Raw genomic sequence first — 72,089 nt, forward strand, 5'->3', positions numbered from 1 at the left:
CATGGTGGTATAGTTATAGCATTTGCTTTGCTGAGTTGTATCATGTCAATACTTGCTAGGAAAAGGTCCATTTCTGCAAAGTTCTCAAACTTCTTAGCATAAAGTTTTGAGAAGTATTCTCTTGTAATGTTCTGAATCTTGGTTGTTTCTGTGGTGATGTTTCCATTCTCATCTCTGAGTTTATTTATTTGGGTGTGTTCTCTTCTTTTTCTGATAAGATTTGCTAAGGGTCTGTCAATTTTGTTAATTTTTTTGAAGAACCAACTCTTTGTTTTGTTGATTCTTTCTATAGTTTTTTTTATTCTAATTCATTTAATTCTGATTTAATTTTAATTATTTCTTTCCATCTACTGGATTGGGACTTATCTTGCTGCTCTTTTTCAAGGAGGTTTAGCTGTGTCATTAAATTGTTGGTTTCAGATCTCTCCAATTTGTTGATGTAGGAGCTCAGAGCTATAAACTTGCCTCTGAGTACTGCTTTTGCTGTGTCCCAGAAGAGCTGGTAATTTGTGTGCTCATTTTTGTTGAATAGCATGAACATTTGAATTTCCTTTCTAATCTCTTCCATGACTCACTCGTGATTCAGCAGAGTGTTGTTCAGACTCCATGTGTTACCAGACTTTCTTTGGTGGCTTTTGGTGTTGCGTTCTAATTTTATTCCCTTGTGGTCAGAGAGAATGCAAGGTATAACTTCAATGTTTCTGAATTTGGACAAGTTTGCTTTGCGGCCTAAAATGTGGTCTATTTTAGAAAATGTTCCATGTGCTGCTGAGAAAATGTGTATGCTGATGCTGCTGGGTGAAATATTCGGTAGATGTCTGTTAAATCTAGTTGATCTATGCAGCTGTTTACATCTGTGGTTTCTCTGTTGAGTTTTTGCCGAGTTGATCTATCTAGTGGGGAGAGTGGTGTGTTAAAGTCCCCAACAATTAATGACTTTGGATCTATGTGGGATCTGAGGGAAAGTAGTGTTTCTTGGATAAATTTGGGTGTTCCATTGTTTGGTGAATAGATATTTAGAATTGTAATATCCTCCTGAAAGAGAGATCCCTTAATTAGTATGTAGTGACCTTCTTTATCTCTTCTCATGAATTTTAATTTGAAGTCTATTTTATCTGATATTAGGTTTGCAACTCCCGCCTGTTTATGGGGGCCGTTTGCTTGGTAGATTTTGTTCCAGCCTTTAACATTGAAAATGTGTTTGTTTTTACGGGCAAGATGTGACTCCTGAAGGCAGCAGATAGAAGGGTCTTGTTTTTTAATCCAATTAGACAGTCTATGTCGATTAATTGGAGAGTTAAGTCCGTTAATGTTAAGAGATAGGACTAAGAGGTATTTGGGAGTTCCTGCCATGTTATCCACCTTCGTGGGGGCTGCGAAAACTGGGTTCTTCCTATGGTTCTTGGATTCTCAGTTTGGGTGCAATTTCTTGGCCTTTATTGTGGTCTTGTTGGTTTTCTATGTGTAGGACATCTTTAAGAATCTTTTGTAGGGCTGGTTTGGTGGAGATGTATTATTTCCATTTTTCTTTGCTATGGAAGGTTTTTATTTGGCCTTCAGTTATGAAGGAGAGTTTAGCTGGGTATAGTATTCTTGGTTGATAGTTGTTTGTTTTTAGGGCTTGGCATACATCATTCCAGGCTCTTCTTGCTTTGATTGTCTCTGCTGAGAAATCTGAGGTGATTCTAATTGGTTTCCCTTTATAGGTTATTAATCTTTTCTCCTTGACAGCTTTAAGGATCTTTTCCTTGGTCTGAGTTGATCCTGTGTGGATTATAATGTGACGGTGGTATGTCCTATTCTGGTCTGGTCTATTTGGAGTTCTAAAAGCTTCTTGTATCTGAATAGGCCTATCTTTTTGCATGTTTGGGAAGTTCTCTGCTAGGATCCTGTTCAACAAATTTCCTAGGCCATTAACTTCTGTTTCTAGGTGCTCCTCTACACCCATTATCCTTAGATTAGGCCTTCTGATGGTGTCTTCCAAGTGTTGGATAGATCTATCATATTTCTTGGACTTGTCTTGGATGGTTGTATGTTCTTTCTCTATAATATCTAGGCTGTCTTCAATCCCTGAGATTCGATCTTCTGCATGGTCTAACCTGCTGTCAAGACTTTCTACTTTGTTTTTTATTTCTTTTCCTTCTAATTTGTCAGCTTTGATGGCTTCAAATTCTTTGTTGAAGTTTTGTTTTAGATCTTGTATGAACTTCTTTACTTCCTTAATTTTGGTGTTCAGTGTTTATTCTCAAATCACTTAGTTGATTGGTTATGGTTTCCTTGGACTCCCATTCCTTCTGTTGGGTTCCATTCAGCATTCCTTTTGTGGTCTCCCTGACTTCCTTCAGCTCTTTGTTAATGGATCCCATGAATGCTGTTAGTGATCTTTGTGTATTCTCATCCTGCTCTCAATTCCTGTATTGCTTAGCTTCCTCCCGTTCATGCCATTCCTGTAGTTCTCTTTGTGTGTTCTCAGCCTGTTCACGCCATTCCTGCCTTTCTCTTTGAGTATTCTCAAGCTGCTCACACAAATCTTGTATCAGATTTTGAGTAGCTTCCTCACGCTCATGATATTCCTGTATAAACCTTTGGATTGCCTCCTCTCTCTCCTTATCATGTTCATACAGAGTCCTTTGTAGGCTTTCAATCTTTTCCTGCATTGACCTTTTGTTTGCCTCCTCTCTCTCCCTATCACGCTCATACAGAATTCTTTGTATGTTTTCAATCTTTTCATTTATCATGTTTGCCAGCAGTGTTTGTAGAGCTATTTGGGAACTCTCCTCTGGGTTATTCATTATCTGTTCTGTCCTCTGATTATCATGAGTGGGAGTTGAGATACCCGGACTTGCCATTTTTCTTGTGTTTTTCCAGCTTACTCTGCCCATTTGGGATGAAAATAACACCAGTTTTGTGCTAGAACACTAACTTAAGGCACGCATCAACCAAAGTCTGAATTTGCACAGTCAATAGTCTGCAGATACAATCTAGTTCAAGAGATACATCTATTCAACATCAAACAACTATATATTAATGGGCTATGAACCGCAAAGAAGAATTTGGAAAACCAGAAATTACTAGGGTTAGGGAGAGATGTGGGTAAAATATAGGAATAGAGTGATGTGGGAAGGCACAGGGAGAGTTAACTAAGTCCTAATCTCAAAGCAGGAAATAGGTTGGATCAGATGAAAGTAGAGAGAGAGAAAAAAAGAAGAAAGAGAAATGGAAAAAAGACCAGAAAAAATAGAAAAGTAAAAATTAAAAAATATTATGCAGAATTGAAAACAAACTATTCAGAGCAGAATGTGAATATAGTGAGAGAAGGGGAGAGATATAAAAGAGATGTGAAAAACTTAAAAATAAAAATACTTAAAATATTATATAGGTATAAAGAGGTAGTACTGCTATTAAGGAATTTAAGTCTCAGAGGTTTTGAATTGAGTTATAAATTTCTGGATTAAGTGTGTACACAATGGGGGATAGGGTCTAATAGTCAACTATGTGTTTATCTGAGGATGTGCAGACCAACAATTAAGTCACATAAAGAAGAATGAAAGAGAAGAAAAGGTGAAAAGGATAAGAAAGAAAGAAAAAAAGATCAGAAGTTCAGTAGAGCTAAACAAAAAACAAAAAGAATTTTTTTTAAAAAGAAAGCAAAATGCACACACACCTGTACCCCTAAAATAAAAAATTATACGAAGAAAAAAAGTTACTAGAAAATATTTTTTTTCAAAGAAGGTAAAAATTAAAAATTTTAGAAAAGAAAAAAATATTTTTATAAAGGGTACAAAAAAACGGTACTCTACACGATCAATGAGATTTCTCTAGTAACGAACTATAGAACTGATCCCTGAAAGTATAGTCTTAAGGGTCTCATATCTAAAATATATGTGGAACTCAAAAAATTAAATCCCCCAATAACAAATCTTCAAAGAAACAACTGCCCAATCAATAAGTGGGCTAAAGACTTAAAGAGAAACTTCTCTGAAGAGGGAAGAAGGATGGCCAATAGACACATGAGGAAATGCTCAGCCTCTCTAACCATAAAAGAAATGCAAATCAGAACAAACTGAGGTACCACCTCACCCTAGTCAGAAGGACTATAATCAAGAACTCTAATAACAACAGATGCTGGATGGGATGTGGACTAAAGGGAATCATAGTGAATTGTTGGTGGGAGTGTAAACTTGTTCAACCACTTTGGAAAATAATATGGAGATTCCTCAGAAGACTCCACATAGAGCTCCCCTATGACCCAGCAACCCCACTTTTGGGCATTTACCCAAATGATCACAAACAAGACCATACTAAAGCTACCAGCACAACTATATTTATTGCAGCATTATTTAACATAGCTAAGATATGGAAGCAATCCAAATGCCCCTCAGTAGATGAATGGATCAAGAAAATGTGGTATAAATATATACAATGGATTTCTATGCCTCCATCAGAAAGAATGCCATTGCCCCATTTGTTAGGAAATGGAAAGACTTGGAAAAAATTATATACTAATGAAATAAGCCAGGTCCAAAGAAACATAGGTCCCATGGGGCTGGGAAGGTGGCTCAGTGGTAGAGTGCTTGCCTTGTATGCATGAAACCCTGGGTTGGATTCCTCAGCACCACATAAGCAAAAAGAAAAAAGCCAAAAGTGGTGCTTTGGCTCAAGTGATAGAGTGCTAGCCTTGAGCTGAAGAGCTGAGGGACAGCGCCCAAGCCCAGAGTTCAGGCCCCATGACCAGACCCCTCCCAAAAAAAAAGAAAAATAGGTCCCACAGTTTCCCTTATTTGCAATAACTAGTACATGTGTGGGACAAGCAGAAAAGATCAAAAGTGATGTACACATGACCATATAAGATGATGTTAAGTGAAATGAATCCCAAGATAGGGACACAAATTTTTTTCTTGCTTGCTATTGTTTCTAATATATTTATAATATACCCTGTTTATATGTTCCTCCCCCATGGTATAACCCCTGTTTTCACTATATTTGATGTGAGTGCCCTGCATTTTGTATATAAAATTCTCTAATTCAAGGAGGGTAAGGGAAAAACCAAAATGCTTCAATAGGGTAAAGGTGGACCTATTGTAACAATGAGATGTACAAGACAACTATGTTGAAAATGAACTTTACAACTTTGGTGGTAGGAGGGGGGCTAGTTGAGGTGGGAGGGAAGGAATGGTAGGGGAAAAACAAAGGAAGCAACAATGCTCAATAGGAAATGTACTCATTACCTTGCTCATGTAACTGTAACCCCTCTGTACAGTATTTTTACAATACACACTGTACAAAAAATAAAATCAAGCTTGTCTTTCTGAGTACGAGCTAACATAGGGATGACACCTTGTTAGGTATTATAATACCATAGTAAGTATGGTATTCATTACTAGGTTTCTTGTCTTTGAAGAAAGATGTAGCAGATTACTACTTAGTACTGTGTCTTAAGTGTGAAACTCTACAGCAGAATCTCCTAAGAAACATCAGCTCTCAAACTTTGGCAAAGTAGCAGGGAATAAAATTAACCCTCAAAAAGCAATGGCTTGGGGCTGGGAAGGTGGCTCAGTTGTAGAGCGCTTGCCTTGCATGCATGAGGCCCTGGGTTTGATTCCTCAGTACCACATAAGCAAAAAGAAAAAAACCGGAAGTGGCACTGTGGCTCAAGTGGTAGAGTTTTTTGCTAACCTTGAGCTGAATAGGTGAGGAATAGCACCCAGGCCCAGAGTTCAAGCCCCATGACCGGAACCCAAAAAAAATCAATGGCTTTTCTGTATGCCAACAATGCATGGCTGAAATCAGGAAAGCAACTCCACAAAAAATAAAACACCTAGGAATTAACTTAACCAAAGAAGTGAAGGACCTCTATGATGAAAACTTTAAAAATCTGAAAAAGGAAATCAAAATAGAACTTAGAAAGTGGAAAAAACTCCCATGCTTCTGGATTGGAAGGATCAACATCATGAAATGGGCAATGCTTCCAAAGGCTATCTATAAATTCAATGTGATATCTATCAATATTCCAACCTTATTCTTCAATGAAATAGAAGAAACAATCCAAAAATTCATATGAAACAATAATAGACCCTGAATAGAAAAAATGATTCTTTACAGAAAGAACAGTGCTGGAGGAACATCAATGCCAAATTTCAAACTCTATTACAAAGCCATAGTAATCAAAAGAGCTTGGTATTGGCATAAGAACAGACCCAGGGACCAATGGAATAGAATTGAAACCTGAGAAATGAACCCACAGATCTATCGCCACTTAATCTTCAATAAGGGAACTATTAAAATAGAATGGAAGATAGACAGCCTCTTTATTAAATGGTGCTGGCAAAATTGCTTAATCACTTTCAGAAAACTAAAGCTAGATCCTTATATATCACTCTGCACCAGAATCAACTCCAAATGGATCAAAGACCTCAGAGTCAAAGCAGACACCCTGAAAACATTACAAGACAGAATAGGAGAAATCCTAGGTCTCCTTGGCACAGGCCAAAATTTTCTTAATAGAGACCCAGAAACACAACAAATCAAAGAAAGCTTGGAAAAATGGGATTGCATGAAGTTGCAGAGCTTCTGCATGGCAAAGGACATAGCTAGCAAGATCAATAGAAAGCCCACGGATTGGAAGAAGATCTTCACTATCCATACAATGGACAAGGGTCTCATATCTAAGATATACCTGGAACTCAAAAAATTAAATCCCCCAACAACAAATCCTCAAAGAAACAACTGTCCAGTAAATAAGTGGGCTTCTTATAGAGAAACTTCTCTGAAGAGGATATTAGAATGGCCAATAGATACATGAGGAAATGCTCAACCTCCCTAGCCATAAAAGAAATGCAGATCAAAACAACATTGAGATACCACCTCACCCCAGTTAGAATGGCTATAATCAAGAACTCTAATGACAACAGATGCTGGAAGGGAAGTGGACAGAAGGGAACCTTACTGCATTGTGGTGGGAGTGTAAACTTGGTCAACCACTTTGGAAAGCAGTATGGAGGTTCCTAAGAAGACTCCACATAGAGCTCCCCTATAACCCAGCAATCCCACTTTTGGGCATTTACCCAAATCTTCCCAAAGAAGACCATACTAAAGGTACCCACGCAACTATGTTTATTGCAGCATTATTTACCATAACTAAGATATGGAACCAACCCAGATGACCTTCAGTAGATTAATGGATCAAGAAAATGTGTTATAAATATATACAATGGAATTCTATGCCTCCATCAGAAAGAATGCCATTGCCCCATTTGTTAGGAAATTGAAAGACTTGGAAAAAATTATAAGAAGTGAAGTAAGCCAGGGTCAAAGAAACATAGGTCCCATTGTTTCCCTTATTTTCAATAACTAGTCTATGTCTGAGATAGGCAGAAACAGTCAGATAAGTTATATTAGGCAAAATGAACCCCAAGATAAGGAAGGACACAAATGGTTTTTCTTTCTTGCATACTTATAAGATGATTCCTTTGTTGTTTTATATGTCCCTCCCCTTCGGTATAACCCCTGTTTTCACTGTATTTGATGTTGGTATAATTTGTGGAGGGGAAGGGAAAAAACAAATTGTTTAAATAGGGATGCAGGTGGACCCATTGCAAGAATGAAATGTACAAGTTGGTATGTCGAAAAATGAACTTTATAAGTTGCGGGGGGGGGGGGGGGGGAAGCAGAGGGGAGGGGGTGGAGTCAGATATGGTAAAGAGAAACAAAGGAGGAGGCAACAACGGTTGATAAGAATTGTACTCATTACCTTGTTCATATAATTGTAAATCCTCTGCACAGTATTTTCACAATGAAAAGAAACTCATTAATAATAAATCAAAAAAAGAAAAAGCTCCAAAACCACAAATTAGCCAATTATTAAACAAATGAATTTAACTGATAGCTCTCAGAAGAAATGGTAGTGGTAATACACCAAGAAATACCACATAGCTGTAAGGAAATACACGTCAAAACAACATTGAGATTTTCACCACAGTCATGGCAATTATCAAGGAAATACCCATGGGGAGGCAGGGCAAAAGTACTCTCATACACCATGTAAGCCAGTGAGTCGACTACAGAAATTCACATGCAAGTTTCTCAAACAAGTAAAATAAGATCTCATTTTTACCCTGGCACATGTCTAAATGTAAATCAATTTTCAAGACAGACACTTTCACATCTATGCTTGTCTTTGCACTTTTCATAATACAAATTAGGCTAAGTGCCCAGCAACTGATGAGTGGAGCTAGACAATGTGGTATATACTTCATGCGGTGTTATTCAGCCATAAAGAAGAACAAAAGTTTGTTATTTGAAGGAAAATGCATAGAATTGGAAAATCATCACAGTGAATGTGATAAACCAAGCTCCAAAATAAAATATCACATTTTCAATCATGAACATGACAATGATGATGGTTATTGAGTTGCTGCTGCTCATGATATGTGTGTAAAAAGGAAACTGGTAATGATAAGCAGGTTTGGAGAGGGGGAAGGAGAGTATACTGAAAGATGAAGAAGAGTCAAATACATCACACATATCCACATGAAGATAGCCTAATGAAACTCACAAAACAATTATAAAGTGGTATGTGAAGAAAAAAGGCTAAGGAAATATACCAGAGGGATGAACTTCTTCAAAGGACAATTCATGAAATGTACCTAAAGATTTATGTTATTTGTAGAATTATCTGAGTGAAACCCCCTAGCACTATTGATATATGATAAAAAAAAAAAACCCAAAAAGTAAAAATTAGAATTTTGTTTAATTTTAATAATTCTTATTTACTTCTGGCTTGCAGAAGGGTAAAAAAGCCCTGAAATACTTCTTAATTTTTAAAAGAGAATTTTGGACTAAACAACACTTTTTGTGTCCTATTCATCTCATAAGCAACATATGTCCAAATATTTTTTCATATACTAAGAATAGAGTCTTTCTTTAAATACATTTTGTTTATAGTAAAAATACTGTACAGAGGGGGTACAGTTACATGAGTAAGGTGAGTACATTTCCTGTTGAGTATTGTTGCCTCCTCCTTTGTTTTTCCCCTACCATCCCTTCCTTCCAACCTTCCCACTTATTCCCCCCCACAACCACCAAAGTTGTAAGGCTCGTTTCCAACATAGTGTCTTGTACATCTCATTGTTACAATGGGTCAACCTGTATCCCTATTTAAGCATTTTGTTTTTTCCCTTCCCTTCCCTGAATTAGAGAATTGTATATACAAGATACAGGGCACTGGAATCAAATACATTGAAAATAAGGATTATACCATGGGGGAGGAACATACCAAAGAAACAAAAAAAAAAAAAAATCACACTACATTATAAGTACATTAAAAACAGTACCAAGAAAGAAAAAACCACTTCTGTCCCTGTCTTGGAGTTCATTTCCCTTAACACCATCCTATATGGCCATATGTACATAGCTTTGGACTTTTCTGCTTGAACTAGACATATACTAGTTATTGCAAATAAGGGAAACCATGGGACCTAGGTTTATTTGCCCCTGGATTACTTCACTTAATATTTTTCAGGTCTTTACATTTCCTAACAAATGGGGCAATGTCATTCTTTCTGATGGAGGCATAGAATTCCATTGCATATATTTATACCACATTTTCTTGATCCATTCATCTACTGAGGGGCATCTGGGTTGCTTCCATATCTTAGCTATGGTAAATAATGCTGCAATAAACTTAGTTGTGCTAGTGGTTTTAGAGTAACCTTGTTTGTGATCATTTGGGTAAATACCCAAGAGTGGGATTGCTGGGTCACAGGGGAGCTCTATGTGGAGTCTTCTGAGGAACCTCCATACTGCTTTCCAAAATGGTTGAATACATTTACATTTTCATCAACAATGCAGTAGGGTTCCTTTCTGGCCACTTCCCCTCCAGCATCTGTTGTTATTATAGTTCTTGTTTATAGCCATTCTAACTGGGGTGAGGTGGTATCTCCACGTTGTTTTGATTTGCATTTCTTTTATGGCTATAGAAGTTGAGCAGTTCTTCATGTGTCTATTGGCCATTCTTACTCTTCAGAGAAGTTTCTCTTTAAATCTTTAGCCCACTTATTTATCAGGCAGTTGTTTCTTTGAGGATTTGTTTTTGGTGGATTTGAGAAATATAAAACTTACTTTTAATATATGAAATATTTAAAATGTTATCTAAAAATGATTTTGTAAATTGAAACAATAAGTTGTACTTAGCAATGCACACCTGATGTCCTAGTCCTTGGAAGCCTAAGGCTGAAGGATTGTGCATTCTAGGACTAGTGAGGCCCTGTCTCAAAAAGGAAACAAAAAATACAAACACATGTTCATATATATGTATGTATGTATGTATGCTATTTCAAATAATCTATACAAATATACACATTCATGTGGATGTACATAAACACATATATGCATATATATATGTAAATACGTCTATAGCTTTCTGTCATTCTTTGTGAGAGAAAACTCAGTTGAGATGAATGAAGCCAAAGCAACAAGATCCAATCTAGAGAATGCCATGTGTGTGTTTTTGAACGTTTCATATCCTGCTGATATTTACAGTTTGTACCACAATCATATATATTTCCCATACACTCCAAGAAAAAGATTCTTCTCTTTTTTTTTGGGGGGGGGGGGGGGGCGGGGTCCGGTTGTGGGGCCTGAACTCTGGGCCTGGGTGCTGTCCCTCAGCTCTTCAGCTCAAGGCTAGCGCTCTACCACTTGAGCCACACCGCCACTTCCGGCTTTTTTCTTTTTGCTTATGTGATGCTGGGGAATCAAACCCAGGGCCTCATGCATGCAAGGCAAGCGCTCTACCACCGAGCCACCTTCCCAGCCCAAAGATTCTTCTCTTGAGCACAGAAGTTTTATAGTTACATTAAAGGGACAGTAATGTTCAGTGAAGAGTCAACACAATGGGTTGTGATGTCTAAAGTATGTGGATTCTACGTTAGTCCAACACAGTATTCCACTCTGTGTTAGCAAATCAATAATGCATTTTATTTTTAGACACAATCCATGAAGACCAGAAACCTGGCTCCATATTCATATGGAATATGATGATACTGAATTTTTTCAGCACAAACCCAAATAGATCATATATAACTTTTGTGTAGCTGAATTCTTCTGACCAAACAAAATATATTCTGCAAGGTTCAATCCAAGAGTGACGGGAAATGAAGCTGCACTGACCATTGGTAACCCATCCCTCCTCAAGACCCTGGAATATGAGCCATTGACTTTTCCTGACTCCTCCAGACACTGCTTGAGCTCACTATAGATAAGAAATGGGGATGAGAGTCATGGACAGACTAGAGAAATGGGGATGGTAATCCAGGATGCTTTCATTGCAAGGAGAAAGATGGGTGTGGTAATCCAGGATGCTTTCATTGCAAGGAGAAAGATGGGTGCAGAGCATGACCCACTTATCCTGGGTCCAGAGTCTGGCTGGGCCACAAGCACCTGTGGGACCAGAAGAAGGATGTGGGACTTACATGTTACTTAACCTGTCTGCTACAAAAAGATGGGCATTGCAGCAGCCACTTGGCCTATGTCACACCGTCCTCTTCTCAGAACCAGAAACCCCAGAGGAGCAGATGCTTTCGTCCTGGGAGCAGTGCACCCAGTTCAAGGCCATTCTGTGCTTCTGGAAAGGTCTAAATATTGGTCAAACACAGGACCAGAGAATCACCTTTTGGTGTCAACACCTACAAGGGATATTGGGGAAGAACCCAGGAGTTATAGTCCCATGGATGGCCTTTGGCCTGCTGGCTTGAATGGCTTTCAGAGCATTTTTAATTGAACTGGCCTTGCTCCACAGAGAGCACGCACACCTATTCTATGGCATGTACCAGATGATGTCACAAAGGGCCATGCTGGGCAGTGCATCTATAGCTACCAAAGAATGGAAGAGGGATAGCTCTAATCACTTCTAGATTTTGCTGATCATTCTCACACAGTTTCCTGTAATGGAAAATGTTGGCAGTAAATACATTCATAGGGCCTTGCTGCCAAACCTTATCTAGGAGGCTTTACAGCACAGGCTGGCCTAGTTGCAGGATGGCCAACCCAGTTCTCAAGTAGTTGCCTACTTCAGCCAGTCACCACGGGGCCCATAAGAGGAGGTGCCCTCTTCCAGAGGCCACAGATGCCCCTCTATGGAATGTCTGTTTGGCATCTAGAGAGGACTCCCTATAACAACAATAACAACAACTCCAGCATATAATAACTGTACTGCCAGCTGGCTACTCAGATTTTGAAACCCCAGAATCATGAGGACCCCTTCTACTCCTTCTCAATGTAGTTCCACACTTCTGGTTTCAATATCTAAGCCCATTGCTCAAGTTTTAGAAATGAAGAAGTCATGTCATCCTGTTCTCACACAAAGGACACAGAGACCAAATGTTAAAAAGATCTCTAGGGGGAGTTGAAAATTTAGGAAGAGGTCATGGATAGGCCATTGAGAAGAGGGGTCAATTTAGCAATGGTGAAAAATCACCATGTAGTCTGGGAACATCAGGAAAGACTTTCTTTTCAAGGGATGCTGTCCTAGTCCCCAGTGGAATTTTTCTCCAAGGATGTCCATATGTCTCCTATAGGTGCCCTGTTGCATGTCCATGTCATCCCTCAAACACCACCATGGAAAGGAAATCTTAGACGCCTTGGAGGGTAGAACAGAGGTGATGACAGATGGCACTGGCACCAATACTGCCTTTGCCTTCACCTCATGCAGGGACCTGTCCCTGTCTATTTCAGGATTCCAGCAGGAAGAGCTGGCTGCTGGGGGACTGAGACCTTGTCAACACTCTCATCAAGCACTACACTTGCAATACCTAGTTCCCCTTTGCCTCCTCTTGCAGACTCTCTTCTTCCCTGTACCCCCTGCTTCTAACTTGAGGGGTTCTAAATTATACATTCATATATCCAGAGCTTATTCTCTCCTATTTCTCTCTTCCCCAAACAACCACTCTCTAAACATTTGCCTCCTTTACAAATGGATCCCCTACCTCTATGTGTGCAGATTTATCTTCACTTCTTTCCTTCCCTACAATCCTGTAGTCCAACAAATCAGGAATATTGTGAACACTGGCACCACCAGCATTGGATTCTTATATACCTTCCAGGGTATCCTCTCATGTGAGCAGGCAACCAGCTACAGATGATGAATTGTTGATGTGGATACCACACCATCTTCTGAGTTGACCATTTTCAGATCTTCCCCAGTCTCCAGCACTGACTCCTATCAGTTTCCCAGATCCCCTATAGCATGCAACAAGGACAAATTCTAAACAGACCAAGACCCACCAGCCCCCCTACCCCCTACCCTATTCACTTCTCCAGGTCCCCTATAACCTTCAGCAGGAGCAGCTTGTAATGGCACCAGTCCCTACCTATTCACCTCTAGCTTACCCTGCCCTTCCCTAGTTTTTAACCATTTGTCCCTCAAAACAGGTTTTGACCCCCAAACATCATCCTTGATATACAGCAGCACAGTGATTTTATCCCCATGTGTGCTGTTTGTTTGGTCCTTCCTAACATAGGGCCAGCCATTATCCCCATCCTGGAGTCCTACTTAACTAATTAAATCATGCATGAACAATTATAATGATATAGGTACACCACCACCATGAAAGGCTTCCTTCTTTCACTCTCCTCTGATCTTTCTGAGTTGAACCAGACACCACCTCCTGCTTCTGACCATCTGACACACAGTGCATTATTTCCACCTTGAAAGGCCCCAACAATCTCTGCCCATGCAGGGATCAGGCTCTAATACTGGCCATCCCTCAAGTTCAAGAGGAATTCCTCATCCCTCCTTAGGGGTCTTAAGTGAACAATAATCTGACAATTGCTTTCTGTGCCATAAAAAGACCAGCTGTTGGCCAGATTGGTCCTCCACTGCAACCACCTGGTGTGGTGTCATCATCATGCAACCAAGATACATGGCCATGACATCACCTTTGGCTGCAGTGAACCTAGCCATAAGTACCCAAAAGGGTTCTTATAGGGACTCAAAGACTGTTTTGTGTACTTCCACACCTATACATTTGCAGGTTTACAGGCTCTGTTGACACTAAATCATCAATTAACCAGGCCACTCCTACAACACTACATCAGACATAGTGGGAAATGGAGTTCCAACAAATGCAGGAGATTTTGGCTTTGAAATATCCATCAAATGCACATGTTCGAAATCAATAGCTTCCAATGTCCAATTTTCAAACGTAGAGAATTCATCTTCCTAACAGAGGTCTGTCAACATGATTCTCATCCCTAACTCAGACAAACAGCATGATTACTATAGTAGGAGGTTCCAGTGGACAGTGTGAGAGGGCTCTGTGCGACTCAGCAGTCACCCTCCCTGGCTTGAGGAACACCTTGGCTCAGCCAAGGGCTTGGCCACTTTTCTGTACCCCTAGAACTGCTAAGATGCCAAAATGATTCCTTATAGGTGCGACTTCTTGTTGTTGTTGATTTCAACATCCCTATTTTACCCTAGTTAAATACATAAAAACCTAGTCCTCATTAAAAGTAAAATCGATCTAATTTTGATGAGGAGAGTCAGCTTCTGGAAATCCTATATGTTTCTGATAATTTAATTGGCTTAATTCTTTGGAATATATTTTTATAACCACTAATGCTAAACACATGTGTACTGTAAGTCCTCATACATCCGTTTGGGTTAATGGATGCTTGGTGGTGCTTCTCTTGTGATGGCACCAAACTAAATAATCCAACACCAAGTGTCTGTTTCAAGGGGAGTGTATAAGTAAATTAATGTATATTTGTTTTGAGGATCTCTTCTCAATAATTCTAGAGACAAGGGAGAGAACTAGATAAAGTGTGTCAAGCCTCAATTCCATCTGTGCAGGAGGTAGAGATTATGTGACTGAAGTTCAAAGCCAGCAAGGGCATGAAAGTTCATAAGCCTCCATCCCAATTAAAATGTCTGGTCATAGTAGCAAACCTGAAGCTCCAGGTAAAAAGGAAGCATGATAACATGATGTGGTGGTACAGGTCTCTCATTTTCAGCAATACAAGTAAACACAAGAGGAACACAGCCCAGGAATAGATACATCTCTTGGAAGTACAAGGCCCTGAGTTCCGTCTCTAGCACTACCATTTAAAAAGAAGAAAAGAGAACTGATGCCCACAACATCATCAATGAATTGCAGAGATTTTACTAAGTGGCAGAAGGTGGACATGGGAGTATATACAGGATGACTCTGTGATTGCTGAGCTATAGTTTGAGCTGATGATGGAGTTCAAGTGAATGGGGTAGAAGGGAGGACTGTGGGGTTGGAAGGAGCAATGAAAATCTCAGTAACAGAAATTTTCAACATAGATACAAAGGTACTATATAGGTAAAAACTAGCATAAAATTTCATTCAGCAATAAGTTTATGTTTTGTGTACTTTATTATATGTATTGGGAAATTGCTTTCCAAAGTATTGGGGTAGATGTCGGGCCCCTCACCTGAGGATTATCATTGGACAGACCAGCCTGCGGTACCAAATGCATATTGCTATTTAATATTGTAAATATGTATGCATTTTAAAATAAAAATAGAATTATTTTTAAAGGAAAGGAGAAAAGACTGACATTGCAGACAAGATTAGCCACAAATATCTCTGGCCTGATTTCTTTACTAATTTTTTTTGGTTGGTTGTGGGGCTTGAACTCTGGGCTTGGGCACTGTCCCTCAGCACGTCAGCTCAAGGAAAACGCTCTACCGCTTGAGGCACTGCGCCACTTCCGGTTTTCTGGTGGCTTATTGGAAATAAGAGTCTCACTGATTTTCCTGCCCAGGCTGGCTTTGAACCCTGATCCTCAGATCTCAGACTCCTGAGTAGCTAGGATTACAGACTTGAGCCACTGGTGCCTGGCTTTACTAATTTTTTGCATGACTACAATGCATGGTGATCCAAACTCATGATCATACATTTGATAGATGTTGGTAGGGAAGAGCAAAAGAGATCTGCCATTCTGAATCTTAAGCAGACCTGAAAGTTACTGTATGGTGTGGGGGGGCGGGGGCGGGTCATGTGTGTAACAGGGGTTATGCTGCATGCACACCATATGTTATACTATATAAATACACAGAGAAGACAAGTCTCCCTCTTCATTTACCCTCTGCAAATCAGTTTTCACCCTAGCAGCACCTATTCCTACTCTCTTTCTTTCTCTCACAGAAATTTATGTGTGTGTGTGTGTGTGTGAGAGAGAGAGAGAGAGAGAGAGAGAGTGTATTGTGTGTGTGTAGATATATAGATATAGATAGATATAGATATATAGATATTATTCTGTGTCTTACTGTTTTCCCATACAGAATGGCCACAGAGTTTCATAGTGAATGCATGTCCTTTTGTAATTTATTATTTATATTTTTTGATTTGTGGTTATTTCACATCCTCCACTGCCACAAATTATACCAACATAAAGTTCCTCAGGCAAAAAAAATTGTGAACAAGTCATCAGTAAGAAAGGTCTGATGTATAAAACTGAGATAGAAAACGTGTACATTTTCCATGGAACAAATGTGTTAATGTCCACTTCTCCACTCCCCAGTAAATACATTATGTTACCAATTTTTTATGAATTTATTAGATAATATACTAATTCAATGGACTATACCTGTAATTTCTTTATTGAAACCAGGAAAGAAAACATTTAGAATAGATTATCACATCTCTCTTTGAGACATACTCCCTTGTCTTCTTTTTGTTGTTGGTGGTGGTGGTGGTCATGGGGCTTGAGCTCTGGGCCTCGATGCTGTCCTTCAGCTTTTCAGCTCAAGGATAGCACACCACCACTTGAGCCATAGTGTCACTTCCAGGTTTTTGGTGGTTTATTGGAGATAAGAGACTCATGGCCTTTCCTGCCCAGACTGATTTCACTTGGTATTTTTGCTGAGATAGAAGGTTCCACTAATTTTTTTCTTTTTGGATCTGGTCGTGGGGCCTGAACTCTGGGCCTGGGCACTGTCCCTCAGTTCTTCAGCTCAAGGCTAGTGCTCTACCACTTGAGCCACAGCACCACTTCTGGTTTTTTTCTCTTTTTGCTTATGTGGTGCTGAGGAATCGAACTCAGGGCCTCAGGCATGCAAGGCAAGCGCTCTACCACTGAGCCACCTTCCCAGCCCTCCACTAATATTTTGCCTAGGTTGGCTTCAAACCACAGTCCCCCTGATCTCACCTCCATATAGTTGGAATTACAGGTGTAAGCCACTGCACCAGACTCTCAGGGACCTTTGGCTCCTACATCTGCCTCCTATACTCTAGACACAACCAAACTGAAAGGTTATTCAGAATTTTGCTCAAAAAGAAAATAAGAACATTATTTTCAATCCTTGTTCTTGCCAGTTATGGGCTTCAAGAAAATGGTATATGACAAAAGTATGATTTGAATGATTTCACATCATCTTCTTGATCTCAAAATCTGTCATATTTGTGCCATGTTTAATAACAGCAGGGGAGAAATCACCTGTGTATATGTTTGATATTACATATCTGGACTAAGTTTTAGACACTCCAATGTAGTTCTCAGGTCATGGGATCTCACTTATGACTTAATGGATATTTTCTTTTTTTTTTTCTTAATACATATTTTCTTGAAAACCCTCCTGTTCCTTCAAACTATATGCACAAGCTATGGAGAACATTAAGAGAGACAAAAGGTTGAAAAAGAGAACTGGAAACCAGAGCATTATCAATAAGAACATAAGCCCTGTTAAAATACCAGTAGCCTCCAATCATGGTGGCACTCATCTGTTTTTCCTGCACTCAAAAGACGTAGGCAAGTTGTGTAAGATTTCTAGGTCAGCCCAGAGAATTTTTTCTTCTCTCATGTCTAAGAAATAAAGACTAGTAGTATTCAAGCTCTGTTAGCTTTTGACTCTCAAACTACATCATTAAATGTTTGTAGTCTCAAGTTAAAAGTATCTTCTTTTAAGGCAATCCAAAAATTCATATGGAACAATAAAAGACCCCGAATAGCAAAAACGCTCCTCAACGGAAAGAATACTGCTGGAGGAATATCAATACCAAATTTCAAACTCTACTATAAAGCCATAGTAATCAAAACAGCTTGGTATTGGCATAAGAACAGACCTCAGGACCAATGGAATAGAATTGAAAACCCAGAAATGAACCTACAGACCTATAGCCATCTAATCTTCGATAAGGGAGCTAAAACAATAGAATGGAAGACAGACAGCCTCTTCAGTAAATGGTGCTGGCAAAACTGGTTAGCTACATGTAGAAAACTAAAGCTAGATCCTTATATATCACCCTGCACCAGAATCAACTCCAAATGGATCAAAGACCTTGAACTCAAAGCAGACACTCTGAAAACATTACAGGATGGAATAGGAGAAACCCTGGGTCTCCTTGGCTCAGGCCGAAATTTTCTGAATAGAGACCCAGAAACACAACAAATCAAAGAAAGGCTGGACAAATGGGATTGTATAAGGTTGCAGAGCTTCTGCAGGGCAAATGACATAGCTAGCAAGATCAATAGAAAGCCCACGGACTGGGAGAAGATCTTTACTAGCCATACAACGGACAAGGGTCTCATATCTAAAATATACTTGGAACTCAAAAAATTAAACCACCCAACAACAAATCCTCAAAGAAACAACTGCCCAATAAGTAAGTGGGCGAAAGACTTAAAGAGAAGCTTCTCTGAAGAAGAAAGAAGGATGGCCAATAGACACATGAAGAAATGTTCAACATCCCTAGCCATAAAAGAAATGCAAATCAAAACAACATTGAGATATCACCTCACTCCAGTTAGAACAGCAAAAATCAAGAACTCTAACAACAACAGATGCTGGAGGGGATGTGGACAGAAAGGAACCTTACTTCATTGTTGGTGGGAATGTAAACTTGTTCAACCACTTTGGAAAGCAGTATGGAGGTTCCTCAAAAGACTCCACATAGAGCTCCCCAACGACCCAGCAATCCCACTTTTGGGCATTTACCCAAATGATCACAAACAAGGCCACACTAAAGCTACCAGCACAACTATGTTTATTGCAGCATTATTTACCATAGCTAAGACATGGAACCAACCCAGATGCCCCTCAGTAGATGAATGGATCAAGAAGATGTGGTATATATACACAATGGAATTCTATGCCTCCATCAGAAAGAATGACATTTCCCCATTTGTTAGGAAATGGAAAGGCTTGGAAAAAATTATATTAAGTGAAGTAAGCCAGGCCCAAAGAAACATAGGTCCCATGGTTTCCCTTATTTGCAATATCTAGTATAGGTATGAGTCAAGCGGAAAAAGTCAGATAATGTGATGTTAGGAAAACAAAACCTCAAATATGTATTTTAATGTTTTTGTTTCTTTCATGCATGTGTTTCTAATGCATTTATAAGATTATTTCTTTGTTGCTTTGTATGTCCCTCCCCCACAGTGTAACCCCTGCTTTCACTATATTTGATGTCAGTATAACATGTGGAGGAGACGGGGACAAACAAGTCGTTTAAGGATTCAGGTGGACCTGTTGCAACAATGAGAAGTACAAAATGTCATGTCAAAACCAGCTTTACAATGTCGGTGGGGGGGGGGGAGGGGGGGTATGATTGGGTGGGAGGGAGGGGGGAGGCTGGGAAGGGAGGTGAAGGGTAAACAAAGGAGGAGGATGCAATGCTTGGTAAGAAATGTATGCATTATCCTGCCCATGTAATTGTAACCCCTCTGTACAGTATGTTCTCAAATAAAATAAAATAAAATTAAAAAAAAAAAAAAAAAAAAAAGTATCTTCTTTTAGCAGTTTCATTGTATCAATGGCAGTTTATTTTCTGCATATGGTAGAACTACAGCTCTCATCAGTGGCCATTTGAATTCACTTCTGAGCAACCCACTACTACCAGACTAGAAGGTCTACTCAAAGGTCAGAGCAAAGCAGAAGGCATGCCTTCAGCTCAGATCTTGTTCATCACAGGTGGATGACAAGTCACCTTTGTAGCTAGCACCAGTGCCACCTCCATTGCACCTTCCTTAGTCTTGATTGCCCTTCCCACATATTTTGGTGTATTAAAATGACAGAATATGAACGTTAAGGACTCCATGAACCTGGGCTAATGGGAAAGTGTAGAGAAAATGAAAAAAAAAATCCACCGGAGGACATCTTGGGGATGGGGGGGGGAAGGGAACTTGGGGGGAGAAATGACTAATAGCCTAATTAGAATAAGTATTAAAATCTGATTTCTCTACGTATTAACAATTAGCAGGGTACTGGATGGGTTTTGTACCCTGTGTTTTATCTTAACAACAGTCTATTTGCTCTTTGTATATATTTGTGTTGTATGGAAACATGTTTCAGTAAAACAACATGAGATAAAGGAAAGAGATATAGCTTTTGTGATATTCTGTCACAAACACTTTCATTGTCTTTCTGTAAAGTACAATATATGTATGCATGTGGTTTTTGTACTAATGTTGCTATGTCCATGGCAAAGAATTTTTAAAGGAATGGGAAAAAAAACTCAGGCTCATTGTGGCTACTGTGTAGAAATCTCCTCCAACTTCTAATTTGCTTAATGAAGAAAAAAATATTTTATTTGTGATATTTTCATAGACATTTCCTCTAATATGGTATATTTAAATAATTTTTTAAACCTAAAAGAAAAAGAAAAAATAAAGTAGTATAAACTTCAATTGATACAGTAACTAGAAAATGAACATCACTAACATAAAATTGCCCCATTACATTATCAAATTATTCCCTTTTCTTAAATATTCACCTTTTTTTCTTCTTTGCCAGGCACTGGTGGCTCATGCCTGTAATTCTATCTATTCAGGAGGCTAAGATCTGAGGAACATATTTCAAAGCCAGCCCAGGCAGGAAAGTCCATTAGACTCTTATCTCCAATAAACCACTAGAAAACCAGATGTGACACTGTGGCTTAATTGGTAGAACGCTCGCCTTGAGCTGAAGAGCTCAGGGACAATGACCAGGCCCAGGTTCAAGCCCCACAACAGACAAAAAAATTAAAAAATAGAAATTTACTTTTTTTCTGCTAAAATTGGCAGTAGAGGGTTTAATAAGATAGAGGGGAAACCTTCAAATTGAAAGGAATTTAATGCATGCATTCAAAATTTGCGTTGAAGCTGCACACCAGTGCTCATACCTGTAATCCTAAGTACTTTGGAGGCTGAGATCTGAGGATTGAAGTTTGAAGCCAGCTCAAGCAGTAAAGTCCATGAGACTCATATGTCCAATAAACCACCAAAAATCTGGAAGTGGAGCTATACCTCAAGTGGTAGAGCAATAACCTTTAGCAAAAATTACCTCAGCCAGAGTGCCAAGATCCTGAGTTCAAGTCCCAGTATAGGCAGGCAGGCAAGCAGGCAGGCAGACAGACAGACAGACAGATAGACAGACAGACAGACTCACAAACACACACACACACAGATGGCTTTGAATTGAGAAAATGTTGTCATGAGTACATTATTACAATAGAACACTAGGTAGGCCTGAAAGTCCTGAAGGAGTCCATTTTCCTTTTTTATTATATATATTTTTTTATTGTAAAGATATGTGAAGAGAGGTTATAGTCACATGAGCAAAGTAATGCGTCCATTTCCTATCAAGCATTTTTACCCCCTCCTTTGTTTTTCCCTCCCGTCCTTTTCCTCCGCACCTCCCCAATTCCTCCCTTCCCCCCAAACTTGTAAAGTTCAACATTGTGTCTTGTACATTTCTTTGTTACAGTGGGTCATCCTGTCACCCTATTTCAACATTTTGTTATTTCCCTTCCCTTCCCCCAATTAGAAAAATGTATACACAAGATTCAGGACAATGGAATCAAATATGGTGACAACAGGGGTTATACCATAGGGGATGAACATACAAAAGAAACAAAAAAATATAGTACTTATAAGTACATTAAAAAGAACAGCAAGAAAAATAAAATCTCGTGTCCCTATCTTGGGGTTCATTTCACTTAGCATCAGTTTATCTGGTCATATGTACATAGCTTTCCACCTTTTCTGCTTGTCCCAGACATGTACTAGCTATTGAGATAAGGGAAACCGTGGGATATCTGTTACTTTAAATATTATTTTATTGTAAAGATGATATACAAAGGAGTTTCTGTTATATGAGTAAGGTAATAAGCACATTTCTTGTTGAACACTGAAGGAGTCCATTTTCTAATCAAATCATCTCACTCCTGGTCTCAACACTTTCAATCCTGGGCATTCATACACAAACCTACAAGGCCAGACTGCAAAACTGTCCTAGATTTATACATGAATGTTCCTTGCTCTCATTTCATTGGACAGTAGCAACCAGACGTAGGCCTCGTTCCACAGTCTTGGCTGTCATGTTCCCATTTCACTGCACCTTGGTAGCTAGATTCCTGTTTCCTACAGCTGTAGGTGACTGGTGAGGATCCATGGAAGCCACCTCCCTTCAGGACTCCATAGCTTCACCCACATGAGGCCAGGCCTCTTCTTCCAGTGTCTTCTCTGCTGCTACTTATGCCACCCAGAAAATGTCTCCCTTCTGTAATGATGAAGGAAATATTTAGGTGGAGAACATTTGAATCCAGAACTGTCAGCAATGCTCTGCTGAAAAAGTTCATGCAACATGGAAAAAAGGGTTTGATATTACTTATTTTTAAATTGTGAAAATTGTACAAGCCAAGTGATTTAACTCAGGGCTTCATGCTTGCTAGGTAAGGCATGTCTCTGCTGCTCATGCTACTCATGCTATGCCTCCAGCCGTGGAAGGCAAAGAATAATTTCCATTTGAACTCAGAAAACCATGTAGATTTTAGTTTATGAAGAAGGGATCTGGCCAGGTGTTAGTTTCTCACAGCAGTAATCCTAGCTACTCAGAAGACTGAGATTTGAGACTCTGAGTTCAAAGCTATCCTTGGCAGGAAAGTCCTATTAACCAAACTCCAATTAAATAAAAAGCCAGAAGTGGAGCTCTGGCTTCATCGGTAGACTAGCCTGGAGCAAAGAATCTAAAGGACAACATGCAGGAGGATGTGGGGACATCAAAACAGTACAACTTGTTGCTCTGGCCAGGCCAAGTCACTCAGGGCTTAACAAGTTTTTCTAGGTCAAGGGTCAGATCTCGCAAAGTGGAGAGGAAGGGAGACAGGACCTGAGTCCTAGTATCCAGAGGGTTTAGCTCTAACCAAACAGGCTGTTTGGCTAGAAGCTGACCCATGGAAGCTTCTAGAAATTCCTTATCACACAGTATCTCTGTTGGCCAGAATCCTTCTCCCCAAAAAGCGCTAGTATAGGAGCAGCTTCTCCACACTACAAAGGCACAGAGGCACAGACTGAGTGTCAGAGAGTTTAGCTAACTTTATCTAAACTGATTCATGTATCTCCTTACACATTTTTGTGAATCAAGAAAGAACTATCATTGGGATTCTGTCCTTCATAATGCTGACATTTCCATGGTTTGTAATTTATGAGTTTTCCTCTATGTTTTTGTTGTTTTATGTTAGGGTCTGGGCGCTGTCCCTTAGCTTTTTAGCCCAAGGCTAGCACTGTACCACTTGAGTCACAGTTTCAGTTCTTTAATTGGACATAAGAGATTCATAGGCTTTCTCTGTGCTGGCTGGCTTCAAACCATGATCCTCACGTCTCAGCTTCTTGATTAGTAAGGATTGCAGGCATAAGCCATCAATGCCCAGCTTATGTTATGTTTTTTCATCGTAGCTTTCTTAAACAAATGAGCCCCAAAAGATGGATTTTGTCAGTACTCTGACTAATTCGTTAATAAATTTCTTTCTTTTGTGAAGTATGCCACAATGTAAATAATATTAAGAAGTCTTTTTTTAATTCCGTGTTGGGGATCTTAACTTAGGGTCTGGCACTTGCTAGACAAGTGCTCTTCCATTTAGCTAAATCCTCTACCATAACAGGAAGATTTCTAACTCTGAAAAAAAAAAACAAGCTCCAAAAACTCATTGGAAGGTAGATTACTGAATAGAATGAAAAGATAAATCACAAGATGGAGGCGATGCAGGTGAAAATGTAGGCCTAGATAAATCCCCCTTCCCTCTTCTCTCAGATTCCTGTCTTCAGTTTTTGTTTTTGAGACAAGATTTCCCTCTTTAGCTCAAGCTGGCCTATGTCCCTTGTTTTTATCATTAATTTCCTGAGGAAGAATATGTAACTCACAGCTTGTGCCAATGTTGTCTGCCACCTATTTGCTTTTTGGTGTATGCCTTCAAGTTGGGTAATGTACAAGTTGTCAGGTATCTAAAGTTATGCATACTCACACTGGGTAGAATACTTGTACTGGTGGAAACCTATATGAAAAGAAAGAAACATTTTTAGTGACAGTGTGAGCTATAACAATGTCACAGCATCTGGCTTCTGAGTTACCTCTTTAGTGTTTTGATCTTTTTGGTTTTTCTGTTGGTCTTGAACTCTGGGCTTGGGTGCTGTCTCTCAGCTCTTCAGTCCAAGGTGAGCATTCTACCACTTGAACCACAGTGCCACTTCTGGTTTTCTGGCAGTTATTGGAGATAAGAGTCTCGTAGACTTTCCTGCCCGGGCTGGTATTTGAACTGCGATCCTCAGATCTCAGCTTCTTGAGTAGCTATGATTACAGGCATGAGACACTGGTACCTGACAGTGTTTTGATCTTAATAAGAAAACATATACTCTAGAGGTGAGATCTGAGGTTTGATGTTTGAATCCAGACTGGACAAGAAAGTCCATGAGACCCATCTCCAATTAACCACTAAAAAATGCTGGAAGTGGATCTGTGGTAGAGCATTAGCTTTGAGAAAAAAAGGTAAAGGGCAGTGCCAAGGCCCTGAGTTCAATCACCAACACAACACACACGTACGTGTGCTAATACACACATGTGCGCGCGCACACACACACACACACACACACACACACACACACACACACACACACACGAAAGGAAAGGAAAGGAAAGAACCATGCTAGGCTAAGTTTAATGCACCTGAGGGAATAAGCAACAGTTGAAAATTCAATATTAAAATGAGGAGAAAAATTACAATTTGAGAAATAAAGTAAAACCACTAATCTCTCAATGATACATATGCATGTTTTGAGGTTAGCTATTACATACTAGATCTAGTCCATTGGCATTCATTTAATATGGACAACTCACAAGTTAAAATCCAAGTCAAAGCTAGGGATAGAGTTACATCTTGATTTATTATTGAAAAACCAAATAAGCACTGAAAATAAGTCATGATCTCTGAGCTAATTCTTCCTCTAATTTGCAAACTAACAGAAAACCCCACAAAACAAGTCATTTGCCAGTCATTTACACCTGTAAACTTAGCTCTTCCCTGATACTGAGACATAGTTCAAAGTCAGTTGGAGCAGAAAAATCCCTGAGACTTTTATCTCAAAAATAGCTAGCAAAAACTAGGCTGGGGGTGTGATCCAGTCATAAAAACAGAAACAGCTGAGCAAGCAACAAGCCACAGCTTTAGGTCCTAAGTTCAAGTGCTGGTACTGGCAAAAAGAACAAAAGAAAAAGAAAAATAGGAATAAATGGTAGATATCTCTGCTTGGGAGAAAAATCATGGCATTAGGCATTTTGAAAGAGATGTATATATGTGTTTTATATTGCACATTAAGTAAGAAAACCAACACTAAAGTGAATAAGGTAGGTTCAACTTTGGTCAAAGAAGTTTCTCAGCCAAAAGAATGATCTGCCAAAACACACGATTGGAGAGGTCACAGTTGGTGACCTCTGCACAGGCAGCCTGAGTGCATAGCTGCATGAGGAAGCTGGGGTGCTGTGAGCAACTGTGCCATCCTGCTCACAGGCTCCCTGTTTGGAGAGAAAGGCAGCACTGGCCTGAATGAAGCAGGAAGTGTGAAACTGCACTGGAGTGAGTACTGCATGAGAGGGGCCCTAGGCAACGGCACTGTCACAGTATTTTTGTTTTGTTTTGTTCTATACCAGTACTAGGGCTTGAACTCAAAGCCTGGGTTCTGTCTTTTAACTTTTTGCTGAAGGCTGGTGCTCTACAACACCACTTATGTCTTTTTGTGGTTAATTGGAGATGAGAGTACCAGATTTTTATGTCTTGAGCTGGCTTTTTTTTCCTTTTCTTTTTTTTTTTTTTCTCAGTCATGGGGTTTGACCTCTGGGCTTGGGCACTGTCCAAGTGCTTTTCAGTTCAAGGCAAGCACTCTACTGCTTGAGTCAAGGCGCCACTTCCGGTTTTCTAGTGGTTTGTTGGAGACAAGAGTCTCATGGACTTTCCTGTCGGGACTGTCTCTGAACTGTGATCCTCAAATCTCAGCCTCTTGAATAGCTAGGATTACAGGCGTGAGCCACCGGCACCCAGCTTTTGGCTGGCTTTGAACCACAACTCTTTCAGATCTCAGCCTAAGTAACTAGGATTATAGGCCTGAGTCCCAAGTGCTTGGCAGAATCACAAATTTGAAAAATAAATAGAAAGTAAATATACACAATAAGCAGCTCCAATTGAAAAACAGAAATCAAACCTGACATTACAGTATGACTTAGGCTTTAAACACCTAGGCTAAAGTATGTAGTTCTTGAACGAACTGGAGAACAGATATTTGACAGATACATACCTGTACTACTGGCAGATCAGCAGCTTGGTCTGGTGACATATTCAGGGAGGAACTTAGCTGAATATTTAAGATGTTTTAAATTCTCTATTTCCTCATCACATTTATTAGTCATATGACTACCTGTAAAATAACAACCCCCCAAAAGAAATATTATCATAACCTAAACATTAGGTTAATGGAAATTTCCATTATGCTTGCCATAAATTCCAATCAAATGCAGAAAATAATCACCCACACATACTTCAGCAGGAATTACACAATGTTATTCTATCCTATCTTTGTACTCTATATTCTAGCCACATTCTAAACATAGTGTTTTCAAAATCTATCTATCTATCTAAAATACAGAGAAAGACATTTGCCAAGCTGGTGCTTAGCCTGTCTGTTCTAGTAGTACATGTATGTCTAATGAATCATCTTTTTCTATGGATGACCAATCAAGTGGGTTTGTTCTGGGAAGCACTATTGAGCATGTAAACATAAGCTTTTCAAGACCTGTGAAATTATTAATATGTCACATATACCATATATAAGCCATGTGGATTCTTTCACATAGTATAGGCTGAGGCACCTTGTAGAATCAATGATAGGATTAAAGTAAGATGAAAGTTAAGAAAACAGCCTTCCATACCAAGCCTGGATACTTCACTGGCATGTTTTATAAGAAGCAACAAGCCTTTTAGAATAATAGTTTTTGGCTGTTGTATAATTCTTCCTTGTATGTTCTCTAATATTTGGTCACTACTTTCTCTGCAGGCCAGGAATCATTAATTGTTTCCCTTGCACACCTGTTCCTTCTCTCCAGGATACACTATCTCCTGTCACTACCACCAAAGACAACTGTCAATTTCTGGCAAGTGGAGTCACTTGGCATAGTTAAGGAAGAATTCAAGGAAATATTCCATGATCTTCCTGACTTCAGGAGCTTTGAAACACAGGAAGGGCATCTGACATACCAACCCAACAATAGAAAATTTTACTACTTCAATTTAATATGGAATTTGAAAGAAAATAAAACGCTGACATTTATGATCTTAGGACCGCCTGTGGATAGGTTGGAATGAAGCACCCCCTGGCCAATGGTAAGGCAGGGCAGAGTCCCGACTTCTCTTCTCCAGTAGCACTCAAGTGCAGTGCATGTCCAGGCTGCTCTGGTGTTGATGGGCACATGCATGAGCCTCTCAACCCTCGTTCCCAGTCCCAGGAAGGGAAGTCCCACTTCTAAATAGGAGCATCCTGGGATGGCACCACACCCAGCCCAAGGTGACCAGTAAAATAAAGGTCCCTGAGATGAACCTGAAGCAGCTCCAGGGCACTGCATCACTGCTGCAGCAGGTTCAACACCGATTGTGGGACAGAGGCAGCCAAGAAGGCTCCAGCCACATGATTCAACCTAGAAACCCTGACTACAAGAACTAAAGCCAGGAGGGCGACAGTGCAGACCCCAAGTCCCGCCTTCCTTCTGGGTGGCCTCTACTGCTGGCTTGCAGACTCATGGCCCTTCACCCACACATCGGAGCCCAACTGGGTCAGGAGGTGAACACATTACCACGAAATGGGAGCGTCCATGGAATGGCACCCACAACTGGGCCCACATGGACTAGTAGAACGACAGAGGTCCTCACAGCAAAGCCAAAGAAACCCTGGGCACCACCTCGCTGCAGCGGGTGTGGTGTGCCTCCAGGCTCCTCTGGCACTAATGTAGGCACAGAGGTGTGCCCCCTCACCTGCACTTCTGCTCCCACCGGGGGACGTGAGGAGCACTTTCTTCCATGTGTGGGCCTCCCAGGGATGACACCACAACTGGCCCATGCAGTAAAATGGAGTTCTGCGGTGACTCTGAAGGGGCTCCAGGGAGCTGTCTCTTCCGTGGTCTCCATGTCAACCCCATAATCACTGACAGACACAGCAAAGAGGAGCAACCTAGCTACCCCAATAGGCAGAAAGGCAGAGGGTCTTGGTGGGAATATGAGTCCCTGTCTTTCTTGTAGGGTGACCACTACAGCTGGCACGTGCATATGCTTTCCCTCACCATTCATTCCAGTATGTGTTGGGGGGGGGGGGGAAATGTTACCTCAAAACAGGGAAGTCTCCGGCCTGCAGCCGCCCCATCCCACGTGGACCAGGTCTCAGGTCCCCAGCACTGGGTGGGTGAAGTACCTAAGGATAGACCGAAATGACAAACAAGGCTCCAGGCCCCCATGCAAACAGGATGAACCAGAGCTACCCTGAATCCCCACCTTCCTTCTCCCGTGGCCCCTCGGACGCATGTCCAGGCTCATCTGGCTGCATATGCACATGCGCATGTCCCCTCACCGCAAGTTTTGCTCCACTGGCTTCCACATGGTGAGGGGATGGCAGCTGTGCTGGTGCCCAAGTGAACCAGGAAAGTGGAGGTCCGTGGGGTGACATGGAAGAGGTTCAAGTACGCTACACTGCTGCAGTGGTTGTAGGCCATGGGGAGAGAGGTTTGCACACTCGAATCCAGCCCAGGGCCACCGTAGAGAACTGGTGAAAGGAGCAGCTCCAGGATGTCCAGGGAGAGGCGGCAGACTCCCTACCACACTTTCTTACCAAGGACTGTGCTGTGTGCAGTCTCCACTCACCACCATGCTCCCATGGGGGGCTGGACGGTGACCTCAAGAACGGGGCTCCCTGGATGGCGCTTGCACACTGGACTACACAGCCCAGGATGACCAATATCCCTGTCAGGTGTTGCTGCAGCCCCAGCTGGAGAAGGGTGGCAGTGGACTCTGCTCCAGCTGTATGTTCGCTGCTCCTGGGTGAAATCAAGCAGCGAGGCCTGGAGGGAAGTCAGGCAGGGTGCGCTAAAAGCCCCCACTGGCCTCTGCAGTGCTATCCTGGCTCATCTGCTGGTGCTCCTGAGTGTGTGTGTCCCTTAAACTGTGGTCTAGACCCAAAGGAAGGGGCTCCAGTTTCCACTGACACGACCTGGTGACCAGTGGAGTTCCGTGGGGCCACGAAGGGGTTCCATCTGGCTATACTGCTGCAGCGGCAGTGGTCCTACTTGGGAGAAGGTGGCAGAAAAATATAGGGCCAGCACCATAACCATCCACAGACATGGTGAAAAGCAGCAACCACGGGCCACAGAGTCGTCAGAGGTGGGCACCTGGAATCTGAGTACCTGCCTTCCTTCTTGGGCATCCACTACAGTGAGGCCATCCACTACAGTGAGGGCATCCATACTTTCCCAGACTCTCACTTCTAATCCCAGTGTGTGTGGGGGTGGGGACAATTACCTTCAAATAGGACTATCTCTTGAGTGGCACCTACACCCCTGCCCATGCAGACCAGAAGCAAAACGTCCCAGGAGGTTTCTGGTTTCTCCAGAAGCCCTGGAGAACTCTGGACCCTGCACTGCTGCAGTGCAGCTTAGCACCAGTTAGGGGAGGGCAACTGCAAAGGATCTAGTCTTATCAAAAACAAATAAATACATACATAAAGCTTTTATTCTTAGGCCAGAGAATGAACTATAGAGTACTACAGTTTGGATCTACCATAACTTGGTGGCCTTGTAAAAATTACATTTGAAGGATTTAAAAGTGAATATTGCAGTACCTACTGCACCTCTCAGAGTATTATGAGGATGAGATGATCTATATAAAGAGTTCAGAACAAAGCCAGGCATAAGGTGAACCATGATCATGGAGAACATGTTCTCTACCAATGCAAGTAAGTAACCAGAGAGGCAATTAGAAAAACTAGGTCATCCACATGAACTGGAAGAGGCACACTGTACAGATAGCATCAAAAGAGATTGGAGAAAACAGTTTTCAACAGCCTTTGAATTAATGGATAATCCTGATCCCTCAAGTTACAGGGTGCTATAGTAGAGACAATGGCTGTCTAATTTGCTTCTGTGGCCCTAAGAGCCTAAAGCCCAACCCTAAGAGCCTAAAACCATAAACTCGCAAAGCAAGGCTTCAGCCTGTGTGAAACTCATAGGCAAGAGAACCAGTTGGGGCCAGATGAACCTGCTGCACCTGAAACACTGGCTCACACCTGCAATCCTAGCTGCTCAGAAGGCTGACATGTGAAGATCAAGGTTCAAAGTTAGCCTGAGCAGGAAGTCCATATACTCTTATCTCTAATCAACTACCAAAAAGCCAGCAATGAAACTATGGCTCATATGGTAGAATGCAAGCTTTGGGCAGAAAAGGGACAGCACCCAGGCTCTGAGGACTAGTACCAAAGAAAAGCAAAGAATAAGAATAAAGTATTAAAAAACTCCTAATTCTCTTTGGTCTTTAAATTCCAACAAATGGATATATAATTTATGCAGTAGAGTGATAACTTTGAGCACAGAAGTTCAGGGACAGTGTCCAGGTCTGGATGAGAGAATGTCTATGCACGTATGCATGCAGCAATAGATTGTGTAGGATTAGGCTTCTGTACAGGAAATTACCCACATTGTCACTCACTGTTCTAGCTGTCACTCTGATTAGAAAATTATTCTGCCATGCACATGGAGGTCACCTTTGCAAAACGTTTCCCAAAAAATTCTTATTTATTTTAATATCAAGAATTCTTGTTTGCATTTCTCTTCCTCCTACTGTTACCTCTCCCTCTCCTCTCCCTTTTACTTCTTCATTCTTCCTTTCTCTCCTTCTCCCCTCTTCCTTCCTTTGTCCTCCTCCTCCTCCTCCTCATGCTCTTCCCTTCCTCCACTGTCTGACTTCACTTGCGACTAGTTCACAATGAGAGCATGAGTTCGCAGAAGGAGCTAGAAGTGCCAAAACTATGAATGTTCTAAGATGTTATGAGGTTGTACCAGGTTTTGAAAAAGTTTTGTGAAAACACAATCAGAGATTGATATCACAATGGCAAAGTGATGTCATAATATCATGTCATAAACATGTTTTGATGTAATAGTTGGTGACGGCATACTGGTGATGAGGTGACAATAGGTTTGTGATGTCACAATAGCATGCTGATTCTCAACTGTCATTAATTCTCCGTGATTATATGGGTTCTCAAAGGGACCCTGATGCCTCCAAAGGTATGTGTTGTCACAAATGTGATGAAGTCCTAACGAGTTTTTGATGTCACAATGTGACAAAGTGGTTATATCTGTCAGTGTAATGTCACAGTGGGCATGATGTCACAGTGGATTTCTGATATCACATGTCATACCTGAAATACGAAGTTTGGAGCTTTAGACATCATAATTTTTGTGATTGGTGGTTTGAAGACCATTAAAAAAGGGTGGGGATGCTCATTGGAGGTGAGAGGTTTGGTGGTTGAGGCTGCTCTTGGGTCTGGGTATCCAACCCAGGACAAGGTAGTTGCAGGACCCTTTCTACTGCAAATAAATGTTTATTAACTTAAATGTGTCTCCATGGATTGTCTCCCTCTTTATAGGTAGAAGTATACATGTTCAGAGAAGGAGCTTGAAGTCCCAAAGTTCATGAATTTTCTAAAATGTTATGAGGTCATACTAAGTTTGTGAAAACACTATGGGACAGTGATATCACAATGGCAATATTTTGCCACAATATCATGTCATAATAATGCATGGTTTCATAATAAGTTGGTGATGTCATAATGATGATGAAGTCACAATAGGTTTGTGGTGTCACAATGGGTTGGTGATGTCACAATGGCATGCCCAATCTCATTTGTCATTAATTCACAATAATTATACAAGTTCACAAAGGGACTGTGATGGCTCCAAAGGCATGTGTGTAACAAATGTGATGATGTCCTAACAAGTCTGTGATGTCACAATATGACACAACACTCATGATTTCTGTCACTTTGATATCACAGGGGTCATGATGTCCCAGTGAAATCTGTTATCACATGTCATACCTGAAAGATTATGAGGTCAAAAACAGATTATGAGCTCACAAATGGCCTCAGATATCACCATGGCAACATGTCACAAGAGTTATGAGGACAGCAGAGGCTTCTGATGTCACAGTGGGTTAATTACATCACAATGGCAATGTGTAATCACAATGGGATTGTAATGTCAAATGATGCTGAGGTTGCAATGGGTTTCTGATATCAACCCACATGCCACATTTTTAAATAGAATGAAATCACAGAATAGGCATTCAAGGTGGGCACCAGTGGCTCGTGCCTGTGATCCTAGCTACTAAGGAGGCTGTGATCTAAAGATTATTGTTCAAAGCCATCTTGGGCAGGAAAGTTTCTGAAACTCTTATCTCTAATTAACCATGAGAAAACTGGAAGTGGTAATGAGGCTCAAGTGGTAGAGAGCTAGCCTTGAACTGAAGATCTGAAGTACAGCACGTAGGCCCAGAGTTCAAGCCCCACAATCAACAACAACAAAAAAAAACAAAATAATAAGCATTCAAAATGTGTCTATGATGTCACAATAACAATGTGATGTCATAATGCAATGATATCATTGCAGGTTGGTGTCAAAATGAGCTTGTAGTGTCAACACGACAATGAGCTATCACACTTATGATGATGTCACTGTTTGTGATATTCCAATGGCATGTCTAACCTCAATTGTCCTTAGTGCAAAATAAAGTTATTGGTATACAAAGAGATTGTGATTTCACAAAGGCTATGTGTTTTTTCAAAGGTGGAAAGAGGTCAAAATACATTTGTGATGTCACAATGTGTTCATGAAGTCACAACTTCAATGTGATTTCACAATATATTTGTGAGGTGAAAGTGGTGATGACAATGTGTTGTCATAATGCTATGATGTCATAGTAGTTTAATGTCATGATGAGCTTATGGTGTCATAACAATGAGATGCCACATTTGTGATGACACAAAAGCTTTGTGATTTTACAATGGCTGGTTTGATATCAGTTGCGATTAGTTCACACTGAGGATATGGGTAGACATAGGGACTGTGATGCCCCAAGACCCTGTGTTTTTTTTAAAGGTGCTAAGAGGTCATAGTAGGTTTGAAATATCACCATGTGATCATGTTGTCACAAAGGCAATGTGACGTCACAATGGGTTTGTGACATCACGCTGGTAATGAGGTCACAGTGGGTTTGTCATGACACAAAGAGTTTGAAATATCAAAATGATATATCCAATTTCAATTGGTACTAGTCCGCAGTGAGTATACGAATTCACAGAAAGAGCTTGAAGTCTCAAGGGCCATGAAATTTCTAAAATATGAGGCTAAACAAGCTTTGTGAAAACACAGTAGGTAGTGACATCACAATGGTAATATATGCCACAATATCATGTCATTATAATGTTTTCATGTCGCAATTAGTGATGCCATAGTGGTGATGAAGTCACAATAGTTTTGTGATGTCACAATTGGTTTGTGCTGTCCATGTGATCATGCTGTCAGAATGACAATGTGGTGTCACATTGCTGATGATGTCCAAAGGGATTGTGATGTTAAACTGGCACGTCTGATCTCATTTTTTTTGTCAGTCATGAGGCTTGAACTCTGGGCCTCAGCGCTGTCCCTCAGCTCTTCAGCTCAAGGCTAGCATTCTACCACCTGAGCTCCAGTGCCACTTCCTTGATTTCAATTCTCATTAGTTCACAATGAGATTTTGGGTCCAGAAAGGGACTGTAATGTCACAAATGTTACATGTCTTTTCAAAGAGGCCATAATAGGTTTGAGATTTCACAATGTGATCACGATGTAACAAGGGCAATGTGAGGTCAAAGTATTATGTCATAATTTTTTGATGTCACAATTAGTTGGTGATGTGATAATCATGATGAGATCACAATAGGTTTGTGATGTCACAATGTATTGGTGATGTCACAATGGCATGCCAGATCTCAATTGTAATTAACTCAAAATGAGTATATGAGTTCACAAAGAGACTGTGATATCTCCACAGGCTTGTGTTGGTGAAGTCCTAACATTTATAACATCAGAAAGTGACACACTGATCATGACATCTGGCACTGTGATGTCACAGTGGTCATGATGTCACAGAGTATTATGAGGTTGAAACTGATTATGAGCTCACAAAGTGTCTCAGATATCATAATGCAGCATGTCACAAAATTGAGGACAGGACCAGTTTGTGATATCACAGTTGGTTAGTGATATCACAATGGCAATGTGAGGTCAAAAAAGGATTTCGATGTCACAATGATTAAGAAATCACAATGGGTTGGTGCTATCAAGCAATATGTCACATTTGAAATGGAATGAAATTACAGAATAGGCATTCACAATGTGTCTATAACATCACAATGATAATGTGATATAATAATATGATGATTTGGTGATGTCACAATGAGCTGATGGTGTCATAATGAGAATGTGATGTCACACTGGGGATGATGTCACAAAGAATTTGTGACATTAGAATTGCATGTCTGATCTCAATTGAAATTAGTTCACACTGAGGGTGTTGATACACAGAGTTTTTACATAGAGTTGATACACATGTTTTTTCAAAGTTGCTAAAAGGCCATAATAGAACAGTGATGTCACAATGTGTTCATGTTGTCACAATGGCAATGTGAAGTTACAATGGGTTCGTAAGGTCACAGTGCTGATGAAGTCAATGAATTTGTGACTTTACAGTGTTTGTAAATCACAATCACATACTCAATTTCAATTGGAGTTCACAGAAGGAGTTTGATTTCCCAAAGGCCAAGAATTTTCTAAAATGTTATGAGGTCCTAATGGGATTGTGAAAATACAATGGGACAGTGATATCATAATGGCAATGTGATGTCACAATATCATGTCATAATAGTGATTTGTTGTCACAATTAGTGTTGCCACATTGGTGATGAGGTCACAATAGGTTTGAGATGTCACAATGGGTTGCTGAGAATCACAATGGCATGCCGGATCTCAATTGTCATGAATTCACAATGAGTATATGAGTTCACAGGGACTCTGATGTCTCCAAAGGCATGTATCGTCACAAGTTTGATGAAGTCCTAACAGGTTTGTGATGTCACATTGTGACATGACAATGATCATGACATCTCAGTGTGATCTCAGTGTCCATGATGTCACAGTGGACTCTGATATCACATGTCATATCTGAAATATTATGAGGTTGAAAATAGATTATGAGCTCAGAGAAGGCCTAAAATATCCCAATGACAGCATATCACAAAAATTATGAGAGTACAGGTTTGCGATTTCACAGTGGGTTAGTGATATCACAATGGCAACAAAAAGGGTTTGTGATGCTGCAATGGCAGGTCAGATCTCAATTGTCATAATTTCACAATATGGGTACATATAAGGAGTGTGAAGCCATAAAGGTCATTTTTAAAAGGTGCTAGGTCCTAATAGGTTTGGGATGTCACAATGTGATCTGATGTCACAACAGCAGTGTGATGTCATGAGGGGTTTGTGATGCCACAGGTGATAAGGCCACAAGTGTTTGGGATGTCACAAATTTGTTATATCACAATGACATGTTCAATTTCAACTGCTACTATTTCACAATGAGGATACAAGTTTACAGAGCTGGAAATCCCAAAGATCATGAATATTGTAAAATATTATGATGTCATACTACATTTGTGACAATACAATGGCACAGTGATATCACAAGGGCAATTTGTTGTCACAATATGTTGTAATAATGTTTTATGTCACAATTGGTTATTGATGCTATAATGGGGATGAGGTCACGATAGTTTTGTGATGTCATAATCAGTTGATGATATCACAATGGCATTCCGGATCTCATTTGTCATCAATTCACAATGAGAATGAGTACACAACGGGACTGTCTCCAAAGGAATGTTGTCACACATGTGATGAAGTCTTAACGTTTGTGATGAAACAATTTGACACAATGGTCATGATGTCTGGCAGTGTGATGTCACAATGGTCAGGATGTCACAGGGGATTTCTGATATCACATGTCATACTTGAAATGTTATAAGGTCAAGGGCATAATATCTCACAATGGCAGCATGTCACAAAACTTATGAGGACAGGACAGGTTTCTAACCTCACAGTGACTTAGTGATGTCACAGTGTTATGGCAATGTGATGTCACAATGGTTATAAGGTCACAATGAGTTTCTAATATCAACCCACATGCCACATTTCAAAAAAAATGAAATCACAGAATAGGCATTCACAATGTTTCTATGACATCACAATGATAATGTGATGTCATAATGCTATGGTGTCATTGTAGATTTGTGATGGCACAATGAGCTGATGATGTCATACCAAAAGTGTAAAGTCATACTGATGATGGTGTCACAAAGGTTTTGTGATGTTACAATAGCATGTCTGATCTCAACTGTCATTAGTTTACAATGAGGATATGGGTATACAAAGGGACTGTGATATCACAAAGGCCATGTGTTTTTACAAAGGTGCTAAGTGGTCATAATAGGTTTGGGATGTCACAATGTGATTGTTATATCACAAGAGTAATGTGATGTAACAATATCAAACATTCCATTGTAAAATCAGGAACCCTTTGTGACATCATCACCAGTATGACATCACATTGTCATTATGACACTATCAGCTCATTACTACAATGAATTCACAGCATTATTACATCACATTGCATAGTGATATCATAGACACAGTGTGAATGCCTATTCTATGATTTCATTCTATTTCAAATGTGGCATATGGGTTGATATCAGAAACCCATTGTGCCATCATTACCATTGTGACATCACATTGCCATTGTGATATCAACAACCCATTATGATATTACAAACCTATCCTGTTCTCATATCTTTTGTGACATGCTGCCATTGTGATATCATAGGTCCTTTGTGAACCAATAAACTGTTTTCAACCTCTTAATACTGCAGGTATGACATGTGTTATCAGAAATCCACTGTGACCGTTGTAACATCACACTCCCAGATGTGATGATCATTGTATCACATTGTGACATCACAATCCTGTTAAGACTTCATCACATTTGTGACAACACATGCCTTTGGAGACTTCACAGTACCTTCACAATTGAGATCCAGTATGCCAATATGACATCAGCAACCCATTGTGACATCAGAAACCAATTGTGACCTCATCACCATTATGGCATCACCAACTTATTGTGACATCAAAACATTATTATGACATCGTATTTTGACAACTCATTACTATTGGGATATCACTGTTCAATTATGTTTTCACAAACCTATTATGACCTCATAATATTTTAGAAAATTTGGGGCTAGAAAGGTGGCTCAGTGGTAGAGCGCTTGCCTTGCATGCCTGAGGCCCTGAGTTCGATTCCTCAGCACCACATAAGCAAAAAGAAAAAAGCTGGAAGTGGCACTGTGGCTCAAGTGGTAGAGTGCTAGCCTTGAGCTGAAGAGCTGAGGGACAGTGCCCTGGCCCAGAGTTCAGGCCAATGACCAGACTCAAAAAAAAAAAAAGAACATTTATGGGTTTGGGGATTTCAAGCTCTTTCTATGCACTTGTATCCCCATGTGAATTAGTAGGAATTCAAATTGAATGTGTCCTTGTGATATTACAAAGGCGTTGTAACCACAAAACAATTGTGATCTATCAACCCATGTGACCTCATCATGACTGTGACATCTCAAACCCATTGTAACATCACATTGCCATTGTGATATCATGATCACATTGCCATTTTGGTATCACTGTCCCATTGTTTTCACCAACCTAGTAGGACCTCAAATCATTTTACAAAATTCATAATCTTTGGGACTTCAAGTTTCTTCTATGAACTCATCTCCCAATTGGGAACTTGTAGCAATTGAAATTGGACAGGTCATTGTGATATTACAAACTAGTTGTGAAGTCTAAAACCTATTGTAACCTCAACACCAGTGTGATATCATAAACCCGTTGTGATATCACCTTCCCATCATAAAATCACTATCACATTGTGACTTCCCAAACCTATTATAACCTATTAACACCTTTGAATAAACCCATGGCAGGAGATAGGAGGTAGGGAAAAAACAAAGGAGGGTATAACAATGCTCTATAGGAAATAGACTCATTACCTTGCTCAGGTAACTGTAAACCCTTTGTACAGTGTCTTTACAATAAAAATATATAACTAAAAAAAGAAAAAAAACCATGGCCTCTTGTGACATCATAGTCTGTGTACCTATATCCTCATCATGAACTGACAATTGAGATCAGACCTGCCATTGTAGCATCTCAAACCCTTTGTGATATCATCACAAGTGTGATATCTCATTATGACACAATGAACTCATTGTGATGTGACAAAACTATAATGACATCATAGCATTGTGACATCACACTCACATTGTGACATCATAGACATGTTGAGATTTCCTATTCTGATTTCACTCAATTGCAAATGTGGTGGGTGTGTTAATATAGAAACCCATTGTGACTTCATAACCATTGTGACATCAAAATTCCTTTGTGACATCACATTGCCATTGTGATATCACTAACCCTTGTGACATCACAAACCTGTTCTGTCCTCATAATTTTTGACATGCTGTCATTGTGAAATCTTAGGCCCTTTAGGAGCTAATTAATTCTTCGTGACCTCATTGTGTATATTCATTGTGAGCTATTGACAATTGAGTTGTGGCATGCCATTGTGATATCACAAACTATTATTATGACATGGAATATAGACATCACTATCCCCTTCTGTTTTGACAAACAAAATATGTGCATATAACATTTCACAAAATGCTTGGACCTTGGGAATTCAAGCTCCTTCTGTGAACTCCTATCCTCATTGTGGACTAGCAGCAATTGAAATTGGACTTGAGATCATATTACAAACTCATTGGACCTCACAAACACAATGTGGCCTCATCATCACTGATATCACAAACCCATTTTGACATCACATTGCCGTTGTGACATCAAGACCACATTGTGACATCCCAAAAATATTATGACTTCTTAACACCTTTCTAAAAACACATGGCCTTTGTGATATCATAGTCCCTTTGTGTACCCATATCCTCATTATGAACTAATGAAAATTGAGATCATACATTCCATTATAACATCACAAATCCTTAGTGACATCCTCACCAGTGTTACATTACATTGTCATTACATTACATTACACCAGCCCATTGTGAATCACCAAAGTACAATGACATTATAGCATTATGATATCACATTGTCATTGTGATATCATAGACACAGTCTGAATGTGTCTATTTCATTCTATTCCAAGCAGAAAGTCATTGTGTCTTTATCATCATTGTGACATTACTATACCACTGTGACTTCACATTGCCATTGTGATATCATTAACCCCCTGTAACATCACAAACCTGTCTGTCCCCATAACTTTTGTCACATAGTGCCATGTATTTTAGGCCCTTCATGAGCCATAATCTTTTTTCAACCTCATAATGTTTCAGATATGATGTGTAATATCAGAAATCCACTGTGACATCATGACCACTGTGACATCACACTGCCAGATGTTATGACCATTGTGTCACATTGTGACATCACAAACCTGTTAGGACTTAATCACATTTGTGACAACACATGAATTTGGAGACATCATAGTCCCTTTGTGGACTCACATACTCATTCTGATTCTGAGGTCCGGCATGCCATTGTGACATCAACAACCCATTGTGACATTGCATACTTATTGTAACCTCATCACCAGTAAGATATCACCAACAAATTGTGATATCAAAACATTATTATGACAGGATATTGGGTCATCATATTACCATTATGATATCACTGTCCCATTGTGTTTTCACAAACCTAGTATGACCTCATAACATTTTAGAAAATTCATAGCCTTTGGGACTTCAAGCTCCTTCTATGAACTCATATCCTCATTCAGAAGTAGTAGCAAGTGAAATTGGATGTGTCGGGATATTCCAACCTCACTGTAACATCCCAAACCCATTGTGACCTCATCACCAATGTGATATCACAAACCCATTTTGACATCACATTGCTGTTGACATCATGATGACTTTATGACATCCCAAACTTATGACTTCTTCAAACTGTTGGAAAAACACATGGCCTTTTTGACATCATAGTTCATTTGTGTACCCATGTCCTCATTGTGAACTTATGACAACTGTGGTCAGACATGCCATTGTAACATCACAAACGCCTTGTGACATCATCACAAGTGTGATATTTCATTGCCATTATGACACAGTTAGCTCATTGTGACATCCCTAAGCTAAAATGATATCTTGGCATTATCATATATTGCCATTGACAGGTCATATTCATATTGTGAATGCCTATTCTGTGATTTCATTCTATTTCAAAAGTGGCATGTGGCTTGATAACAGAAACCCATTTTGAACTCATAACCATTGTGACATCACTATCACTTTGTGACATTACACTGTCATTGCAATATCACTAACCCATTGTGACATCAAAAACCTGTCCTGTCCTCATAAATTTTACAACATGCTGCTATTATGACATCTAAAGCCCTTTATGAGCTAATATTCTGGTATTAGCCTAATATTTCAAGTATGACATGTGATATCAAAAATCCTCTGTGACATCATGACCATTATTGCATCACACTGCCAGATATCATGACCATGTCACATTATGAAATCACAAACGTTAGGAACATTTGAGACAACACATGCCTTTGGAGACACCACAGCCCCTTTGTGAACTCATATACTCATTGTGAATTAATGAAAATTGAGACCCATCATGCCATTGTGACATCACCAACCCGTTGTGACATTATAGTGACAGTTGTGACATTATAGTGACATTATAAACCTATTATGACCAGTATGGCCTCACCAATTAATTGTGACATCAAATCAATATTTTGACATGATATTTTGACATCACACTGCCATTGTGATATCACTGTTCAATAGTTTTTAACATAGTTTCTCTCTCTCTCTATATATATATATATGTATATATAGAGATACATATTAGAGAGACATATATACACATATATGTATCTCTATATATATAGAGAGAGATACATACAATGGAATTCTATACCTCCATCAGAAAGAATGACTCAGCCCCATGTTAGGAAATGGAAAGGCTTGGAATAATTTATATTAAGGGAAGTAAGATAGGCCCAAATAAACAGAGGTCCCATGGTTTCCCTTATTTGCAATAACTAGTTTGTGTCTAGAACAAGCAGAAAAGGTCAAAAGGTATGTACATATGACCATATAAGATGATGCTAAGCAAAGTGAACCCAAAGATAAGGACACAAGTTGTTTTCTCTTTCTTGCTGTTGTTTTTAATGTGTTTATAATGTACTGTTTGTTTCTCATGAATATTTTCCCCCATGGAATATCCACTGTTTTCAATATTTTCAGTGCCCTGCATATTGTATATTTTTCTAATTTGGGGAGGGAAAGGGAAATAAAATGCTTAAATAAGATTAAACAAGGATACAAGTTGACCCATTGTAACAATAATCTGTACAAGACACTGTTGAAAAGGAACTTAGGGCAGATGGAGGAGTTGAGGAGGTGGGGAGGGAAGGGATAGTAGGGAAAAAATAAAGGAGGAGCTAACAATGTTCAATAGGAAATGTACTCATTACCTTACTCATGTGACTGTAACCCCTCTGTACATTATCTTTACAATAAACACATATACAATAAAAGAAAAAACAAAACAATGATTTATATAATTTCTAACTCTTAAAATAATCTCATCAACCCCCCCCCCCACACAAAATGATCTCTCAGGGAAAAGGGGTAGGGGCTGATCATTTGCTGCCTTTACTACCTGGGCCTAGTAAAAGGTCACCTGAGACAGTAGCCAGCACTTCTCACTTCCTCTAACCTGGTGAGATGGGGACTTGCCTGTCCCCTTTCTGGCAATAAACCTTTGTTCTTCTGAAAAAATTGAGATTCCACCTCACCCTTGTGAGAATGGCTACAATCAAGAAATCTGGGAGCTGGAAGGTGGCTCAGTGGTAGAGTGTTTGCCTTGTATGCATGAGGCTCTGAGTTCAATTCCTCAGCACCACATAAACAGAAAAAGTTGGAAGTGGCACTGTGGCTCAAGTGGTAGAGCGTTAGCCTTCAGCTGAAGAGCTGAGGAACAGCACCCAGTCCAATGGTTCAGGCCCCACGACTAACAAAATAATCTAATAACAAGAGATGCTGGTGGGGATGTGTCCAAAAGGGAGCTGTACTCAAAAGATCCACATAGAGCTCCCCTTTTACCCAGCATTCCCACTTTTGGGCATTTACCCAAAGGATCACAAGCAAGGCCATAAGAAATCTACCAGCACAACTTTGATTTATTGCAGCATTTTTCACCATAGCTAATATATACAGCCAACCCAGATGCCCCTCTGAAGATGAATTGTTCAAGAAAATGTCACAAAACTACAGTTATATCATAGCATTATGATATCACCTTATCATTGTGACATCCTAGAAACATTGTGAATACCTATTCTGTCATTCCATTCTCTCAAATGTGGCATGTTGGTTGATGTCAGAAACCTATTGTGACCCCATAAGCTTTGTGACATCACAATCTCTTTGTCACATCACATTGCTATTATGATATCAATAACCCACTCTGACATCACAAATCTGTCCTGTCCTCATAATTTTTGTGTCATGCATTCACTGTGGTATCTTAGGAATTTTGTGAACTCATAATCTGTGTTTGACCTCATGATACTTTTAAGTATGACATGTGATATCAGAAATCAACAGTGACCTCAGACCACTGCGACATCACACTGCCAGATGTCATAACCACTGTATCACATTGTGACATCACAAACCTTTTAAGACTTCACATTTGTCACAACATATGCCTATGGAAACATCACAGCCCCTTCGTGAACTCATATACTCATTGTGAGTTAATGAAAATTCAGATCCAGAATGTAATTGTGATATCACCAGAAAATTGTGATATACACCTATTTTTACCACACTGATACTATGATATCAAGTAATTGTGACATCAAAATATTATGTCTTGATATAGTGACATCACATTGTATTGTGATACCACTGTCCCATTTTTTTTTCAAAAATGTATAATAGGACCTCTTAACATTTTAGTAAATTCATGATCCATGGGACTTGAAACTCATACAGTGAACCTGTGTATTCATTGTGAACTAGTAGCAATTGAATATTGACGTGAGTGTGATATTACAATTGTGACATTACAAATCAAAAGTAACCTCATCACCACTGTGACATAACAAACCAATTGGGACATGACATTGCCATTGTGACATCATGATCACATTGTGACATGCCAAATCTATTATGCCCTGTTAGCACAGTTAAAAAAGAACACAGGGTTTTTGTGACATCCCACTTCCTTTGTGTACCCATATCCTCATTGTGAACGAATAATTGAGGTGCACATGAAAATGTAACCACACATCCCTTGGGACATCAGCTCGAGTGTCATCCCATTGTCTTTATGACACAATAAGCTCATTGTGACATCACCAAACTACAATGACATCATCGCCATTTGACATCACATTGTCATTGTGATGTCTTAGACCCATTGTGAATTCCTATTCTGTGATTTCAATCTATTTCAAAAGTGGCATGCATTTTGACATCAGAAACCCATTGTCACCTCATATCCATTTTGACATCCCATTGCCATTGTGATATCACTAACCCACTGTAACATCACAAACCTTTCCTGTCCTCATGTATTTTGTGACCTGCTGCCATTGTTATATCTTAGGCCTTTGTAAGCTCATGATCTGTTTTTGATTTCATTGTATTTCAGGTATGATGTGATATCAGAAACTGTGACATCATGACCATTGTGACATCACACTGCTAGGTGTCATGACTATAGTCACACTGTGACATTCCCACCTGTAAGGACTTCATCACTTTTATGATAACACATGCCTTTGGAGACTTCACAGTCTCTTTTTGAACTCATATACTCATTGTGAATTAATGTAATTGAGTTCTGCCATTCCATTGTGACATCACCAACTGATTGTGATTTCACAAACAAATTGTGACTCACCACCAGTATGGCATAACCAACTAATTGTGATATCAAAACATTATTATGGCATATTTTGACATCACATTGCCACTGTGATATCGCTGTCCCATTGGGTTTTCACAAACCAATTATGACTTCAAAACATTTTAGAAAATTTATTGCCTTTGGGATTTCAAGTTCTTACTGTGAACTCCTATCCTCATTGTGAAATACTAGCACTTGAATTTGGATGTGATTGTGATATTACCAACCCATTGTGACATCAATAATCCATTGTGATCTCATAACCACCATGACATCACAAACCTACTGTGACATCACATTGCCATTGTTATATCACTAAAGTACTGTGACATGACAAACCTGTTAAGACTACAGAACATTTGTGATAACACATGCCTTTGGAGATATCACAGTCCCCTTGTGATTTCATATACTCATTAAAACAATGAAAATTGAGATTTTGCATGCCATAGTGACATCACCAATCCATTGTGACATCACAGAACCATTATGAACTCATTACCAGGAAGGCATCACCACCCAATTGTGACAACAAAACATTGTTAATACATGATATTGTGACATCACATTACCATTGTGATATCACTGTCCCATTGAGTTTTCACAATCTGATTATGATCTCATAACATTTTAGAAAATTCATGGCCTTTGGGATTTCAAGCTCTTTGTGAAATCATATCCTCATAGTGAACTAGTAGCAATTGATATTGGACATGTCCTTGTGATATTAAAACAGTGAACTGAGGGGGGACCAAGATGGCGATGGGGCAGTAGGGAAATGCCACAGCTCTCTCCAACCAAAAAGAGAGTTCGAGTTCCAATGCTTAATCTCCGCAAGAGACTGACAACAAAAAGACGAACACTCAGAGAAAAACCAGAGGTGGAAAATAACAAAACAAGAAAGAAAGGAAAAGAAGAATTTCAGAGCAGAGAAGAGCGAAGACCCCTCCCCCAACCTTTACTGGTCACGCAGCAGTGCACCAAGCCGCCGGCCAGCTGGCCCGGCAGGGGCTGCCGGAGTCCCAGAGACACAGGGGGTCGCTTGCAGATCACCAGGTACTGGTTTGCAGAACAGCGGATCGCCAGGAACAGAGAAACCTACCAGCCGGGAGTCTCCACGAGGATCTCACCCCCACCCCTCACTTTCCACCGGAGCAGAGAGGCTCCATCCCGCCAAAGCCACCCGGCACCAGCAGCGCAACAAAGGGACCTGTCGGCAGAGCACCCGCCCGATCGCGATCGCAACGACCCGGGTCCCAGAGACACAGGGGGCTGCCTGCAGATCACCTGCGCACTCAGACCCACCGGATCTCTACAACCCGTGAAGAAGCCGCCTGAGCGTGGACACTGTTGACCCGACAGCTTCGATAGAGGCAGAGACAGAAAAGAATCACACAGAGCCACCACCGCCCAACCCAACCCGCAACCACCCCAACTGAACTCGGATTGCAACAACAACTGACGACCTACACCACACAGAAACAACCAGCTCCAGGGTGAGTACCCCACAGGGGACAGTGTATCCCTCAAGGGAGACCAGAGCTGGAGGGAATCCCCAGACCCTGACCGAGACTCCCTACCCCAACACCCAGACCACAGGACCCACTAAAACTGGGAACTGTCCGAGAGCTCCACCAGCCCGTGGAGCACACTCTGCTGGCCAGGCCAGAGCAAGAGTGCCCCTGGAAGGGAGCTTAAATGCCCAAGCCAGGAACAGCGCCCCTGGGTCAAGACTACCAACAGTAGAAGAAATTTGAACTGTGTCCTCCAGGCTGCATAACCTAGGTGGTATACACATCAGCATAGGCCTAACAAGCGCGCTCCAGGCTGGGGCCAGAACCAGGCCCAGGGATCCGGCGCCTGAACAATACAACCAACTCCTCCCAACTGAAGTAAAAAGCTGAGCATACGCCTCAACAGAGGGGAGAAAATCAGGAAACAACACTCCCCGGGAAGCATGCCTGTGACAACAAAAGACCTGGAGGCTCAGGACAAGAGAAGCCCAAACCCCACCAAAACTCCACCCATATACCCTAGGCTGGGAATTGGGCAACACAGGCTGCTAGCACCTGATAGTAAGCAGGAGCTCAGGCTGATAAGGCGGCTCAGCAATAGAGTGATAGTCTTGGATGTATGAGGCCCTGGATCTGATTCCTCAGCATCACAAAAGCAAAAAGGGTCAGAAGTGGTGCTATGGCTCAAATGGTAGGGTGACAGCCTTGAGCTGAAGAGCTGAGGGACAGCACCCAAACCTAGAGTTCAAGCCCACAACCAGCCCAAAACAAACAAACAAAAACACATCAGGAGCCCATAGCAGGCTCCAGTATTTGGGAGAGTGCATCCAAAGCATTTGATCTTCCCAAGAGCACCCGTAGGAGCAAACACAAGCAGTCGAGGCTGCTCAACCCTTCCAAAGGCGGGAATTGCCAGCAATCTACAGCAGAGAGCTGAGAATCCTAAGTAAGTCAGAATAGCAGCTGGAAATAGGCTCCCAACAGAACCCAGATCAGGCACAGACTCTCTCTACCAATACAGAATCAGCAACCAAGCAAAGACAGACACACCAAAACAAAATTGAAGAGCAGTCTCCTGAACCCCCATGCGAAAATCACAGAGAAAAATCACAAGGTTTATCACCACCCAGGACAGCAAGTAACCTCAAAAGCCAGCAGCCACGCAGTGGAGAGCCCCAATGGGAGCAAAGCAGGAATGGAAGACAAAAGCTACATCCAAGGGTTGCTGGAGGCAATGATTCAAGAAATAAAGCAAGAAATGGATCAGAAATTGAAAGAGCACAAGGATGAACTATCAAAAGATATACAGGATATCAAACAAAAGTTGGATGCAAAAATAGAAGCTGCACAAACCTCAGTAAGAAGTGAGATAAATGCCAAATTAGAGGTAATGCATACCTCATTAAGAGGTGAGATCAGTACTCTGAGAACGAACATTGAATCCATAAAGGGATCCATTTCCACGATGCAAACCACAATAGAAGCCACGGTCAACAGAGTGAATGAAATGGAAGGTAGAGTGTCAGATACAGAAGACAGAATACACCAACTGGACCAAAAAGTGACAGATATGGAAAAATCACTCAAATTAAACCAAAGGGAAATTCAAGAGCAAGCAGATAATGCCAAGAAATTTAATCTTCGCATAATCGGAGTGGACGAAGGTGAGGAATTCCAGAGCAAGGGAATGCAACACCTATTTAACAAGATAGTCAATGAAAATTTTCCCCACCTCAAAAACGACCATCTTAACTACATTACAAAAGCTTATAGAACACCCAACAAGCAAGATCCCAGGAGAAACACTTCTAGACACATTATAGTAAAAATGATAGATCTGAATAATAAGGAAACAATCCTGCATGCAGCAAAAATGAAGAAGGAGCTATACTACAACAGGAAAAAAATTAGAATCATTGCAGATCTCTCCACACAAACAATGAATGCAAGAAAAGCCTGGGAAAGCACCATACGAGCCCTGAGAGCCAATAACTGCCAACCCAGACTAATATACCCAGCAAAGCTACCATTCACATTCGATGGAGAACTGAAAACTTTTTTTTTTAATTTAATTTTATTTTATTTGTGAACATACTGTACAGAGGAGTTACAAACTGTACAGAGGAGTTACAGAAAACTTTTAATAGCAAAGAAAAACTAAATGAATATATAAACATTAAGCCAGCATTACAAAGAATTCTAAGAGGGGGGACACAACCTGAAGAAAGCAACCAGGAACTGGGACCTGCCCTAAACAGGCATTACTCAAAGTCTAACTGAGCAGGCACAGGAGGAAAGGAAAGAATAAAAACTTAGGAAAACAGAATGGCAGGGACAACAATGCATCTCTCTATACTTTCTCTTAATATAAATGGGCTGAATTCGCCAATTAAAAGACAACGAACTGAGGACTGGATCAGAAAACAAGACCCATCCATCTGTTGCCTTCAGGAGACCCACCTCTCAGCCAAACATACAAACAAACTCAGAGTGAAGGGGTGGAAAAGGATCTACCAATCAAATGCCCCCAGTAAGAAAGCAGGTGTAGCTATCCTGATATCTGACAAAATAAACTTTTTATTAAAATCAGTACAGAAAGACAAGGACGGACACTACATATTAATAAAGGGAACAATCCAAGAGGAGGATATAACCATCATCAACTTATATGCCCCAAATATTGGTGCACCTAGATATGTCAAACAAATACTTGCAAACTTACAGAATAAAATAGATCCCAATACGATAATACTAGGAGACTTTAACACACCACTCTCACCAAAGAACAGGTCTACCAATCAGAGGATTGGCAAAGAAGCTACTGAATTAAGTAAGGCCATACTTCAAGCGGAATTAACTGACATCTACCGAGTATTTCACCCTAAAACAACACAGTACACATTCTTCTCAGCAGCTCATGGAACATTCCCCAAAATAGACCATATCATAGTTCATGCAAGGAACTTAAGCAAATACAAAGGGATTGACATAATCCCCTGTATCCTATCTGACCACAGTGGAATCAAGCTAGCTCTCAATAACAAAGCATACCGCAGAAATTTCTCTAATACATGGAAATTGAACAGCACACTCCTTAACAATGCCTGGGTAACAGAAGAGATCAGAGAAGAAATAAAGGATTTCCTACAACTCAATGAAAATTAAAACACATCACAAAGAAACTTGTGGGACACAGCAAAAGCAGTCCTGAGGGGCAAATTTATTGCCCTCAGTGCCCACATCAAGAGAATGGAGACAGACCAAGTAAATAATCCCATGTTGCAAGTAAAACAGCTAGAAAAACAAGAAAAAATGGGACCTAAAGCTACTAGACGAAGCCAGATAACCAAATTAAGAGCAGAGATTAACCAATTAGAAAATCAGAAAACCATAACCAAAATAAACCAAACAAAAAGCTGGTTCTTTGAAAAAATAAAATTGATGGCCCGTTGGCAAGATTAATTAAAAAAAAGAAGAGAGGAAACTCATATTAATAGGATTAGGGATGCCACGGGAAACATCACAACACATACCCAAGATATCCAAACAATTCTAACAGACTACTTTCAAAAGCTATACTCTCTAAAGGAAGAAAATCTGGCGGAAATGGATGCATTTTTAGAGAAATACAAATTACCCAAACTGAGCAAAGAAGAAGTTAACCAATTAAATAAGCCAATATCCTATAATGAGATACAGGAAGCTATCAAAAGTCTTCCAACAAAAAAAGCCCAGGACCAGATGGATTCACAGCAGAATTCTATAAGACCTTTAAACAAGAACTAATACCCATACTCCTCAAGCTCTTCAGAGAAACAGAGAAGGAGGGAGCTATCCCAAACTCATTCTACGAAGCCAATATCACACTCATCCCCAAACCAGGCAAAGACCCAACCAAAAAGGAGAATTACAGGCCAATCTCCTTGATGAACACAGATGCAAAGATCCTTAACAAGATTCTAGCTAACAGAATCCAGAAACACATAAAAAAAATAATACACTATGATCAGGTAGGCTTCATCCCAGAGACACAGGGATGGTTTAACATACGTAAGTCAATAAATGTAATCCAACATATCAACAGAGCCAAGGTCAAGAATCACATGATTATCGCCACAGATGCAGAAAAGGCCTTTGATAAAATTCAACATTCATTCATGCTAAAAGCTCTGGAGAAAATAGGAATAGAAGGAACATTTCTAAAAACAATAAAAGCCATTTATGACAGACCAATAGCCAATATTATACTTAATGGGGAAAAGCTACAACCAATCCTCCTAAAAACAGGAACAAGGCAAGGATGCCCACTGTCTCCACTCCTCTTCAACATAGTCCTAGAACCCTTAGCCAGGGCAATAAGGCAAGAAAAAGACATTAAAGGGATCCGCATAGGGAAAGAAGAAGTGAAACTATCCCTTTTTGCAGACGACATGATACTATACCTCCACGATCCCAAAAACTCCATCCCCAAACTTTTAGAAATCATAAGTCACTTCGGCAAAATAGCAGGATACAAAATAAACACACAAAAATCAGTTGCCTTCCTATACACTGATAACGCACAGGAAGAGAGGGAAATAAAGGGAGCAACCCCATTCACAATAACCTCCCAAAAAATAAAATATTTAGGAATTAACCTAACCAAAGATGTAAAAGAACTATTTAATGAGAACTATAAAAAGTTAAAGAAAGAAATTGCAGAAGACACTAGGAAATGGAAAGACCTCCCATGCTCCTGGATAGGCCGACTTAATATAGTAAAGATGGTGATACTTCCAAAACTAATATACAAATTCAATGCAATTCCTATTAAAATCCCAATGATGGACATCACTGAAATACAGAAAACAGTCCAAAAATTTATATGGAACAACAAAAGACCTAGAATAGCCAAAACAATTCTAGGGGATAAAGACAATATGGGAGGGCTATCCATGCCGAACTTCAAACTCTACTACAGAGCTATAATCACAAAGACAGCATGGTACTGGCACAAAAACAGACCCGAAGACCAATGGAACAGAATAGAAGATCCAGAAATAAATCCACAGGCCTACAGCCAGCTGATATTCGACAAAGGAGCCAAAGACATACAATGGAAGAAACACAGCCTCTTCAACCGCTGGTGCTGGGAAAACTGGGCAGCCACATGCAGAAAACTAAAAGTGGACCCCAGCCTATCACCATGCACCAACATCAACTCAAAATGGATTAAAGACCTTAACATTAAACCTGAATCTCTGAAACTACTGCAGGACAGAGTAGGAGAGACACTTGAACTAATAGGCACAGGAAGGAACTTCCTGAACAGAGTCCCAGGGTCACAACAAGTTGGAGAGAGACTCGACAAATGGGACTACCTTAAAATAAAAAGCTTTTGCACAGCTAAACCTATCGCAACTAAGCTAGAAAGACAACCAACTAATTGGGAAAAAATATTTACCAGCAATATATCAGACAAGGGGTTAACATCCTGTATATACAGGGAACTCAAGAAACTAATCCCTCCCAAACCTAACAAACCAATTACTAAATGGGCAAGGGAACTAAAGAGGGACTTCTCAAATGAAGAAATAAAAATGGCAAAGAAACACATGAGGAAATGTTCATCATCCCTGGTGGTGAAGGAAATGCAAATAAAGACAACCCTGAGATACCACCTTACCCCAGTCAGAATGTCCCACATCCACAAATCAGCCAACGACAAATGCTGGAGGGGATGTGGAGAAAGAGGAACCCTATTACACTGCTGGTGGGAATGTACACTTATACAACCACTTTGGAAAGCAGTCTGGAGGGTCCTTAGAAAGCTAAAGATTGACCTCCCTTACGACCCAGTCATACCACTTCTAGGCATCTACCCTGAACAACAGGAACCAATATACAAGGACACGTGCACCTCCATGCTTATTGCAGCACTGTTCGCAATAGCTAGGATATGGAAACAACCTAAGTGCCCCACCACAGATGAATGGATCCAAAAATTGTGGTATCTATACACAATGGAATATTATGCAGCCATTAGAAATGACAAAATAATGGCATTTGCAGGGAAATGGATGGAGCTAGAAGGAATCATGTTGAGCGAGGTAAGCCAAGAACGAAGAGACATCCCTCATAAGTGGATGCTAAATCCAAAAGGTTAGGTGATATGACAAAACTAACAGGACTTAAGAAACAAAGAACTCCCGCTCATCTGGTTGAACCACTACTAAATATCCTCATGCTGCTGATCACAAATATGCTATATAACATGTGAACACTGTTATATATTACAGACTGTGGTAGACAATTTGCTCCAGGAAAGTTAGAATGAACTTGTGACTTTGAAATTATGTAATCATTTAATCACAATCAAAAAAAAAAAAAAAAAAAAAAGAACCTCGGGGAAGGGAGGGAGGGAGGGGATGGTAGGGGGAAAACAATGGAGGGGGTAACAATGTTCAAGAGGAAGTGTACTCATAACCTCACTCATGTAACTGTAACCCTCTGTATAGTAGCTTTACAATAAAAAAAAAAAAAACATGAAAACTCAACACCATCTCTTGGACTGAGGCATTTCCTGTCTCCCTATGAATAGATGTTATTTAAGAGGCTTCCTGACAGGTGCCAGTGCCTCACTCCTTTAATACTAGCTACTCAGGAGGCTGAGATCTGAAGATCACAGTTGAAGCCTGCCTGGGTAGAAGAGTGCATCAGACTCTCATCTCCAACCAACTACCAAAATAGCCAGAAGTGGAGCTGTGGCTGAAATGGTAGAGCACTAGCCTGGAGCAAAAATGCATAAGGGCAGGCAGCACCCAGCCTGAGCCTGAGCCCCAGATTAGACTTCACACACACGCACACACACATACACACACACACAAACACACACACACACACACACACACACACCACACACACACGTGGCTTCCTGCCAAACTTGTCCATGTGCTCCCATGAAATGGTTGGTGACCTCTCTCTTCAAATGGACTTGCCCTTGTATTCACTCCAGCAATGTGGAAATTGCCTCTCAGTCACCTATAGGTCCATTGGTTCAGGTTGTGTATTTGCATCCCACTTCCTCTGCTTGTTTTCTGAGGTGAGTCTTATAGCTCAATACAGCTGCCCATACACTTCAAGATGCTGCTTACGGTCTCAGGGCCTGCATTCACACTCCAAATGGAAAAATAAAACATGACCTGAGACCCTCTGCTTAATTTGAGGACCAGCTATCCAGGCAATGGCAGCTCCCTATGAATGGCAAACTGGAAGCCAGGCTCAGGGTGTTCACAACAGACAGAAGTGAGGTGTGGAGGGCTTGAGTTGTTCAAAGGAAAAGCAGAGAATGGAGGAAGACAGAGGAACTGGAAAAAGACAATCTACCTTCCCATGTTTCCTTGCAGTTCCTGATCCACAGTATAACTTTTGCTAATTGCTTTACTGTGTGTGTTTGTGTGTGTGTGTGTGTGTGTGTGTGTGTGTATGGGGGGGGTGAATGTTCTCATGTGCACAGTGGTTCTCAGCCTCGAATTCAGGGGCTGGGCACTGTCCCTGAGCTTTTCTGTTCAAGGCTAGTGCTCTACCACTTCTGGCCTTTTAGATAATTAAATGGAGAGAAGAGTTTCAGGGACTTTCCTGTACAGGCTGGCTTCAAACCACAAACCTCAGATCTCAGCTTCCTGGGTAGATGGGATTCATAGATGCCTGGCTATCTTGTTTGTTTTAACCCATTGCTTTAGCAGCAACAATCAAAATGCTCAAATACTGCCTTTTTTCTTGTGGTGAACAGTCTCAAAAGTTGCATATGAATAGCCTCCTGAGAAGCTAGGATCACAGGTGTAGCCACCAGGACCAGGCTGCTGTGCTGTATTTTCATTTGGTCTCTGCCTGCCTTGGCCTCCCTGGTAGCCTCACTGGAGACTGCAGGGAGGACAGGTTTCCATTTCTATTTCTAGGTCTGACTGGTTTGGGGATTCAGATGGGCAGGTTCCATCTTCTTTTTCAGAGAGCAGTGCAACTCTGGGGAGTCCAACTCCAGGGCTTCCTGCCTCTGTCTGAGATGACAACAGCCTAGCCCAGAGTCAGAGCCTCCTGGGTCAGAATCTGTTGTTTCCCCACTGGGAGCCCAGATGCTGGGGTGGGACTGGCCAGCCCTGGGCAATGCTGACATTTTGATGGAGTGCAGCCAGACCCCTCACATAGCTTCAGATAGGAATCACAGTGTTGTGCTAGATGTTCCTGCATATTGGCTCACTTGCTCCTCCTGCATACTTATCTCAGACACAGATGTTTCCTCCACTAAGGAGCGCTTCTACCCTGTCCCCACAAAGCCTTCAGACTCCAGTTCTGAAGGTGTTCTGGGCTCTTCCCGGCTGCAGCCCATGTCACATGTCACAGACAGACCAGCAAAGGACCCTGGGAACTCTGAGGCCACAGGCACAAGACAGCAGAGAATGCTGGTGTGCACAGTGTCAGAAAACTGACTCAGACTTCTGACCCAGCACTTGCAACAAGCCCATCAGTGTTCAGTCTAAGACTCAACTGACTGAACAACTCCCTTGTTTGAGGACCCTGTCCAGAGTAGAGTTCTAGCTTACTCCACTGTGAATAGAAGCAAAGATGGGGAGCAAACCCTCTGGGTTCTGGTGGGAGATCAGCCAGCAGATTCAACCAGAGAGGGGCAGGCAGGCCTACAAAGAACTGAATCCTGTGAGCAGTTTCTTTGGAGTCTTCTGACAGCTATCCACAGTAAAAGAGGAATTTCTATAGGGTGCAGGTGGCTCATTCCTATAATCCTATCTGCTCAAGGAAGCTGAGATCTGAGGATTGTGGTTCAAAGTCAGCTTAGGCAAGAAAGTCTGTAAGATTCTTATTTCTAATTAACTCCAATTAACCAGCAAAAACCCAGAAGTAGAGCTGTGGCGTAAGTGGTGGAGCACTAGCATTAAGCTAAAAAGTTCAGGGACAGTGCCCAGGCCCTAAGTGTAAGTTGCAAGACCAGTATCAAGAAATCTAAAAGAAACAATTCCCCCCAAAAAAACTTGATAGTCCTGAGATTCCTCATCTCTCTAGGTGGTCCAGATAAGCAACTATTGAGCTTTCTGTAATTCCAGAATATTCCAAGCATTGTGGCCATTTCTGATCCTGAGAATTTGTTCACAGGTCAAAAACAAAAAATATTCCAGCGTACACTCCATGTGCATGGGGCAGCATATCCCACTCTCTTTTTCCAAGTTTGGATTTCATTGGAAGAGTAATAATATCAGGTGTATGTAGATAAGAGACTGCTGCCATAAATACTGCAGCTGCTGCCTCTCTGTGGATGAAGGTGAGCTGGGCTTCCTGGCTTTGAGGGCTCACTAGCCTTTTATTCTCAGTTCATATTCATGAACTTCGTTCCCAGAGTACTCCTGTGGTCTAACCGTGGGGCAAAGCACTAACATTCTAGAATGCCATGCTATTAATTGCCATCTCTTTCTGATCTCAGGTTTTTCAGAATTCAAGAGACTCAGTTACTGGCGTAACCTCTTCCTCTCCACATTAATTGACTTTATCCTTGGTGATATCTATTTAGAGACGTTGTCTAGCCTACCGATGTCTCTGAGCAGAAAGTAATGTGGCTACTGAGACTGTATCATTAGTTCACAGGATGGCTAGAACAATTTTGTTGTTACCAAGACAGGCAGTATGGTTACCAGACTAAAAGTAGACTTATATCAACTATGAAGTGTTGAGCCTAGTACCAGTGGCTTATGCTTATTATCCTAGCCACTTGAGCAGAGTCTGAGGATTATGTTTCAAAGCCAGCCCAGATAAAAAATTTTACTAGACCCTTATCTACAACTACTGAAGAAAATGCCAGAAGCAGAGGTATGTTTCAAGTAGTAGCATGCTAGCCTTGAGCAAAAAAAAAAAAAAAGTAAAGAAAAAAATAAAAAGCTCATGGACAGCACTAAGGCCCTGAGTTTAAGCCTCAGGGGCTGGCACAAAAATAGAAAAGTAAAACAAAAATAAAACCATCTGAAGCCTTGGAGGTATGCTGTGGGTCATATGTGGCACAGCTGATCTGACTGTGCTAGACTTCCTGTTCCTAGAGACTCTCAGTCTCTAGGCTATCGAGTGTTCCTCCTATATCTCCACTCAGCCTTCCCACTATTAGAAGAACCATTCCCATAGCTGCCAGACAGACCCTCCCCTTTAGCCCTCAGCCTGGGAGGCCTCCATGAGAAAGCTTCCCTCTTTGAGGAACCTGTTAGCTACTCTGTGGATGCCAAATTCCTCCTTGTGACTGCTTCAGTAGATTTTCCAATGTGATCTGCCCTAGGAAGCAGGCTCAGAAATTCCTGTACCACACCTGTCAGCTCACTTTTATTCACAGATCTTGGATGAATACAGTGCTGCCTGAGCCACCAAAAAAACATGCACAGTGGTGCCATTCTTGGTAGCAATTTAATATCTCATGTATCCCATATATCTTTATTCTAATGTTCTTGCAGCAAATGGATCCGCATAACAGATATTATAGAAATATATTCATGAATCAGATTAATTAGACAATAATTATGATGAGTTAATAATTCCAACTTTTTGTGTATGCCTGTCCAGGGACTTGGGCCTGGGCTCTGTCCCTAAGCTTTTTGCTCAAGAGTAGTGCTCTACCACTGGAGCCATTGCTCTACTTCCAAATTTTGGATGGTTAATTGGAGATAAAATTGAATGGATTTCCCTGATCAGGCTGTTTAAACTGCAATCCTTGTATCTCATTCTTAACAGCTAGGATTACAAGTACTAGCCACCAGCACCTGGCTATATACTTCAGTTTCCCAACATAAACATCCTCATAGTCAGTGAAGGAAAGGTGCCACTCATATATAGTAATAAATCCCTTGAATTGACTTGGTTTAATCAAATGTCTACATGCCATGTTTAATTGCATTGTACAAATACTTAGTACTATGTATCTACTAGCCATGGAGATTCATGGATTAAATGAGATAAATCAAAATTAGTTGAGATATCATGATGTTTATTTCCACAATGACATGTAGGTTTCTCTCTCTTAGGCCAGAGAAGCAGGATTTTTGGAGGCTGCCCTTGGCACCAGCCTTGCCCACAAGATAACTCTGTCCTGATATGCTGAGGGCAAGTATGGTTCCTCTGCTCACTGAGGTGAGCCTAAATAATTCGTCCTTTTGAATGAAAAGCTGCTATGTTCTCTATGGAGATAAACAGGAAACCAAAAACTGACTGATTTCTTCTTACTGTTGTAACAAACTGCTATAAATTCAGTGGCATCAAACAACACAGCTCCAGTTCAGGCTACAGAATGAGACATAATATAAACCCTGGGATGCATGGCTTGGTGGAGCTTTCTAGGTGATGAAGGCACAAATATGACTGGAAGGGTACATCCTACAGGCCCTACCTTCTCTGTGTCCCTTGTATTAAAACCACAGTTGTCAACATAGCATTTGGAAAATTATTGAACCTGAGTCCACGGATTTATGTATGCCCACAGATTTATGTATGCATGCTTCATGTATGAATGTATTTTTGTGCTGGTCCTGGACTTGAAATGAAGGCCTAGGAACTTTCACAGATCTTCTTTTTCTAAAGATTAGCACTCTACCACTTGAGCTACAGCTCCACTTCTGGTTTTGTGGGAATTTATTGTAAGTAAAAGTCTCAAGGACTTTCTGCCAGGGCTGGCTTCAAACTGTGATCCTCAAATCTCAGCTTCCTGAGTAACGAGGTAGTACAGGTATGAGACACCACTGTCTGTCTCTCTGTTTTATTTTTTTCCTTACTATATACAATCTCAAGATTTGCTACAAGCCCACATTGTCCAGCACTATGGAAATCAGCAAGGAAGTTCCTAAATGCCATTTTGATACAATAGAGCCATATAACTATGGCTATATACCTAGTAGAATAAAAACTTATTACAGAGCTATCCCATTTATTGCAGTACTATGCAAATAGTCAAATCATGAATACAGCTTCAGAGCCCATCATCAGAAAAAAGAGTTATTATATATATACATATAATACAAACTAATGTATATTAACACATAATTATATTGAATTAATACAATTAATTACTATGTATATATGATATACAGTATATATTATATAGCCCAGAGTATTACTTAGCCACAGAACAAGATTATTTCCCTTTACTTGAAAATGGATGAAACTTGAGATTATGACATTAATTGAAATAGGCTAGTTCCACTAAAGCAAATATCACATTTTTCCTCTCATTTTAAAAGCTTGAAGGACTTTGGTGGGAGGGGGGGGGTTAGATGGGAAGGGATGGGAAACAAAGGAGGAGGCAACAATGCTTGATAAGAAATCTACTCATTATCTTGCCCATGTAATTGTAACCCCTTTGTATGGTATTTTCACACACACACACACACACACACACACATACACAATAAAACAGGTACCAGTAGTTCACACATGTAATCCTAGCTACTCAGGAGGCTGAGATCTGAGAATGCTGGTTCTAAAGCAAATAAATAAATAAATAATATAAAAGCTTGAAGAGAAAAAGGACAACAAAACTAAACAGAAAAAAATCATGTACAAGGGAAGGTTATGTAAATGAAGGGAGGGCTGCTTGGGTGGCGGGGGTGACTGGGAGAGGAGGTGGAGGGTGGCTAGGGAACATAGGATAAGGCAGGGTGAATGTGAGCAAGTGCATCATATGCACATGTTGAATTAACTCCATCAAATATCTCGGTGTGTGCAACTAGTATATACTAATCAAAGTGAAAAATGATTAAGCAATGCTCAAACTCCTTCACAAGCTATTTAGAGATAACTTTAAAAAAGTATCAGAGGGGCTGGGAAGGTGGCTCAGTGGTAGAGCGCTTGCCTTGCATGCCTGAGGCCCTGGGTTTGATTCCTCAGCACCACATAAGCGAAAAGAAAAAAGCCAGAAGTGGCGCTGTGGCTCAAGTGGTAGAGCACTAGCCTTGAGCTGAAGAGCTGAGGGACAGTGCCCAGGCCTAGCGTTCAGGCCCCACGACCAACCCAAAAAAAAATAAAATAAAATAAAAAAGTATCAGAAAGCATTGTTGGTAGGGGATATGAAAACAGCTGTAGTTAAACTATGGGATTATTCAAGCCAGGTGCTGGTGCCTCATGCTTATACGCTCAGCTACTCAGGAGGCTGAGATCTAAGGATCATTATTTGAAACCTGCCTATGCTGGAAAGTTATGACTCTCTTTATATACATATGACACTCAGAAAAAGCTCCAAGTGATGCTATGGGACTCAAGTGGTAGAGTGCCCAAAGTTCAAACCACAGGAATGACAGAAGAAAAAAAAAAGAAATAGTCCAAACTTAAGATGTCTAGGGTGTTTTAGACTAAATGTCCTATAAAAACAAGTTACTATATCTTGGGGTTCATTTGTTGTTGTTGTTGATTCAGATGTATTATGTAAGTTTTTGGTTTCCTTAGTTTATTCTTCCCCCTATGCTATATCCCCTGTTGTCACTGTACTTGACTTTGATACCCTACATCTTGTATATACATTTTTCTAATTTGGGGATGGGAAGGGAAATAACAAAATGCTGAAACAAGGACACAGGATGAACAGTTGCAACAATGGTACCCATAAGACAGTATGTTGGAAATGAACTTTACAATTTCGGGCAGCGGGGTTGGGGGAGGGGGGAGTGCCAGAGGTGGAGGAGGGAAGGGATAGGGGTAGAACAACAAGGGAAGGGGTAACATTGCTTGACCAGAAATGTACTCATTGCCTTATTCATGTAAATGTAACCCCTCTATAGAATCTTTACAATAAAATAAAATTTAAAAATGAAAAATAACTAGTTACAGTTAAAGTAGGAAAGGAAAAAACCTTTCACCCATTGGCCTGTGGCAACAGTAATTAGAAATACACAGTCAATAGAAATAAATTGCAAAACCCCCACAGATTCATGCCATGGCTACTTCACCCTCCCTGTCCCCAGGGGACAGTCAGGAGAAATCAGTACAAGCTTTCTATCCTATGTCTACTCAGTTCCTGTACCAAGACTGCCATCTGTAGGACATCAAATGGAAAAAGCTAACATTCCTTCCAAAAGGATTTCAAATGAGTCTTCTAAACCATAGCCTCTTACTATCCTGATTTAAATCTTATTTCCCTCCCCAAGCTACAAATACATATAAATTTGCAGAGGGCTTTAAAGAGATTATCAAAGACTTATAAAATCACATAAAACATATACTATGTTTCACACTTGTAGAAAACTAAAACTAGATCCTTATATAGCACCCTGTACCAGAATCAACTCCAAATGATCAAAGACCTCGGAGTCAAAGCAGATACCCTGAAAACATTAGAGAACAGAATAGGAGAAACTCTAGGGCTTCTTGGCACATGCTGAAATTTTCTTAATGAAGACCCAGAAACACAACAAAGAAAGGTTGGACAAATGGGATTGCATGAAGCAGAGCTTCTGCTTGGCAAAGGACATAGCTATCAAGATCAATAGAAAGCCCACAGATTGGGAGAAGATCTTCACTAGCCATACAGTAGACAAGGGTCTCATATCTAAAATATACCTGGAACTCAAAAAATTAAATCCCCCAACAACAAATCCTCAAAGAAACAACTGCCCAATAAATAAGTGAGCTAGAGACTTAAAGAGAAAGGTCTCTGAAGAGGAAATAGGAATGGCCGGCCAATAAACACATGAAAAAATGCTCAACTTTCTCTAGCCATAAAAGAAATGTAAATCAAGACAATGTTGAGATTCCACCTCACCCCTGGCTATAATCAAGAAATCTAATAATAACAGATGCTGGAAACCTACTGCACTGTTGGTGGGAGTGTAAACTTGTTCAACCACTTTGGAAAGCAGTATGGATATTCTTCAAAGGACTCCACATAGAGGGGCTGGGAAGGTGGCTCAGTGGTAGAGCGCTTGCCTTGCATGCATGAGGCCCTGGGTTCAATTCCTCAGCACCACATAAGCAAAAAAAGCCGGAAGTGGTGCTGTGGCTCAAGTGGTAGAGCACTAGCCTTGAACTGAAGAGCTGAGGGAAAGCGCCCAGGCCCAGAGTTCAGGCCCCATGACCGGACCCACCCCCCCAAAAAAAAGAGCTTCCCTATGACCCAGCAATCCCACTTTTGGGCATTTACCCAAATGATCACAAATAAGGCTATATTAAAGCCACCAGCACAACTATGTTTATTGCAGCATTATTTACCATAGCTAAAATATGGAACCAACCCAGATGCCTCTCAGTAGATGAATGGATCAAGAAAATGTGAGATCTATCTATCTATCTATATCTTCCACTATGTGTATGTATGTGTGGATATGTATGTATGTGTGTGTGTGTGTGTGTGTGTGTGTGTGTGTGTGTATGGAATTCTATGCCTCCATCAGGAAGAATTACATCATCCCACTTGTTAGGAAATGGAAAAAAATGATATTAAGTGAAGTAAGCCAGGCCCCCAAAAACCTAGGTCCTATAGTTTCCTCTTTTTGCAATAACTAGTATATGTCTAGGACAAGCAGAAAAGGTGAAAAGCTATTTACATATGATCATACTAGATGATGTTAAGCAAAATGAACCCCAAAATAGGGACTCAAGTGGTTTTTTCTTTATTGCTATTGTTTTTAACATATTTCTAATGTACTATGTGATTTTTTGTTTCTCTCATATGTTCTTCCCCCATGGTATTACTCTCATTTTCACTGTATTTGTTTCCAGTGCCCTGCATCTTGTATGTACATTTTTTCTAACTTGTGGAGGAGAAGGGAAATAACAAAATGCTTAAATAAGGATGCAGTTTAACCCATTGAAACAATGAGATGTACAAGACACTATGTTGAAAATGAACTTTATAACATTGGAGGGGGAGTGGGAGGAGTTAGGGAGGTGGGGAGGGAAGGGATGGTAGGGAAAAAAGAAAGGAGGTAACAATGCTCACTAGGAAATGTACTCATTACCTTACTCATGTAACTGTAACCTCTCTGTACAATATTTTTACAATAAAAAATTTTAAAAACAGCTTAAAGAACATATACTATGTTTCAATAAATTGACGAGAAATCATAAAAGGCTGGGAAGGTGGCTCAGGGGTACAGTACTTGGCTTGCATGCATGAGTCCCTGAGTTTGATTCCTCAGCACCACATAAGCAGGAAAAAGCCAGAAGTGGTGCTGTGGCTGAAATGGTAGAGCACTATCTTTCAGCTGAAGAGCTGAGGGACAGCACCCAGGCCAAGAGTTCAGGCCCCATGTCCAACAGAAAGAAAGAGAGAGGGGGGGAGAAAGAGAGAAAGAAAGAAAGAGAGAGAGAGGGAGGGAGGGAGAGGGGGAGGGAGGGAGGGAGGAAAGATATAGAGAGAATATGAAAACATGTACACTGAGTCTGAACACATTAGGGATTGAGTGGTGCTTTGGTTGCTGAGCTATTGGACTGGCTTCAACTTGATCCTCAGATTTCAGCCTCCTGAGTAGGTAGGATTCCTGGGTGTGGAAGCCCACTGTCTTGGGTGCCTCAGGTGGGGGTGGGGGTGGAGGTGGGGGTCCCCCTCACAGCTTCAAAACAATGGCCATATATTACTTCATTTTGCCAGACTTGGGACTTGAACTCAGTGTGTGGGCACTGTCCCTGTGCTTGATTTGCTCAAGGCTAGCTCTCTACCACTTGAGCCACAGTGACCCTTTTGGGTTTTGCTAGTTTATGTACTACTGAAGAATCAAACTTAGGGTTTTATGCATGGTAGGCAAGCAGTCTACCACTAAGCCAAATTCCCAGCCCAGGCCATTAACTTCTATGATGTCACAGCCACCTTTGTCATGGCAGCAAATAGGTGTTAGGCACTGATCTGGCCCAGAGGTGACTCAGCTACCCAGAGAGGCAAAAAGAATGAGAGGAAATGACAGCTAGCCACCAGGCTACAGCTTGATGAGCTGTCCTGACTGGATTCTAAGATTACCAGATCTGAAGCAGGCTTAATTGCACACAAGGCAATTTAGATCACAGGGAGTACTGCTGTCTTTAGAGAGACAGAAGTGAGTGCAGCCGCCTCCATGCAGCTTTCACACTGGAGAAGAAAACCAGAAATCACAATGATATTTTCTATAAATCAGAGGCATGAGGTTGATGACGAGGTGGGAACAACTTCACAGTGGGATGAGAGGAGACATCCCTGAGGAGGAGACATTTGGTCTGAGAGCAGGGCACCATCCATGCAACTGTCTAGGAGCAGGTTCTCCAGGCAGTGGGGACAGCAAGTAAAACCCCAATGAGGGGAATGGACCTGACTTGCTTCACAAAAGGCAAACAGCACTGACATGCTGAAGCCCACAAAGCAAGAAAGGAATGGTACAATGAGGAAGAAATTGAACAGAGGTGAAGACAGGAATAAATTAGATAGATATTGTATGCTACAGGTTACAAGGAGAAACAATTGATTTTATCCTAATTGGGATGTGACCCACTGCAGCCAAAGTGTCCAAATGGTAGCCACACATATCAGAATAACCTAGAGAACACTTTTAAAATGTGATGCTAGCCAAGGTATGGTGGCTCACACCTGGAATCCCACCTACTCAGGAGGCTGATATCTGAGGTTCAAATTTGAGGTTCAGCCCAAACAGGAAATTCTATGAGACTCGATCTACAATTAAACACCCAAAATCTTGAAGTGGAGTTGTGGTTCAAGTAGTAGAGAACTAGCCTCAAGCAAAACAAAGTCAGGGACAGTTCCCAGGCTCTGAGTTCAAGTTCCAGGATAGGCATGAACAAACGCGACTCGAGTCCTCATGCTTGGGGTTTCTAGTGAACGAGCCTTGAAAATGATATCCCTACCAAATGCTGTCCTCCCAAATCCTGCCACTTTTCAAAGCTCCAGCATCACCACTGTCTCCTTCCAGTTAGCATAGCAGTCTACCACTGAAAACAAATCTTTTTAGTAATCATGAGAATTCTGATCATCTGCCCACATACAACAAATCAGTAGTAGTCACCTTCTACTATTGTCTGAGTGTATTTAATCCCCCTTTGAGTTAATGATCCTTAAGGAGTAAAACCTGTAGAATAATTATCAACCTAATCCAACAGTCATCATTCTTCCACCCAATATTGTAAGATTATAAAAGTAAGGACTATACTGAAGTGTGAACATAATACCTTCTAACTATAATGCCCTCTCATGAAGTAGGATTTAACAGAAACATCCTGCTTGCTTTCCCAAAGTGATGTGATTGAAGTAAGCTACCTCACATCTCAGAAGGAAAATGCTACCTGCCTTAGAACAATCTTGTTCACCAAGCACTGAGAAGATGAATTTCAGAAAAGCCAGAGGCAAAGAGGCATTATACAAAACACTTACCATGACACACAACCAGGCCACTTATTTGACCTTTCAGGAAACAAAACGGAAAGAATGAAAAGCAAGGCTTCTAAAATGAGCTGGGCTTTGGTGGTTCCTGCATGTAATCCTAGCTACTCAAAAGCCTGAGATCAGAGGATATGGGTTCAAACCTGCTCAAGAAGGAAACCTTCCTCCCTGCAACCAGCAGACAGAAAACATCAGCTCTGTGCCTGCAGCCCAGCTTGACACTCTCTGCCCCCTGAAGCTCCAGATACCCAAGACCTCCAAAATTTTACCCAATAACAGTTTTTCCTCTTGAACTGGAGTTCATTATGGAAAAGTAGTGATGGCCTGTTCTGTGAGAAAGCTGAGACCTTATACTCCTGCTTAACTGACTGTAAGACAATAATAACTGCACATTTTTTCCTCTCTAAGAAGACTAAAAGCCAGGAATGTGCTCTGTGTAAGTTCGTGAGACTTGGCAATTCCTTCTAGAGTGGTAGTTCCCAAGGTCACCATTTATAAGGAACAGTGGTTCATATAGATGGGGCTGAAGATGTCAAACAGCTAAGACTATTTCCATGAAGAGATTATGTACACACTATCTTTATTGCACCTTTTCCCATGGTCTTACTCTTCCCAGTTCTTTTTTTTTTTAAGAAAACGTCACTATTTCCACTTCAATAATCCACCAAACCTCTTTTAACCCTCTAAGAGTATTTATTTTAGAGAAATAAAGTTTTAAGGAAAATTAATATGATTTCCTATAATGAAAGACATGAGCTAAGTTAAGAAGTTGGGAAATCAGACAGGTGAGATGGAGAAGTTTGAGTAAGGACCTAGCTTGGTTTCCTAACCATGACAAAATCCTTAGATTCAGTGAGTGGACACATGATTCTGCACATACAGAAGTGAGGCCACAGAGTGACAATGGCTCCTGGGCTACTTCTTTGCTCTTCTGGTCTGACACCCGATTCTCTGTGGGCACTGAGTTCTTTATGCTGTCTTCAATCCCCTCAAGTGACTACTGCTTTATAGGCATGCACAAGGTAGGCTTTTTTCTTGACCTTTGCTTTAGGTTGAAAGAGCCTTATTTTTATTCCATAATTCAATACTTTTTTGCCTACAAATAAAAATCACAAGAAAAAGTCATCTAAAAGAGGCATTCTTGGTTAAAGGCATCTTAGATGGTAATCTTCAAACTCTGATAACATATTTGACTCTTGGTTTTGACATCCTTTTGCCTTCTTCCCCAATCATTTTTTTTTTTGGGGGGGGGGGGGGTGTCAGGTCGTGAGGCCTGAACTCTGGGCCTGGGCCCTGTCCCTCAGCTCTTCAGCTCAAGGCTAGCGCTCTACCCCTTGAGCCACAGCGCACTTCCGGCTTTTTTCTTTTTTGCTTATGTGGTGCTGAGGATCGAACCCAGGGCCTTTGGCATGCAAGGCAAGCGCTCTACCACTGAGCCACCTTCCCAGCCCCTTCCCCAATCATTTTTTTAATTGAACTCAGGGCTTTGGATCTGTCTCTATTTTCTTATTTTCCTCCTCAAAGTTAGTGCTTTACCACTTGAGTCACAGCTCCTCTTCTAGATTTTTTGGTGGTTAGTTGGAGACAATTAAACCATGATCCTCAGATCTCACCTTCTGAGTAGCTAGGATTACCCAATGAAGTTTTAGTCAAAGCCATCACAGTGTCAATACCCTTGAAGACCTAACATACATCCTATGAATAAGGACAGTCTCAACATCATTACAGTACAACCAATGAAGTCAGAGATTTTAAAAAGTAATACATTACTACTGTCCATGTTTCCCTCAAACCATAGTATCACATACTTCATCTGGCTGTTAGGGTTCACTGGTTGCCTAGAACTGCCTACAGCAGTTTCTGCTTTCCTTTTACTTTGACTTGAAATGTGAAGACGAGGACTTACTTTGTTCAATTTCCCCCAATTTGAATCTCCTAGATGTTTTGCCTTATTTCCTGTTCATCTATTTTTAACTTGAAGTAATAGTGTGCTCATGTCAGAGCAACCTTAGAAGTAGTATATACTTTTTATTTCTCTCTTTGCTTGGTTGACTTTATCCATTTGATTAAGAAAGCTGTTATACAACAACAGATGCTGGAGGGGATGTGGACAGAAAGGAACCTTACTTCATTGTTGGTGGGAATGTAAACTTGTTCAACCACTTTGGAAAGCAGTATGGAGGTTCCTCAAAAGACTCCACATAGAGCTCCCCAACGACCCAGCAATCCCACTTTTGGGCATTTACCCAAATGATCACAAACAAGGCCACACTAAAGCTACCAGCACAACTATGTTTATTGCAGCATTATTTACCATAGCTAAGACATGGAACCAACCCAGATGCCCCTCAGTAGATGAATGGATCAAGAAGATGTGGTATATATACACAATGGAATTCTATGCCTCCATCAGAAAGAATGACATTTCCCCATTTGTTAGGAAATGGAAAGGCTTGGAAAAAATTATATTAAGTGAAGTAAGCCAGGCCCAAAGAAACATAGGTCTCATGGTTTCCCTTATTTGCAATATCTAGTATAGGTATGAGTCAAGCGGAAAAAGTCAGATAATGTGATGTTAGGAAAACAAAACCTCAAATATGTATTTTAATGTTTTTGTCTCTTTCATGCATGTGTTTCTAACGCATTTATAAGATTATTTCCTTGTTGCTTTGTATGTCCCTCCCCCACAGTGTAACCCCCGCTTTCACTATATTTGATGTCAGTATAACATGTGGAGGAGATGGGGACAAACAAGTCGTTTAAGGATTCAGGTGGACCTGTTGCAACAATGAGAAGTACAAAATGTCATGTCAAAACCAGCTTTACAATGTCGGTGGGGGGGGGGGGGGGGTACGATTGGTTGGGAGGGAGGGGGGAGGCCGGGAAGGGAGGTGAAGGGTAAACAAAGGAGGAGGCTGCAATGCTTGGTAAGAAATGTATGCATTATCCTGCCCATGTAATTGTAACCCCTCTGTACAGTATGTTCTCAAATAAAATAAAATAAAATTTAAAAAAAAAAAAAAAAAAAGAAAGCTGTTATATGGCTATTAGGGGGTAGTAGTGAGAGGGGAAGGCTAAGTAGACAAGCTAAATGTAGTCAACATACTTTATATGCACATATAAAAATGAAAAATGAGACAAGGGTTGGTGGCCCAAGCCTGTAATCTTAGCTACTCAGGAGGCTGAGATCTGAGGATCATGGTTCAAAGCCAGCCAGGACAGGAAAGTCCATAAGACTCTTATCTCCAATTAACCACCAGAAAACCAGAAGTGGCACTGTGACTCAAATGATAGAGCACTGGCCTTGAGCTGAAGAGCTCAAGTACAATGCCCAGGACCATAGCTAAGGCCTCAGGACAAAAAAAAATGAAGCTGGAAAAATTGGCTGACAACTGTAATTCTAGTTAACTAGGAAGCTGAGATTTGAGGATCCTATTTCAAGGCCAATTCAAGCAGGAAATGTCCATGACAGTCTTACCTTCAGTACACTACCAATAAAAAAGAAAGTGGAGCTGTGGCTTACTTGGTAGCATGCTAGCCTTGAGCAAAAGAAGCATAGGCATAGTACCCAGGCCCTGATTTCAAGACCCAGGACCTGCACAGAAAATTAAAACTTACTAAAATTGCTTTAAGAAGGGAGTGTGAGAAAAAAATGGATACTTTTGATTTGAGTACATTTTATGTCTGTATGAAAATGTCACTGTATATGCTAATAAAAACTCAAAAGTTGTTGGTTACTCCTGAAAAAGTATTCCTCATTACATTTGGCAATATTTGGATTCATTATTTCAGTGTGTACTGATGTTTCTCCTCTAATAATTATTATTGAGAAGGCTGGCAATGGTGGCTCATAGCTATAATCCTAGCTACTCAGAAGGCTGAGGGCTAAGGATTGCTGTTTTGAAGCCAGCCTGGGAATGAAAATCCATGACACTTATCTCCAAAAACCATTCAAAAATAACCAGAAGTGGTGCTATGGCTCCATTGGTAGGACACTAGCCTTGAGCAAAAGGAGCTCAGGATCGGTGTCTACGCCTCAGTTCAAGCCCCAGGATTGGCATACACACACAAATAAGTCTTATGACTTGTAAAATAAGGACTTGTACATTTTTCCCATGAATTCAATTTCAGACAGCACTATGTACTGTGGGAGGTTTGATTATATGGAAGGGGCATCTACACAAAATTCCCTCATTCAATTTATATTGATCAGTTAGCATTCTATCATGAAAAAGAACTGCATTTCCCATTTATTTAATACTCACTTACTTGTCAGTATAGACATGGATTCCTACCTAAATTATTTTCTATTTTTATTAACTTACTTGCTCTTTTAAAGTTCCTATCCTTTGCCTAGTTTTAAATCACCTTCATAAACTATGAGTTAATGCTATAAAGTATATCTACTCTTGAATATTTTGAATTCACACAGATCCACAGTCACCACAAACAAAATATAAAGCATTTCTTTGACCCCTTAAAAGTTCTCTTGTGTCTTTCTGTAGTAAAATTCAACTCCAGCCTGAGTCCCATGTTGTATAATTGATTGGCCATCACTACAGCTTATTTTGCCTTTTCTTGAATCTCATGTAAACAGAATTATATAGTAATATATCATTTTGTGACTGGCTTCTCTTGTTCAGCTTATTTTTTGAGACTTATAATTTTATTGTGTTAATATTCACTCTTTCATGTGTCATGCTCGACTATAGTTTTTCCCTTTCTCTAATTTCTGGTTCTATGCATTCAAACGAGTGCCATGCACGAGTGCCCACACACACACTTGCACACTCACACACACACTATATATATGTATAGCACATATTAATATACAGTATATTAGTATATAATATATTATATATCATATATTATATAATATATACTAGAGTGTATATAGTATGTACTATATATAATACATATGTATATTATATATGCATTGTTATATAATATGCTATATTATATATACTAACTATATATGAAATATTACATACACTATTATACAATATCATATATCATATAATATGCATATTACACATATGATTTATAATATATACAACATATAATATAAAATATAATACATATTATAATATATAATATACATAATATACATATACAAGAGTTTTACAATGTCTTGTACTGGTGGTTCACACCTGTAGCCATAGCTACTCAGGAGGCTAAGATCTGAGGATTGTGGTTCAAAGCCAGCCTGGGGAGGAAAGTCCATGAGATTCTTATTTCCAATTAACCACTAGAAAATTGGAAGTGAAGCTGTGGTTCAAAGAGGTACAGTGATTGCATTGGGAAAAATGTTTATGAACAGTGCCAAGGCCCAGAATTCAAGCCCGACAAACAAAGGAAGGACAAACATCTCACAGTTTTTCCTGCCTGGGCTAGTTTCAAATCACTATCCTCTGTTCTCAGCCTCCTGAGTAATTAGTTTTACAAGATTGAGCCACCAAGTCTGGATTCTGGTTGTTTTTTTATATTCTAATTATCTCCTGTTATATATGGCTGTAGTCAGGTTAGCTATCAGTGTTTTGCAGTCAGAAATGAGTTTTTTCTATACCTTATTTTCAAGTCCAAATAATCCCAGATCTATCAGTAGCAGCAGCCACTTCCAGCTAGTTTCTGTGTCCTTAGTTCTGCTTGGCTCTTTGATGATGTCATTCCTTTCTGGCTTAACAAAATATCCCTGATCCTTCCATTTCCCAAAAATTCCCTGGACCTTTTCAATGAAGAATGATACTTAGCGATCAAACTCTGGGTGATAGGCAGTGTTTTCCTACAGCCCTGCCTCCTTTCTGGGGCCCTATGTGAACATTTCTTGCATGGCTCTGCTCAACTCAACTACTAATGGCAAGAGAAAGGATATTCAGCACACATTTTAGGGGCTCCATGTTTTGAGTCTGGAATGATCTTGCTTGGACATCAGCCATTTGTACATGCACAAGTCATCTACCCCTAAGTAGATGCAATTTAGACCCAATGGGGGCCCTGCTACACAGAGCACTCAACCTCCATGTACTCAGGAGTTGCACAGAGGCTATTTCTATTTCTGGAGAGTATCCTACACTTGCATCCAATACTAGGCGACACAAGATTCACTGACAATGTGTAGTTACTTTGTTATTCTCAGAGGCTAAAATGCTATTCTAAACAACTGTAGACCTTTATTTCCTAATGTCACATTGTGGGTAGCTAAGTGGCAGACATTACTATTTCCTGTACACAGCAATATGCTACAGGATGGGCAGGCATTCCCATAGCATGTTTTTGTTGGGGCGGGGGGGGGGGGGGGGGGGGGGGGGGGGGGGGGGGACCCGCAGTGCTGGTACTAGGGCTTCAATTCAGGGACTAGGTAATTAACTTTTTACCAAAGCTGTCAATCTACCACTTGAGCTCCCCCTCCAAATCTGGCTTTTTAGTGGATTAATGGAGATAAAACTGGGAAGGAGGTAAAGGAGGTGATGGAGGATGTGAGACTGTGATACATCCTTCTCTGGAAAGGTCACAACCTTCCTCTTGTACAACTAATGTGTGCTATTATATGGAACGCAACTAGAGGTCTAATTACCCAACCATATTCTCTTATTTTTGAGTTCCTAGAAAAATGACCATGTCCCTTGTTCTGCCCCCCTCCCCCGCCCCTGCTTTTTGGTGTTAGGACTGGGACTTAAACTCAGAGCCTGGTTCCCGACCCTTAACACTCCCTTATGGCTAGTTCTCTACTGCTTGAGACACAGCTTCACTTCCAGCTTTTCACTAGTTAACTGGAAGAAAGAGTCTCTCCAATTTTCCTACCCAGGCTGAATCTGAACCCCAATACTCAGATGTCAGCATCTTGAGTAGCTAGGATTACAAATGTGCACCACTCAGATCCTTGTTAACTCCCAATAACAAGGGTTATCTTTCAATAACAAGGGTTTCACACAATGCAGCCTTTCTTCATGGCTCCCAGGTTTGTGCAAAGAGGTCAATTAAAATTCAACACAAAGTCACACATCCACCACAGATGCTAATTCCCAATCTGCTAAGATCAATCTGGCTCTGACATCTAGAACTTCTACTTGGCAGCCCTGGTTTGGCATATCATATTTATTTTTGAGAATGTGGAAGTTTCTGATTTACCAATTTGTTATTAAAAATTGTTTCTGAAAGTAGTGCTGTGGGTCAATTGGTAAAATGCTCGCCTTGAGCTGATGAGCTCAGGGAAAGCACCCAAGCCCACAGTTCAAGACCCACCACTGACCAAAAAAAAAAGAAAAAAAATAGTTTAGGCAAAAAATTGTTTCTGTGCCAGGCATGACAGTACATGTTTGTAATCAAAGCATGCAGAAAGCTGAAGTCAGGAAGATCTAGAGTTTGACATCAGCCTAGGGGGACAGAGTGAGAGATTTGTGCAAAAAACAAAAACAAAAAAAAACAATAAAAACATAACTCCCCAAACAAAAACAGTAATTTTTGCAATCAACCAACATTTCTGTGTTGAAGTTAAGACAAGTGCTTTGCGTCAGTGTATGTGGTTCATGTCAGAATCCTACCTACTCAGGAGACTGAGATCTGAGGATCAATGTTTCAAGCCAGCTGGGGCGGAAAAGCCCGTCAGACACATCTCCCATTAATCACAGAACGCCAGCCTTCTGTGAAAAGACCAAGTTAGAGCATGAGTTCATAAATTTAAGCTCTTCTAATGGCAAAAAGAAAGTTAAAACCAAGACAACTGTTCACATGAATCCTG

General features: G+C 40.5%; 1 long non-coding RNA gene and 1 pseudogene across 1 annotated transcript; both read right to left on the reverse strand.

Annotated features, from left to right (window-relative positions):
- Positions 1-3,786: 3,786 nt before the first annotated feature.
- On the reverse strand, positions 3,787-3,860 carry LOC122123432 (annotated as a pseudogene).
- An 18,230-nt stretch (positions 3,861-22,090) lies between these two features.
- On the reverse strand, positions 22,091-28,716 carry LOC122123423. The gene is made up of 4 exons (XR_006150391.1): positions 28,637-28,716; positions 26,563-26,682; positions 24,243-24,272; positions 22,091-22,501 (listed from the first exon to the last, which is right to left on the reverse strand). It is a non-coding gene; the product is annotated as an uncharacterized LOC122123423 (long non-coding RNA).
- Positions 28,717-72,089: the final 43,373 nt, after the last annotated feature.

This window comes from Dipodomys spectabilis, unplaced genomic scaffold (genome assembly GCF_019054845.1).
Source record: "Dipodomys spectabilis isolate Male_0828 unplaced genomic scaffold, ASM1905484v1 ptg000228l, whole genome shotgun sequence".
In the NCBI taxonomy this organism is placed as follows: Eukaryota; Metazoa; Chordata; class Mammalia; order Rodentia; family Heteromyidae; genus Dipodomys; species Dipodomys spectabilis.